Below are 60,948 nucleotides of genomic sequence, written 5' to 3'. Positions count from 1 at the left end.
TTAATATTTACATAACATCATGTTCGCATCTTAACAACAATATTAATTCATAAACTCCTCAACAACAAATGCACCTCTCCACTACTCCACTAAGACTCCTCTAAACACCCATGCATGTGGTACCAAAGATCAGGGCCGTGACCCACACCGCTGTCGAATGGTTAAAGCATTCTCAACAGGACATAAGTCCTCACCACTACACCACTTTGAGTAACTAGTACTCCACCACTTTGAATGACTAAGCATTCCAGAGCCGAAGCTCTCCCACTGTTATGTTAATGCAACTAATCCCCATAGAGTATATCTACATACCAACCAACCTAGACATATACATATATATGATTCACCAACCAACTTACACCTTTAAGGGAATTTTAATTATATACCACACAATCAGTCAGCATACATTCATCAACACCAACTAAAGCATCCAGGGAAATATATATCAGCATACCAGCCATGCAATAATTCAACAAAATACACCATCCAAACAACAACAGAAATTAACCAACAAAAAAACTGGGCAGCTCGCCTCGCGAGCTCATCTGCTCGCTATGGCGAGCTCAGGAACACAGTTACTCGCCATGGCGAGTTGGAGGCGAACTCGAGGCGAACAGAAATATGGTGCTCTCGGGAAAAATGACATTTTTCTCACTCAAACCTCAATTCTAAGCTCCCTAATCATCTTTCAAACTTAAAACTTGCTCTAGTCCTCTTAAAAATCATCAAGGTACACGAAACTACCCAAAACACGGCTTATAACAACATTTTCAAAATCCAGATTTTTACAATGCTACTCGCCACGGCGAGCTATATCCCTCGCGAGGCGAGCGATGAAGTTGTTCCCTCGCTATGGCGAGTAATGGCTACTCGCGAGGCGAGCGATGAACTTCTGTACGGGCAGAATGCAGGTTTTCCCTAAAAATCCCATTTTTCCTCAATTCACTCCCCAAATTAGTTTACAGATATGCAATGAAAGGTTTTATGCACCCAGAACCCATTTCTAACCTCAATCCTACAATCCCTACACTCAAAACCCCTTTAATCAACCAAAACCTAACTTCCCTCAATTCTCACATAAACCTGTTAGATCAATAATCAGAATTCAGAATCTATAGAATTGCAGTAAACCTCACCCTTACCTTTGATTCGCAGAAAAACACAGCAGCAATTGGTTCCTAGGCTTCTCTCCCTTGTTCTTGGTTTTCTCCCTAACTTGACTGTTTTCACGTAAGACAGTTTTCTCTATTTTTCTTTCCTTTTCTCCACTCCCAAAATGTAACCTCCCACTCCCTAATTAGCAATTAACTCCCTATTAATTATGTTAATTATTTCATAACCCCCAAAATAATAATTAATCCTATTCTTGTATTATTTTAATTATTTAGTAAAATAATCATATAATAAACAAATATATACTACATAAATCACCAAAAATCACATAAATGACACCACACAATTAAAAATTAACTAAATAAAAATTAGAGTGTTACAGCCTTCGTGCCAAAATTATTTTAGATGTTCGAATAAATTCCGCTGCGAAGTATTAAATATTATGTTATTGAATTTTGAAGGATAATTAGTTAATTATTCAGTTTATGATTTTAAGAAAAGAAGTGTGACATTCGGTTTAAGGTGTTTTTACTCTGATTTTTTATGAGAAATTTTTACGTTGGGAAAACGGGGTGTTACACAAGAGCCATGTAACGCCCTATTTTAATATTTATTTATTTTATTGAGTTTAGAGTCTATTTATATGATTTATGTGATTAAAATGATTATGTGGTGTGTTGTTATTTTATTAAGTGGTGTTATTTTATTATTTAATAGAATAAGATTTGAAATAAAATAAGATTAAGTTGTGGAGGCTGTGTAACACCCCGTTTTCCCAACATAAAAATTTCGCATAAATAATCAGAGTTTTTCAACATAAACGGAATGTCACATTCTTTTCTTAAAATCATAAACTGAATAAATAACTATTTATCCTTTAAAATTCAAATACAAGATCTTTAATACTTCGCAGCGGAATTTATTTCAATAACTAAAACAGTCCTTGGCACGAAGGCCTCTTCATAAATGTCGCATAAAAATCCAATCTAAAAACATAGTCATAAATCTTCAAAAACAATACGTAAGGAATAGAAAAGCAATAACAAAGTTCCCATCCCGTTACGTATCAGAGCACCTAAGACACACGAGAAGGAAAGCTCACACGACATCAACTATTCTTGGTTACCTGTTAGTTACCCATGGTGGGCAAACAGAAGGGGTGAGATTTCACAAACAATAATATTAAGCATATAATTCATCAATTACATTTAACAACATAAGCATCATCAATCATATTTAACAACTCATAGACAACATCATGTAATCATCATAATATTCATCATAGATAATAATATATCATAATTCACTTCTTTAATAGTTCATATAAAGAATCACAGCTTTAAACAATTTCATGATTTAACAACTTAACAACTCGACAACTTGATAACTTGACAACTTGACAACTTAACCTCTTGACTATGCAACTTAATCTTCTAATCATGCATGTGGTACCAATCTTTGAGCGTAAATAGGCTCCAGGGCATCAAGCCCTCAACTTTATTTTAGAAAATCATCAATTAACCACTTTTAACCCTAATTCTCAAATTCTCAAAAACGAAAACCTACAACATGTTAAATCCAATTTTCAGAATCAATGACTTAAGATTATTGAATGTTAGTCCCACCCTTACCTTATAGATGAAAATCGCAGCACTCCTAGGTCTTCCCCCTCCTCTCGGCCTTTTCTCCAAAATTGATCGTACGTTATGTTTTTTCTAAATTAGGTTTCTCCTATTTATAACCCTTTTTCTATTTTATCTTATTTCTCTTTCTCCCCCAAAACTCTCTAAAATCTCATAACAAACTCTCAACTCAATCTTATTTCTATTTTCAAATCTTAATCTATTAAATAACAACATAAGCCACTTAATAAATCACATAATCAAATAAATATATTTTAAACTATTCTTAATAAATTTTAGACTCAATTAAATAATTAAATAAATCTAATAATTCAAAGAGGGCGTTACAGGCTGTTTTGAGAATTTAGAGAGTTTAATAGAATAAGTGAGAATTAAGATTTAATTTGAGTTTTGAGGTTAAATGAGAATTAAGTGAATTAAGTGGGCGTTAATTAAATATTAGAAGATTATATTTACTGAGAAAAAGGAGAAAAGAGGGTTAGAAGCAGTTTCACGTACAAACAATTTTTGGGAGAAAAATCAAGAGAAAGTTAGGAGAAGAGCCAAGGGAGAAGAATCAGATTTTCTGTAGAGTTTTGTTCTTCAATCAAAGGTAAGGGTGAGACTAACTCTCAATGATCTTAATGTATAATTTCCTAAGTTACCTATAAGTAACATATTATCCATAACATATTGACTGTTATATCCACGTTGTAGTGGATTAGCGTGCTCTCCAACCTATAGAGAACATAGGTTCGATCCATGCTACTCCCGTGCATCAATCTACAATTGTTTTAGTTTCTTAAAACTGTTTAATATATATATATATATATATATATATATATATTTTGAAAATAATTGGCAAAATATTTTACCCAAGCTCTACACAATTCCTGGCTCCGCGACTGGTTTACAATCAGGGACAAAAATAAAGTCAAATGGGAGCTTAGATATAGGGACGGAGGGAGTAGTCCTTAATTGCTTTGCTCGTTCATTTGCTCATTTGTGTCCTATAAATAAGGAGGAATGATATTTTGACAACCAATTTTAAACAACTTTGGGTGACAACCTTTTTCCTCACTTCTTATTGGACAATAACAATAGAGAGAGAAAAAGGAAGAGAGAGAATAAAAGTACAATAAGAGTATGTGAGAGAGAATTGTCATCAAAGTTGTTAAAAGTGGTTGTTTAAATATCATTTCTCATAAATAAGACTCATATTTTAGTGTAAAACACATTTGTAAAGATAATAATACAAAAGTTTTTTTTTTTTTTGAACAATAAAAAATGGAATTATATTAATCACTAAAAACAACTCTTTTAGCACAAGGTGTGCCGAAAGAACTACTCTATAAACATAGAGTCATACAAACAACCAAAATAAACCATTACATGATGTCCAATAATACTAACTTCTCTACCTTTGACTTAGTGTGTTTATGTCATTTGCTAAATATACTTATTCTTTCCTATTGTTTTCCTTACCATCAAACAAGAAAGAGAGAACTTTTAATCTCTCTTTCTTTCTTTGCTAAATATACTTAATTTTCTTTTGTCTACCAAACATATCCTCTGAATTCTCTTATTTAACATGTCGGGCACTGCAACTAAAACCAACGACCTAGCGTGTAGCCGCCACTCATCTGTTTATCTCTTTTTTCGTTAGGTTTGTTTGATTCAATTCCAAAACCAATTTCAATGATGATGCACCGCGTAGCCCCTTGCATCTTAAAGTTTAGTTGCAAGGAAATTACGAGAAGGTTTTATTGGTGCAATATTTAGTCATGGCAATTTCATTTCATTCATTTGGGTTGTAGATCTGAGTTTTTTTATAACCCATTATGCATTTTTTATCTTTCAAAAATTGCCAAATTATCTCTTTGAATTAGTTATATAGCACAATGGTTTTTGCAGATAAATGATTATTACATTTCAACTAGCAAAGCAAAATGATGAAGTAATTTTGTGTCTGAAACTGATGTAGATCTCTTGTTTCATACATGCCTTCAAAGTTCTCTGATTGCTTTGCTAGTTTTATATATTTTGATTGTTTAATTCAACCTTTCGTTTGCGTCCTCTTTATATTAGTTTGAGGTTTCAATTTCTGTTTTTTTATTTATTTATAAAAATTTAGTTTATGTTATATGAAGCACGGATACAGCAGGGACACCGACACACCAACACCGCTAATAATTTATGTAATTAAACGTGTTGGTGTTGGATACTCATACATGCCTAATCTGAGGCTGTGTCTTTGGTTTTTCTTGAAAGCAGAGCAAAATGATGAGGTTTTAAGATCTGAATATCATGTGGATTCCTAATTGAAATGGTCTTCAAAGTTTTCTGATTACTTTGCAACTGTAATTTACCACTTTTTAAGTACTTTAATGAACTGCTTAAGTTTTTTTGGAAAGTTTAATTATGTTTACATGTTTAACTAATCAAAGGTTTCATCTTTGTTATTATTGGTTACAATAGCGTTATTTTCACATAACATCTACCAAGTTGATTTGAATTTGATGTATTATGCAAGGGTTTGGGTTCTTATACGTTAGATAAAGTAAAGGATCGAATTGTTTTAAAAATAAATGTAAGCACCAAAATTCTTAATCTGATGTGCATTAATCTGTCAGATTATACGAGCATGGTGCAACAAAATATTTGCCCTAGTTTTGTCATGCTTTATTTGTATTTATGAAGTGACAAGTAAAGTAAAATTGGGGCAGGACATTTGGGATTATAATCCTACTTTTTTGGTGAGGGATGTTCTTTACCGGCTTTGTCTAACACACACAACTAAGTTGTTCTTGCACTACGAAGATGTCACTGGGGTGACATAGAGTTGGGTGATATTGACCAATCACAATGTCACAATGTTTGTGAAAGAGAGAGAAACACAAACATTGTTGGCCAATGTCACCGATGTCACCCAACTCTATGTCAGCCAAATGCTTTCCCGAACTGTATACAAGTTTATTTTTTCCCATTTGATCAACATGTCTTTTGATATTTCATTTCATTTAATCTAATGGTGAAAATGACATTGTGCATGGTGCAATACTTACAACTCTTGTGCATAATGGATTTGCTGGGTTAATTGTAATATTTGAAATGGACATTAGATACAACATATTACCATGTCATGTAAGCAATGTTTATTTGGTTGCTAACTATTAGAAATCGTGGTTGTGTCTAACACAATCTTACAAAACCGGCTTGTGAGATGAGGACCTCCACTTATAAACAAATTATCTGGCCAACTCCTAATCGATGTGAGACTCTTAACACACCCCCTCACACTTAGGATTGCACATCTGAAAGCGTGAACATAAATATGGGTGACTCGATAACGGAAACCTAATAACAGGTGACCCAAAGAATTATGAAAAGGCTCTGATACCATATTAGAAATCGTGATTGGGTCTAACACAACCCCACAAAACCGGCTTGTGAGGTGAAGATTGTCCCCACTTATAAACAAATTGTCATGTCAACTCCTAACCGATGTGGGACTCTTAACACTAACAAATCATTGCAATGTTAAACTATTATTAGCGGTAACAACTAGATAGCTATAGCTTCATCTCAGTCCTTGTTTACCTTATCTTATAAAATTGTACTTGTCCGCCCAACTCACATTGATTTTTATGCATGTTCTAAAACAACTCATGTTTTTGAACAAGTAAAGTACTATGTGAAAAATCTAGCTTAAATACCACCTTTGACCCCTTAACATATTTTAAAAGTTCAGTTTGATCTTAACATAAAAACATGTCAATTTCATCCCTTACCTTGCGTTAATTAACTTCATCTGGTCCTTTAAATTTAAAACTGATCAATTTGGTGATAACTTATGAAAGTTAACACAACTTGGTCCATCATCCATTTCTTAAGGGACTAAGTTGAGCGATCAAGTTACATTATCTTGGTTGCACATTACTTGTTCATTTGACTTTCTTTTTGCACAATACAGAATCACATTAATTTCTTGAACTAATTTGAACTGAACGTGGGAAAAGTGAACTGATTTGAACTCAACTTGGGAAAAGTTAAGGTTTCATGAACTCTCAAATAATAAACTTCTCCAGTGATAAATAATTCAATAAAAAACTGATATGTATGTTTAGTTGACAAAATAGAATTCAAAGGTCAATCTTTTTGTGTTTGGTGCAAAAGGAGCGAATTTACCATAAATTTAGGTACCCGGCTTTTTTTTCCTCAGCTTTTCTACGTTTTTAAGGAGAAGTTAGTCCAAACACAATATCAATAAAGTACCTTCGGAAAAAAGTATTTTTTTTAGAATGCATAAAATTGAATGGAATGAGCTTTAACCAAGGTACCGTTTGGACAGACTTTTTTTCGATCTAAAAGCTACTTTAAAACAAAGTTAAAATAAAGCTCTTTAAGAAAAATGCTAAAGCTGTTTGGTTTCTTTATTTTTTTTAGTTCTAAAGTTATTTTTGAGTTAAAAGCTGTTTGGCCAAATATTGTACAAAACTTTGAATTTATTATTTTTTGGTGGTGTTTGGGGTTCGAACCCGGGACCTTGCATATATTTATGCATTGTCTATAAATAAATTTGAATTCATTATGAATTAACATAATAAATAAAAAAATGTCTAAAATATTTTTTGAAGGGAAAAAATGTTTAAAATATAAAAGATATATTTTTACCAATACTATATTTACTCAATGACGTTTATTTTGTGTAACATGAATACAAATTTGTATCATCATATAAACGACTTATTAAATATTTGAATAGGAGAAATAATTTAAGGAGGCTCAAATAATAACATATATAATATCAAAGTAGTTTGGAAAATTAAAAACAATAATCATATATTTTTTTTTAAAAAAAAAAGACATAAATCATCAAAAACTCAAACATTTCTACTCTCTATCAACGCAACTCCTATTTGATTTCTAACTTTATTTATGTATCCTCCATCTTGCACTCTTCCTGGATTATATGAACTGATTTATTCATTTATATTGCTTTCTTCGTCACGCTCAATAATATATTCAGAGATAACATCACATTTATTAAACTTTTCATCTTCAACTCCACACATTCGAATAAAGTTGTGGAGTGCTGTTGTTGCAGAATATATCTATAATATGTTAATGTGTGTATATATAATGAGAATAATTGGTTTTTTCTTTTCCAATTATACTCTATAACAAATTTTGTTATAAGAATACCATATTTTTAGTGTTGGTAAAAAAGATAAGAATTTATATTATATAATATTATATTTGTTACATTGTTGGTGTCATTGAAAAAAATATGTTTAGTTTTTTTAATAAGAAAAATATATGCATAGTTTGTTACATTACAAATGTGTAAATTATATATAAGTATAATTTTTTTAGGCAACTATACTTGTACTTTTAATTAAAATCAAAATTTTATAAAAATAATTATCTGCATTACACAACACTAACAAAAATTATACGCATTAGCATAACAAAAAAAAAAAAACAGAAAGAGGAACATAAAGTATTACTCTAAACACTAATGTGTGTGTATTTCCGTGGTTGAAGAAAGGGAATAAAAATATTCGGTGTCATTCATTGACAGCGTGAATAAAAATCTTTTGATCATCACAACCTCGCAAATATTTGTATTCACGCTGTCAATGAATGACACCGAATATTTTTATTCCCTTTCTTCAACCACGGAAACACACACACATTAGCGTTTAGAGTAATACTTTATGTTCCTCTTTCTGTTTTTCTAGTTATACTAATGCGTATAATTTTTGTTAGTGTTGTGTAATGCGTATAATTATTTTTATAAAATTTTGATTTTAATTAAAAGTACAAGTGTAGTTGCCTAAAAAAATTATACTTATATATAATTTACACATTTGTATTGTAACAAACTATGCATATATTTTTCTTATTAAAAAAACTAAACATATCTTTTTCAATGACACCAGCAATGTAACAAATATAATATTATATAATATAAATTCTCATCTTTTTGACCAACACTAAAAATATGGTATTCTTATAACAAAATTTGTTATAACAAAATTTGTTATAGAGTATAATTGGAAAAGAAAAAAGCAATTATTCTCATTATATATACACACATATACATATTATAGGTATATTCTGCAACAACAGCACTCCACAACTTTATTCGAATGTGTGGAGTTGAAGATGAAGAGTTTAATAAATGTGATGTTATCTCTGAATATATGATTGAGCGTGACGAAGAAAGCAATATAAATGAAGATATCAGTTCATATAATCCAAGAAGAGTGCAAGATGGAGGCTACATGAATAAAGTTAGAAATCAAATAGGAGTTGCGTTGATAGAGAGTAGAAATGTTTGAGTTTGTGATGATCAGGGGCGTAGCCCTTCATATGGGAGGGGTAGCCTTGGCTACCCAAAAAAAAAAAAATTTTCTTTAAGTGGTCGGTATGTATTTTTATTCGGCTACCTCAAATAATAAATATTGAGCTACTCCAAACAAATTTCGTTGCAAAAATTAGCATAAATAATAAATAAAAAATTACTACAAGATTGATAGATTTATTTGTATTTATTTGATACTCTCGATCTCAATAACAACACTAGAGAAACTTTTTTCAACAATAAAAATTAAGACAATAGTCATAGACAAATTAAATGGACAATGAATTTCTTGCAAATAACCTATTTATTTACATTTGAAAAGACATTATTAAGGAGTCTATTATTGATGAAATTGGGTTCTTGAAACACATTTTGTCCAACGTTTATAAATAGCGATTTTTATGTTAAGTTTCTAAGAGTCGTTAATTTTAGTCCTTAATTTTTTGTTAAAGATTAAATTCAAGACTAAAAATACTGTTTTGGTAAAAAAATTTAAAAACTGAGATAAAAATTGAATAATTTTTATTAAAGACTAAACATAAAAAATTATAATTTATGTGACTAAAAATATATGTTCGTTTTAAAACAAAAAAAATATCTTTTTTATAGTTGGTTCCTGCATAAATTTTTTGCGAGCTTCGCCGCTAGTGATGATTTATGTCTTTTAAAAAAAAAAAAATGATTATTGTTTTTAATTTTCCAAACCACTTTGATATTATTTATGTTATTATTTGAGCCTCTTTAAATTATTTCTCTTATTCAAATATTTAACAGGCCGTTTATATGATGATACAAATTTGTATTCATGTTACACAAAATAAACGTCATTGAGTAAATATAGTATTGGTAAAAACATATCTTTTATATTTTAAACATTTTTTCCCTTCAAAAAATATTTTAGACATTTTTTTATTTGTTATGGTAATTCATAATGAATTCAAAGTTTTTTTATTTATAGACAATGCATAAATATATGCAAGGTCCCGGGTTCGAACCCTAAACACCACCAAAAAATAATAAATTCTAAGTTTTGTACAATATTTTGCCAAACAGCTTTTAACTCAAAAATAACTTTAGAACTAAAAAAAAATATAAAGAAACCAAACAGCTTTAGCCTTTTTCTTAAAGAGCTTTATTTTAACTTTGTTTTAAAGTAGCTTTTAGACCGAAAAAAAGTCTGGCCAAATGGTACCTTAATGTTAAAAATTGAAAAGCCAATATTAAAGATGTGCTACTTGAGTAGAAGTATTTGTTTATATTTTTGAAAATTGCATAAATAGTCATTCACACTTTTGTAATTGTAACTCATTATAATTAATGGTTTTTTATTTGTGCATTAAGAAATTATATTATGTTCAAGATTTACTCTAATTGTTTTTCACCATCTCGTCAAAAAATCCTAACCCGTAAATTAAGCATTAGAAAAAATGATAATCTATTTTAGGTAACCTCAATGCAATTGCAATTGTTAATAAAATTTATGTGAACTGTACCATATTTGAGCATAAGAAAGAGCATTGCTAGATGGCACGACAACCATCAAGCACGAATTAACACGACATGTGTTTTCAGTAGCTAGACTTTCATTCCCTCTTTATTTATGAGTTATTTACAATTACACATAAATTAAAAGTAAAAATAAGCAACCACATCGTATAGAAAACTCTGTAACAATAACTCATTTTCACCTCCGGCCACCAACCTCTGGAAACAAGCCATAACCACTTATCACCACCACTATAACTCATCCTTGCCATGATATCTTGATCTTCAGTTCACCATGATGTTGCAGTTGCTAAAGTTATCTTCATCATCACCGTCATCGACGTTGCTGTTTTCGCCGCAGCCATATAACTATCATCGGTTTCTCCCACGTCGTAGCTACTGTTGTCACCGTCACTGTTATCTCACTGCCTGGTGGAGGTAAGGAACAAAGAGGATTTTGGTGTTGAAGAGAGCGGCTGCCGCATATCAGAGAGAATGAATAGTTCGTGGGATTTACACGACAAAATGTGTCGTGCACATTAGCATTTTTTTCTTGAGTATCTCTTTCATCAACAACAAGTATTTTTTTTTCTTCATCATACATAAAAAGATTGACTTTTGCATGTTAAACGCCACCTTTACAATTACGTGACGTTGTTTTTAGTTGAATTTTATTTTTTGGTTAAAATTTACAAGTTCTCTTGATATAAGTATGTAACTATGCACTAAAACTTAGGCCGTGTTATTATTTATGGAAGTATTTTCTCGTGTCCCTCTATTGATTTCTATCTTATTTTTGTAGGAGTTGGTGAGTTATGGACTTATGGTTACAATGGCAGTAGCAGTCAAGAACCATGGCAGAGTTTAATGTTATATTTTGAATTGTCTGGATTTCCATTTTATATTTGGGATTTGTAACTGCTAGATTTTAATGGTGAATTTGGTATAATTGCAAGACTAAACTTGTGTGAATGTGATCAAGTCAAGCAGGGACAAGAGATCGATTATTAGATATAGTTTATTAACTATCGAATACACTTAATTTTCTATTTTACTAGTGACATATGCCATATATATGGATTCAAATGCATGCTAATGCATATCCTTGCTACTGCACATGGATGCCAAGTTATGAATATTCTCATGTAAAATTGTCTTCTGTTTTGTTCATTTTTTCGTTTGAATTAGATATTTGTTTTAAGTTTTAAACTCAACATTTTGAATGTAGTTTTTTTGTTTTCAAGAAAAAAAACTATTACTTTTCCCGCCCTATATGGTTCTATACACCTTGCAAATTTTCCCAAATTACCCTTCGGATTTTAATATCCAAAATAATACGAAAACTGGATTGGATTATATAATCTGAACCGTTTTGATATATATAAGAAAAAACACCCCTCCCACCATTTTTCAGTTTTACATTTTCACTTTCTATCTCTCCCTTATCCCAAAATCCGAACAACATAAATTTATCAAAAGTTGGAGTTATTTTTTGCTCAAAATCATCACATTCGAAGCTTTACCAAACACTAAAGTGAATGTTAGTCCAGATTCCATCTGCATGCAAGACAGTTTGTGCGATTTTTTTTTTCTTCTGGACACTGAACACGTTCGGATTTTAAAATTCGAAATAGATTGTTGCAGTTTGGATTTTAAATTCCAAATTATTTCAGTAGTAATTTTTTTTACTCTGTTTTGTGTATTTTATGTTGATTGTGTGTTACCCTATTATGCATGTTACAAGTATGAATTCTATTGAGCGCAAACGAGGTGATGGAGTAGCTATGCATGCTTCGTTAGGAGAGAGTGCCGGGAGAGGTTGTAGGCGGAGGGTAGAGTTCCCAGGCGTGGGGGTGGCAGGGCATGTTGTTGTGGTGCTGATGACGAGCCTCATCCTAAGCCAGAGTATGAGCCTCATACTCAAATGGATATGGAGATGGAGCATCAGATAGAGGATGATGCTGAGGCTGAGAAGGAGGTGGGTGATGATGATCAACAACAACAGCGGAAGCGTGTGCCGCAGCCAGAGCCAGAGGAACTTGATTACTATCCTGGTGGGTCACACGACACCATTGTGCTGACGAGGTACCATGTTCATGTGTCCAAGATGACGACTAATGGTAAGGTAAGATAATATATATTTGATTAATTTTAGTTAATTGTGCACCTATTATTTTGGTTAATTTTTGTAATATATATATATATATATATATATATATATATATATATATATATATATATATATATATGTGTGTGTGTGTGTGTGTGTGTGTGTGTGTGTGTGTGTTATTTTAATGTATTATTTTGATTAATATTATGTGTTTAATTTTTGCAGTGGCGGGGGAATTTAAAATGTGAAAACAACAGGAAGAAGATAAACGCGATACATGATAAGCAAAACAAGATTTTCATGGCAGCACAATGGCGGTGTGATGGTCTGAGAGCAATCGATCTTCAATGGTTGCAGGATAGCAGCTACACCCAGATTGGCCACGGGTTGTGTTGTGCATTTGCAGAGAGGTCGCACGAGGAGACATCGAGCCTCCATCTTGCGTTTCGGGAGATGACAGTGACACTTGATGATGTGTCATGTTTGCTGCATCTCCCCATTGATGGTATGCTTTTGTCCCACGAGAGAATGACAAAGGTGGAGGCTATCGATATGATGATTCAACATTTATGGGCTGATCCGGGAGACGCATTGGAGGAGGTGACTGACACTTACTGTGGATGTAACACCCTGAATTTTATATTTAATTGGTGAATTATGCTAGTTAGATAAATTCTTGAGTTTAAGATTAAATTGATGTTATGATGCTTAATATATATGTTAACTATGAGATAATAGATTATGATGACTAACGACGTACTAGGAAGATTGACAAGAATGAAGAGGAAAAGAAATAAGTAAAATAATATAGGAAAAAGGGGGAGGTGTCGAATAGAAGAAAATAACTAAGTGGGGGAGGGAGGAGTAAAAATAATAGGAAATAGAATAGAAAAAATAATAGGTGGAGGCTAGCCCAAGTATAATTAGAGAATTAACAATCTTAGTATCTACTGAACGTGAAAAAGAATATAAGAGAAGAGCGGAGGCAGAGAGAACCCTAGTGCAACAAGGTCAAGCCAAAACCATATTGTTTCAAAGGATTCGAGGTAAGGGGGAGATTCCATTCACTTTAGGGTATGAATTATTTGATGGGGGTTGTTTAAACTCTTTAGATGTTAATGTTGTTATGATGTGAATTTCGATGACAAAATGATGATGAAGGTATACGATGATGATTTTGAAAGGTTAGAATTGGGGGAATCTAGTCCAGGGTCTTGAATTGAGTCTATAGCCTTAAAAAGGTTAGATAATTATAGGTAGGTTAACGGAGAATTAATGTTTGAATGTTAGGGTAACCATAGAATGATGATTTGGGAGTTTTGTAATTGAGTAGTGGTTTGAAGGTGATTATTGGGTGAAAAACGCACTATAAAACTGATTTTTGAAGCTGTCTGTCAACCCAAAATCGGCCCCCGAAGTGCTAAAATCGTCCCCCGATATTGGCCAGCATTTCACCCTTTTGATTCGACAAAAATCGGCCCCCGATTTTTGTCAGACAACCTGAGAAAATTCAACTTTTTCACCATTTTCCGTTTTGAACTGGGTCTGGGTGTAAACATGACAGTTGTAGGACTTTGGCATGGACTTGGTTTGTCTAACTCTGAGTCAACTTGACGTTATTTTAGGAATGAATTGGTTGGAATTTAATCGTGTTTACATCAATTGTTTCACTAAAACTGTGTTGTTTCCTGAATCAGAAGAGGAGACAAACTCAAAATTCGTAAAGGCTGGAGAGATAATGACGTCTTTGAAGGAGGATGAACAGTTATTCATGATGTTTGCTTCCCTGAAGTTAGAAAGTGAACCTAAGGCTTTGGATCAACTAGTAGTGTGTGATTTTCCGGAAATGTTTGTAGAAGATAATAGTGACTTACCACAGGAGAGGGAGGTCGAGTTCTCCATAGACATGGTACCCGGGACTAGACCTGTGTCAATGGCACCCTATAGGATGTCTGCGACGAAGTTGGGTGAATTAAAGAAACAATTAGAAGAGTTATTAGAGAAAAAGTTTATCAGGCCTAGTGTCTCACCTTGGGGAGCACCTGTGTTACTCGTTAAAAAGAAGGATGGCAGTATGAGGCTATGTGTGGATTACCGTCAGTTGAATAAAGTCACTATGAAGAATAAATACCCATTGCCCAGAATTGACGACTTGCTGGATCAGTTGACGGGAGCTTGTGTATTTAGTAAAATTGATTTGAGGTCAGGGTGTTGGAACAAAATGTATGTCACAATAAACCTTAATGAGTTTTGATGATAACAAGGTATTAAAAATTGTCAATTGATAATTGATAATAATTGTTCAAGTGTACAGGACCATAGGCAAAGTTAATCAATTTCAATAGGTCTTGGAAGAACAATATAGAGCAAAGGAAGACAAAGCATCTGAAGAAAACTGCGTCTGAAGCGATGGAGTGGTTCTGAAGTAACAAGTGCCTCTGAAGTAATGACGTCATCAGAAGCAGAAGTCCATCAGAAGCAAGATTTCATCAGAAGCTATATCATCACCAGAAGCTACAGTTGATCAGTATATTTTGAACTGAAGTTTCAAAGGAGCTGTTTTTCGTTTTAATCTCGTCTAAGAAAACGAAGGATTAAAAGGGAGGTACCAACGTTCATTTGAAAAGCACTGGGTGCTTGTCCCTCTTTGAAGAGTTGACAAAGTACAAGTGTACAACCACTACCTCCACTACTCTGTTTTTGTCTACGCTACAAGACAAGACAACAGCTCTGCATGTAGAAATGTTCCTTCAAGATAGGAATGAATTTGAAGTTGATCCTTCATAGGACTACAACCAAATCAGGCAAAAGATTACTGGTGGATGATCAAAGGAACTCAACGACTCTTTAGACGTGCTAAAAATCCCAACGTCTCTCTACTCACCTCTATATAAAGGAGTGAAGACTTGAAGATTGGCAAGAGACATCAACACAAGCTAAAAGCGCCAAAACTCTGCCAAATTTGATTCTGAAAAGCACTTTGAATTTCTGCACTGATTTGATATATCTTAGAAATTCTTAAGTCTAGAGTCTTTATTGCATTGTATTGTGAAGACCACTGATTGTATATCAAGTGTTCAAAGTCAAACAATTTTCTGTGTAATTCTGTTTGATTAGAAGTCTCTCGCTTGCGTGCTTGAGCATTAGAAGACTCTTGCTTTAGTGCTTGAGCATTGGAAGTCTCTCGCCTGCGTGCTTGAGTATTTGGGAAGTCTCATACTAGATAGTATTGAGCAGTTGTAATCTGTGTGATTATTTCTTAGTGGAAATCTCCTTGGAAGTGCGAGGAGGACTGGACTACTTCTGGTTTATGGAGGAACCAGGATAACTGCTTGTGTCTCTCTTTCTTTTCTCTTTACTTTGTTCTTATTCCGCTGCATATCAGATTCTGAACATCACATCAGAAGCACTCTCAAACAGCTTCTGAAGTGATACCAGAAGAAGATTTTTTTAAGAGAAAAAGAAAACACAATTCAACCCCCCCTTCTTGTGTTTTTCTCACCTTCAATTGGTATCAGAGCTTGCTCTGTTATCAAAGCACTTAACCGTGTGACAGATCAAGATCCGAGAAAAACATGTCTACTGAGGAACCTGAATCTTCTACATCCACAAGGTACAACAATGTTAATCATGACTATGGTACATCTGACAAGAAATCAGATTCTGGAAAAGCTCCAAAGTTCAATGGAGATCCAGAAGAGTTTTCTTGGTGGAAAACCAACATGTACAGCTACATCATGGGATTAGATGAAGAGCTGTGGGATATTCTTGAAGATGGAGTTGATGATTTGGTTTTGGATGAAGAAGGAGCTGCTATTGATAGAAAGATTCACACTCCTGCTCAGAAGAAGCTATACAAAAAGCATCACAAGATCAGAGGGATCATTGTGGCTTCTATACCACGCACTGAATATATGAAGATGAGTGATAAATCCACTGCTAAGGCAATGTTTGCATCACTCTGTGCTAACTACGAAGGTAGCAAGAAGGTTAAAGAAGCAAAGGCACTAATGCTAGTTCATTAGTATGAGCTATTCAAGATGAAGGATGATGAGAGTATAGAGGAGATGTACTCAAGATTTCAAACTTTAGTATCTGGACTGCAAATACTGAAGAAGAGTTATGTTGCTTCTGATCACGTAAGCAAGATTCTGAGAAGTTTGCCTTCTAGATGGAGACCCAAAGTAACTGCCATTGAGGAAGCTAAGGATCTAAATACTTTGAGTGTTGAAGATCTTGTCAGTTCCCTCAAGGTACATGAAATGAGTCTGAATGAGCATGAATCCTTTAAGAAGAATAGATCTATTGCTCTACCATCTAAAGGGAAGTCTTCCAAAGCTTACAAGGCCAGTGAATCTGAAGAAGAGTCACCAGATGGAGATTCTGATGAAGATCAATCTGCGAAGATGGCTATGCTGTCTAACAAGCTTGAATATCTGGCAAGGAAGCAGAAGAAGTTTTTGAGCAAGAGGGGTGGTTATATGAACTCCAAGAAAGAAGATCAAAAGGGATGCTTCAACTGTAAGAAGCCTGGACATTTCATTGCTGATTACCCTGATCTTCAGAAGGAGAAGTCAAAGAGCAGACCTAAGAAACCAAGTTTCAGCTCTAGCAAATTCAGAAAGCAAATCAAGAAGAGTTTGATGGCAACCTGGGAAGATCTGGATAGTGAATTTGGTTCTGATAAAGAAGAAGTAGATGATGATGCAAAAGCAGCCATGTGGTTAGTGGCAACAGTATCATCAGAAGCAGTATCAGAAGCTGAATCAGATTCAGAAGATGAAAATGAGGTATATTCCAAAATTCCCATACAAGAACTCTTATCACTATTTGAACACAGAACCAATGAGTTGTCTGATTTAAAAGAAAAATATGTTGATTTAATGAAACAACAAGAAACAACTCTATTGGAACTGAAAGCTTCTGAAGAAGAACTCAGAGGGTTTAACTTCATATCAACCACATATGAAGACAGACTCAAGATTCTTTGTCAGAAGCTACAAGAAAAGTGTGATAAAGGTTCTAATAATAAACATGAAATTGCCTTAGATGATTTTATAATGGCTAGCATAGACAGAAGCAAGGTAGCTTCTATGATCTACAGCATATACAAAAACAATGGCAAATGGATTGGATACTCTGAAGAGAAATCTAAAGAGTACAGTCTCAAAAGCTATTGCGATTGTATTAAGGATGGATTGAAATCCACCTTTGTGCCTGAGGGTACTGATGCTAAAACTGCTGTTCAGTCAGAACCTGAATGTAACGCCCTCTTTGAATTATTAGATTTATTTCATTATTTAATTGAGTCTAAAATTTATTAAGAAGAGTTTAAAATATATTTATTTGATTATGTGATTTATTAAGTGGCTTATGTTGTTATTTAATAGATTAAGATTTGAAAATAGAAATAAGATTGAGTTGAGAGTTTGTTATGAGATTTTAGAGAGTTTTGGGGGAGAAAGAGAAATAAGATAAAACAGAAAAAGGGTTATAAATAGGAGAAACCTAGTTTAGAAAAAACATAACGTACGATCAATTTTGGAGAAAAGGGAGAAAAAGCCGAGAGGAGGGGGAAGACCTAGGAGTGCTGCGATTTTCATCTATAAGGTAAGGGTGGGACTAACATTCAATAATCTTAAGTCATTGATTCTGAAAATTGGATTTAACATGTTATAGGTTTTCGTTTTTGAGAATTTGAGAATTAGGGTTAAAAGTGGTTAATTGATGATTTTCTAAAATAATGTTTTTGGTCAAGTTTTATATGATTTTGAGTCTCTTTTGATCTATATAAATGTTTAGACAAATTTGGAATCAAATTTGGGCATTGGGAAAGTCAAAATTGGGATTTTTGGGTGAAAAATTGGTTTTTCCCGAGAGCTGCACAGTGACAGCATCTTCTGTTCCATGTTCTTGTGTCTTTTTCACATGTTTCCGTTTTGAACTGGGTTTTGGTGTAAAAATGAAAGTTGTAGATAATTTTGTTAGCTTTCCAATGGATTTGGTGTGGCGTAAAAATGAGTTTTGGTTTAGGAGTTATGATGAAAATACTCCAAGGAGGTCTTAGTGAATTTTTATGAATTTCAGCACAACTTTGTCCGAATTTGAAATGAAAACTGGTATTGATTGGTACAAAATTGGTCTTAGATGTAAACACGAAAGTTGTAGGTATAAATGTTAGTTTTCTAATGCCGTTGGTTTGACTTCAAAAGGATTTATAGAACTAGAGTTATAGTCAAATTACTGCACGTAGGTCACAGTGAATAATTGAATATGATTGATGAATTAGTATATGAATGTATATGTTGTGAATACGATATTGGCCATCATTGATGAAGTGTTATATGTATATATATGATGTTTTAAGATGTTGATTATTATTTGATGTTGTTATACTGTGATATAATTGTATATGCATTACTTGAATTATATGTGAATAATTGAGACGTTGTTGACTTGCATTTGATATTATTATGTCATGCTGTTTTTGTATACTGTTGTGTTGCTGTTGTTATTTAACTAAGCTGCATGAGTCGGTCTAAGTTGATTAAGATGATGAAGTTCCAAATTATTGGATTATATAAGAGGTTGTCGATTTAAGATGTTAAGAGGTCGAGTCCATGCATTAGCATTTCATTGTTGGGGGCTTGATGCCCTGGAGCCTTTGCTCAATTAAGTTGAGGGCTTGATGCCCTGGGAGCCTTTTTACGCTCAAATAAAGTTGAGGGCTTGATGCCCTGGGAGCCTATTTACGCTCAAAGATTGGTACCACATGCATGATTAGAAGATTAAGTTGCATAGTCAAGAGGTTAAGTTGTCAAGTTGTCAAGTTATCAAGTTGTCGAGTTGTTAAGTTGTTAAATCATGAAATTGTTTAAAGCTGTGATTCTTTATATGAACTATTAAAGAAGTGAATTATGATATATTATTATCTATGATGAATATTATGATGATTACATGATGTTGTCTATGAGTTGTTAAATATGATTGATGATGCTTATGTTGTTAAATGTAATTGATGAATTATATGCTTAATATTATTGTTTGTGAAATCTCACCCCTTCTGTTTGCCCACCATGGGTAACTAACAGGTAACCAAGAATAGTTGATGTCGTGTGAGCTTTCCTTCTCGTGTGTCTTAGGTGCTCTGATACGTAACGGGATGGGATCTTTTGTTATTGCTTTTCTATTCCTTACGTATTGTTTTTGAAGATTTATGACTATGTTTTTAGATTGCATTTTTATGAGACATTTACGAAGAGGCCTTCGTGCCAAAGACTGTTTTAGTTATTGAATAAATTCCGCTGCGAAGTATTAAAGATCTTATATTTGAATTTTAAAGGATAAATAGTTATTTATTCAGTTTATGATTTTAAGAAAAGAATGTGACATTCCGTTTATGTTGAAAAACTCTGATTATTTATGCGAAATTTTTATGTTGGGAAACGGGGTGTTACACTGAAGCTTCTGGTTCTAAGGCTAAGATTACATCAAAGCCAGAGAACCTCAAGTCCAAGGCTATGGCAAAATCTGATCCTAAGACTATAAAGTTCAAAATTCTGAAAAGATCAGAACCTGTTCCTCAAAGTCTGATTAAACCAGAACCTAGAATCCTAAAGTCAAAGGGTCAGAAGAACAAAATAGTTGTTGCTTCGGAGAAAACAATACCCAAAGGTGTTAAACCTAAAGTATTGAATGATCAGAAGCTACTCAGCACTCAGCCCAAGATACAAGGGAGGAAAAGTAAAACCTCCAGAACTAACCCAAAAGGACCCATGAAGATATGGGTACCTAAGTCTGAATTGATCAAAACTGCAGGTATGCCTAAGGGCAAGAGAGAAACAAAGGTCCTGGTACCTAGACAGCGGGTGTTCAAGGCATATGACAGGAGAGAAAGCTTTGTTCCTCACCCTTACCATGAAAGATGGAGGAGAAGTGAGATGGAGGAGAAGTGAAGTTTGGTGGCAACCAAACTGGAAAAATCATTGGTACATGTACTATTGGTAATTCCTCCATTTCAATAAATAATGTTTGGCTAGTAGATGGTCTGAAGCATAACCTATTGAGCATCAGTCAATTTTGTGACAATGGGTATGATGTTATGTTCAGTAAGGCCAACTGCACTCTAGTCAACAAGGATGACAAATCCATTACCTTTAAGGGAAAGAGAGTTGAGAATGTCTATAAGATTAATTTCTCTGATCTGGCTGATCAGAAGGTAGTTTGCCTTCTGTCAATGAATGATAAAAAGTGGTTATGGCATAGAAGGCTGGGACATGCTAATTGGAGATTAATTTCTAAAATCAGCAAGTTACAACTTGTCAAAGGTTTGCCTAACATTGATTATCATTCAGATGCACTCTGTGGTGCATGTCAGAAAGGAAAAATTGTTAAAACTTCTTTCAAATCCAAAGACATTGTATCAACTTCCAGACCCTTAGAATTACTACATATTGATTTGTTTGGACCAGTTAACACTGCATCCTTATGTGGAAGTAAATATGGATTGGTCATTGTTGATGATTACAACAGGTGGACTTGGGTAAAATTCCTAAGAAGTAAAGATTATGCATGTGAAGGGTTTAGCAGCTTCTGCACTCAAATACAGTCTGAAAAAGAACTGAAAATTTTGAAAGTCAGAAGTGATCATGGTGGAGAATTTGAAAACGAGCCATTTGAATCTTTTTGTGAAAAACATGGGATTCTCCATGAATTTTCTTCTCCTAGAACTCCGCAACAAAATGGGATTGTAGGGAAAAAGAACAGAACTTTACAAGAAATGGCCAGAACCATGATCCATGAAATAATTTAGCTAAACATTTCTGGGCAGAAACAGTTAATACTTCATGTTATGTCCAAAATAGAATCTATATCAGACCTATGTTGGAGAAAACTGCATATGAACTCTTCAAAGGAAGAAGACCCAATATCTCTTACTTTCATAAGTTTGGATGTACTTGTTACATTCTAAACACTAAAGACTATCTAAAGAAATTTGATGCCAAAGCTCAAAGAGGAATCTTTTTAGGTTACTTTGAAAGGTCAAAGGCATACAAAGTGTATAATTCAGATACACATTGTGTTGAAGAATCTATGCATGTTAAATTTGATGATAGAGAGCCTGGAAGTAAAACGCCAGAGCAAGTTGAAAGTAATGCAGGAGCAGATGATTCTGAAGATGCATCAGAATCTGATCAACCTTCTGATACTGAAAAGAGTCTAGAAGATGAATTAAATCCAGAACCTGAGTTAAGTCCAGAAGTTGAACCTATTCCAGAATCACAAGATGAAGAGGCTTCTAAGAACATTCAAGATAACATTCAGCATGAAGTGCAATCAAAATTCAAGCACAAATCTTCACATCCTGAGGAGCTAATCATTGGAAACAAGGACAGTCCTAGGAGAACAAGATCTCATTTCAGACAAGAAGAATCTTTGATATGACTGCTGTCAATAATTGAAATTGAACCAAAGATAGTTGATGAAGCTCTCTCAGATGATGGATGGATATTAGCTATGTAAGAAGAGCTAAACCAGTTTCAAAGGAATGATGTGTGGGATCTAGTACCCAAACCTAATCAGAAGAACATTATTGGAACAAAATGGGTATTCAGAAACAAGCTGAATGAACAAGGAGAGGTAATCAGAAACAAAGCTAGACTTGTTGCACAAGGTTACAGTCAACAAGAAGGCATTGATTACACTGAAACATTTGCTCCAGTTGCAAGATTGGAAGCAATCAGGTTACTTCTATCCTATGCAGTTAATCATGGCATAATATTATATTAGATGGATGTCAAGAGTGCATTTCTTAATGGTGTCATAGAAGAAGAAGTGTATGTCAAACAACCTCCTGGTTTTGAGGATCTTAAGCATCCTGACCATGTTTACAAACTTAAGAAATCACTATATGGCTTGAAACAAGCTCCCAGAGCTTGGTATGATAGACTAAGTAATTTCTTAATCAAAAATGATTTTAAGAGAGGTCAAGTTGACACAACACTCTTCAAAAGCACTCTTAAGAAAGACATTCTGATTGTGCAAATATATCTTGATGATATAATATTTGGTTCTACTAATGCATCTCTTTGCAAGGAATTTTCTAAGTTAATGCAGGATGAATTTGAAATGAGCATGATGGCAGAATTAAAGTTCTTTTTTGGAATTCAAATTAATCAAAGCAAAGAAGGAGTATATGTTCATCAAACAAAATATACAAAGGAGCTTATGACGAAGTTCAAGCTAGAAGATTGTAAAGTGATGAACAATCCAATGCATCCAACCTGCACCTTAAGCAAAGAAGATACTGGAACTAAAGTAAACCAGAAGCTATACAGAGGTATGATTGGTTCTCTGTTATACCTCACTGCATTTAGACCAGATATTTTATTCAGTGTATGCTTGTGTGCAAGATTTCAATCAGATCCTAGAGAATCTCATTTAACTGCTGTTAAGAGAATCTTCAAGTATCTGAAGGGAACAACTAATCTTGGACTCCTATATAGGAAATCCCTAGATTATCAGTTGGTTGGATTCTGTGATGCTGACTATGCTGGTGACAGGATTGAAAGAAAATCAACTAGTGGAAATTGTCAATTCCTAGGAGAGAATCTGATATCCTGGGCAAGCAAAAGACAAGCAACAATTGCTACGTCTACAGCAGAAGCAGAATACATTTCAGCTACAAGTTGTTGTACACAACCACTTTGGATGAAACATCAGTTGGAAGACTATCAGATTAATGCTAACAGTATTCCCATCTTTTGTGATAATACTGCTGCTATTTGTCTGTCAAAGAATCCAATTCTACATTCAAGAGCCAAGCATATTGAAATCAAACACCACTTTATCAGAGATTATGTTCAAAAAGGAGTTTTAGATATACAATTCATTGATACTGAGCATCAATGGGCTGATATATTTACAAAGCCTTTAACTGTTGAAATATTTGATTTTATCAAGAAAAATTTGAACATGCACTTTGTGTCTGATTAAGATTTGCTAGCCTCTGAATAAGAAGTTTGGTTCTGAAGTTTATTCAGAAGCTATGGTCCATCAGAAGCTCTTAACTGAGGTTCTGAGGAAAATGTGCTTCTAAAGATGACGTCACCACTAAAACTTCAGAAGCTGTGTTCTTTACTTCTGAATAGCAGGGTTAGTGGAAGCGTTGGCAGTTATGTCTCAGTAACACCTGTCCCATTAACCAAGGTTGTAAGTCTGAAAAGTTTCTGACATGGTCTATTCTACTCACCTCTATATAAAGGAGTGAAGACTTGAAGATTGGCAAGAGACATCAACACAAGCTAAAAGCGACAAAACTCTGCCAAATTTGATTCTGAAAAGCACTTTGAATTTCTGCACTGATTTGATATATCTTAGAAATTCTTAAGTCTAGAGTCTTTATTGCATTGTATTGTGAACACCACTGATTATATATCAAGTGTTCAAAGTCAAACAATTTTCTGTGTAATTCTGTTTGATTAGAAGTCTCTCGCCTGCGTGCTTGAGCATTAGAAGACTCTTGCTTTAGTGCTTGAGCATTGGAAGTCTCTCGCCTGCGTGCTTGAGCATTTGGGAAGTCTCATACTAGATAGTATTGAGCAGTTGTAATCTGTGTGATTATTTCTTAGTGGAAATCTCCTTGGAAGTGCAAGGGGGACTGGACTACTTCCGGTTTGTGGAAGGAAAACCATGATAAATGCTTGTGTCTCTCTTTCTTTTCTCTTTACTTTGTTCTTATTCCGCTACATATCAGATTCTGAACATCACATCAGAAGCACTCTCAAACAGCTTCTGAAGTGATACCAGAAGAAGATTTTTTTAAGAGAAAAAGAAAACACAATTCAACCCCCCCTGCTTGTGTTTTTCTCACCTTCACAGGCTACCACCAGATATGAGTGAAGTCGGAAGATATATTGAAGACTGCCTTCAGAAGCCGTTATGGTCATTATGAGTATTCGGTGATGCCTTTTGGAGTGTCCAACGCGCCAGGAGTGTTTATGGAGTATATGAACATAATTTTACATCCGTATTTAGATCAGTTCGTTGTAGTATTCATTGATAACCTTAGAATGCTGATTTGGAGAAGTGAGTTTCTTGGGGCATGTAATTTCATTTGGTGGCATATCGGTTGACCCTTCAAAAGTAGATGCAGTTTTGCAATGGAAGGCCTCGAAGAAGGGGTCTTGAATTGAGTCTATAGCCTTAAAAAGGTTAGATAATTATAGGTAGGTTAACAGAGAATTAATGTTTGAATGTTAGGGTAACCTTAGAATGATGGTTTGGGAGTTTTGTAATTGAGTTTAGTGGTTTAAAGGTGATTTTTGGGTGAAAAACGCATTATAAAACTGATTTTTGAAGCTGTCTGTCAACCCAAAATTGGCCCCCGATTTTGGGCAGTGTTTCACACTTTTGATTCGACAAAAATCGGCCCCCGATTTTTGAAATTCGCCCCCCGATTTTTGTCAGACAACCTGAGAAAATTCAACTTTTTCACCATTTTCGTTTTGAACTGGGTCTGGGTGTAAACATGAAAGTTGATGGAAGTTAGCTATCTAATAGCTTTTGTTTGAGCTCCATATGATTTTTAAATTTATAGTTATGGTGAAAATACTACAGGTAGCTATTGAAGCAATTTTATGAAAATTCAGCATGACCCTTTCAACGGATTCCAAAATCACTTTGAAAATTATATGGAGTCTAAGAGAGCCGTTAGAGTGAGAAACAAATTTAATGCTCCTAAACTAATAAACAAAAATTAGGAAGTTTAATTAGGCATAATTAAAGGTGATTGGCTCAATTCACTAGTGAGACTAGAGATAGAATCGAAAAAGGGTATTTAAGGGAAGTAAAGAGGATCGTTAAGAATAGGTCTTAGACCAATGAAGGAGATAGATGAAGGACCTTAGGATGAGGGATGAGTATAAAATCACAAGTTAAAATAAAGGGTATGAATATGAGTAAGATGAGAAGTTAATGAAGTAAGGCGATGGTGTTAAGTGAGTTATATAGAAATAGACGAATAAATGATATCCATTAACGATGAGGTGCTAATGACGTAAGATTAGGATGTAAAATTATGTTATGACCTTCTATAAGACGAATGACGAAGATGACGAATGACGTACTTGTCCCCTAATAGCGAGTGAAATGATGAATGATGAAAACTGACGAATGAGTAAGATGTAAAGATAATGTGTCTTTCTAAATGATTTTTGGTGAGTCTTCATGCATCATATCATACTTCATAATGACGAATGACGAATGACAGATGTAAGTTCTGTAACACAGCTCTGAATTACATTATTATAACGATAGGATCTGGTACCGGCATGCATGTAGGTATAGGAATGAACCATGTTGCATATAAGTCGTAAATAGGTGAAAATGTGGTATGTGTGAATGATGTGAATTGATGTGAACGTTCATTTTTGTGTGAAATATGATGTATGAGTTTTTATGACTATATGAAGTGAATGGTGTAAACATTATGTAGAGTGACTGATGATAAAATGATGATGTGACTATGATAATGTGATGATATAATTTATTTCTTATGAATCCTAAGATATGTTACGATGTGAATTCTCACCCTTTTATGTTGTTTGTGCGTTTGGTGTCTGTACTCCTGGGGTACAAATTACACAGGAAGAGGAGATTTAGCCTTGCGGGATGCTTAGAAGGTGGCAACGGGAATATACCTCCGTAGCTATTTATCTTTATCATTGAGTAGTCGAAAAATACGGGCTCTAATTTGTAACACTTAGGGTTGGGGTTAAACGTTGAATGTCTTTATTTTATGACGTTAAAGAACCATGACTTTTATGTTATTTATCAACATATGCCGAAGAACAATTTGATGTCTTTGAATTATGAAGTTTTATTTTAATCATTTTCTATTGTTAAGTACGACGCCCATTTACTTATGGCTAAAACGCACTTTTTACACGCTAAGTTTGCAAAAGTTGCAATTTTGACCCCCTATTAAAGAAAATGGCAAAAGTGACACCCCATGTTTATCCCCTTTTGCAAAATGTCAATTTTGACTTGATCAAGCCTACATGGCACACCACATGTGTTTTTTTCAATTAAAAATTAAATAAAAAAGCCAGATATAGATAAATGAAATTAAATATAAATCAAAAAGCAAAAAAAAAAAAAACAAAAAACAAAAAAAGAGCACGTGATTTTTTTTGAAGGAAAGAGCACGTGAATTAAAATTCTGGAAAAAGGGGGTAAAGTTTCTTCATCTTCAACCTCTTGATTTTCACTGTAACCAAAAAAAAAAACCTCTTGATTTTCATAAAATCATTCAATTAAATCCTCTTTTCTCTAATCTCTTCCACATCTATAGTTAATTCTTCTTGTACCTTTTTCAAATTAAAGGGCTCAATCAACGTGTGTTCTAAAAGGTGAGTATTTTTTCTCTCAAAATCAAATTTTGAAACTCCAAATCAATTTCCGTACGGTACAGCTTCGTGTCTGATTTTGTGAATAAGTTCTAATGGATATTGGAATTCATCTTCAGTTGGATAATAAATTGGTTTAATTTACATGGAGATGAAGATATGAAGACTCACGTGCTTTCTGGGTTTAATTTTCCTTTCTTACCTGGGTTTGATGTTACAGAGGAAGAAGAGAAGAAGACCAAGCGTTTCTCTCCTTAATTCTTTCATTTTTTTTATTATTTTAATTCTACATATACTCTTGTGGCATTTACATTTATTTTAAATTCAAAAAGTAGACCGTTGGCGATTTTTTAACTGATGTGGCGTGACACATAAGTTTGACTAAGTCAAAATTGAGGTTTTGCAAAAAGGGGTAAACATGAGGTTTCTCCGTGACGTGTTTGTCTTGACAATACAGATAAGATATGGCTGGAAGGAACGATCAAGCGATTGCAAATGCCATGACTGCAGTGGCTCAAGCCTTGAACAATGCATTGCAAGGACAGCAGAACCAACAAGGGGAGGCTGATGAGCTCCGTCTAGACCGTTTCTTGAGAAACAAACTGCCTACCTTCAAGGGAAGATATGACCCTGATGGTGCGCAAAACTGGTTACAAGAGATCGAAAGAATATTCAGGGCAATGGCGAGCACTAATGGGCAAAAGGTCAGGTTAGCGGCACATATGCAGGCAGAGAAGGCTGAATTTTGGTGTGAGAATGCTCGTTAGAGACTAGAGGGTGCAGGTACTGTGATTACTTGGGAAATTTTCAAGGAAGAATTTTTGGGGAAATACTTTCCTGCTGATGTGCAGAACAAAAAAGAGATTGAATTCCTTGAACTGAAACAAGGAAGTATGACTGTGGCGGAGTATGCTGCAAAATTTGAATAGTTGTCCAGGTTTTGTCCCTACATTAATGCAACAGATGCAGAAGTTTCCAAATGTTTAAAGTTTGAGAATGGACTACGCCTCGAAATCAAGCAGTTCATTGGTTATCAGCAAATTCGTCAATTTTCTTCGTTAGTGACCGCTTGTAGAATCTACGAGGACGACAGTAAGGCGAGGACCAATCATTACACAATTTCCAGCGATAGGAGGAGTAGGGAACAAAGTCGTAGCAAGTGTAACATCCCGTTATCCCAAAGCAATTAAATATTAACTAACATACATCATAGTATATCCCAAACGGGCATGTCACACTACTTTTCAAAATTTCTTAAATAGATTATAAAACTATTTAATAAACAACAACTTAAACAGTTTCAGAAAAACTTTGCAGCGGAATATTTTCAACATTAATTAACCACAAACATCCAACATATTAATTCTCCAATAAATAATCTTGGCATAAAAGCCTCATCAACATAAATCCAACAATCAAGTAAAGGGCTACATCAACATGTTCCAAAAATTGATACATAGGAATGAAAATAAGCAAATAAATCCCATCCCGTACGTATCAGAACCCTAGACACTTGAGCCACCACCTACTACTCAGGATCACCTGCAAGTTACCCATAGGAAGGGCAACATTTTCAAGCAGAAGGGGTGAGATTCACAACAATAAATATAGATATAAAATTCATCAATTGAATCTAACACCCTAACATAATAATAATTATTCAATATGAATATATACTTCAAAATCAACAACATCAACAATAATGGTAATTACAACCAATAACACGAATCATGCAACTACTCGACAACTCCACTAAGACTCCTCGACAATGCACATGCATGTGGTACCAATTTACAGGGCAGTAGCCCTCATCGGATATTGAATGGTTAAAGCATTCATCAGGGCATAAGCCCTCACCGCTTTGAACAATAAGTGTTCCAGGACATGAGTCCTCCCGCTTTGAACGACAAGGCGTTCCAGGGCAAGAGCCCTCCCGCTTTATATGCTCATGCAATTGACTCCATGTAACACCCCGTTCCCCAAAATCAATTTAATTATATTTATAAAATCAGAGTTCAACATCAAACGGCATGTCACACTACCAACATAAATACTTAATAGATTAAAACTATTTAACATAAACTTCATTAAATTGCAGCGGAATATTCATCATATTAAAACTCCATTATCCAACATTTAATCTTGGCACTAGGCCTCAACATAAAAACCCAACATTAAACATGTTCCAAAATTTGATACATAGATAGAAATTTAAACTATAAACCCCATCCCACGCATCAGAGTCCTAGACACATTGAGCCACCACCAACTACTCAGGATCACCTGCAAGTTACCCATAGGAAGGGCAACATTTTCAAGCAGAAGGGGTGAGATTCACAACAAAATATAGATAAAGAATACATCAATTGAATCTAACACCCTATCATATAATTCATCCACATTAATATTTACATAACATCATGTTCGCATCTTAACAACAATATTAATTCATAAACTCCTCAACAACAAATGCACCTCTCCACTACTCCACTAAGACTCCTCTAAACACCCATGCATGTGGTACCAAAGATCAGGGCCGTGACCCACACCGCTGTCGAATGGTTAAAGCATTCTCAACAGGACATAAGTCCTCACCACTACACCACTTTGAGTAACTAGTACTCCACCACTTTGAATGACTAAGCATTCCAGAGCCGAAGCTCTCCCACTGTTATGTTAATGCAACTAATCCCCATAGAGTATATCTACATACCAACCAACCTAGACATATACATATATATGATTCACCAACCAACTTACACCTTTAAGGGAATTTTAATTATATACCACACAATCAGTCAGCATACATTCATCAACACCAACTAAAGCATCCAGGGAAATATATATCAGCATACCAGCCATGCAATAATTCAACAAAATACACCATCCAAACAACAACAGAAATTAACCAACAAAAAAAACTGGGCAGCTCGCCTCGCGAGCTCATCTGCTCGCTATGGCGAGCTCAGGAACACAGTTACTCGCCATGGCGAGTTGGAGGCGAACTCGAGGCGAACAGAAATATGGTGCTCTCGGGAAAAAATGACATTTTTCTCACTCAAACCTCAATTCTAAGCTCCCTAATCATCTTTCAAACTTAAAACTTGCTCTAGTCCTCTTAAAAATCATCAAGGTACACGAAACTACCCAAAACACGGCTTATAACAACATTTTCAAAATCCAGATTTTTACAATGCTACTCGCCACGGCGAGCTATATCCCTCGCGAGGCGAGCGATGAAGTTGTTCCCTCGCTATGGCGAGTAATGGCTACTCGCGAGGCGAGCGATGAACTTCTGTACGGGCAGAATGCAGGTTTTCCCTAAAAATCCCATTTTTCCTCAATTCACTCCCCAAATTAGTTTACAGATATGCAATGAAAGGTTTTATGCACCCAGAACCCATTTCTAACCTCAATCCTACAATCCCTACACTCAAAACCCCTTTAATCAACCAAAACCTAACTTCCCTCAATTCTCACATAAACCTGTTAGATCAATAATCAGAATTCAGAATCTATAGAATTGCAGTAAACCTCACCCTTACCTTTGATTCGCAGAAAAACACAGCAGCAATTGGTTCCTAGGCTTCTCTCCCTTGTTCTTGGTTTTCTCCCTAACTTGACTGTTTTCACGTAAGACAGTTTTCTCTATTTTTCTTTCCTTTTCTCCACTCCCAAAATGTAACCTCCCACTCCCTAATTAGCAATTAACTCCCTATTAATTATGTTAATTATTTCATAACCCCCAAAATAATAATTAATCCTATTCTTGTATTATTTTAATTATTTAGTAAAATAATCATATAATAAACAAATATATACTACATAAATCACCAAAAATCACATAAATGACACCACACAATTAAAAATTAACTAAATAAAAATTAGAGTGTTACAACTCTCCCCAAATTACTGAATTTCGTCCTCGAAATCTTACCTCAAACAAACAACTCAGGATAAGAGTCCCTCATCTTGCTTTCCAGCTCCCAAGTCAAACTTTCACCAGTTGCTCCACCCCAAACTACTCTCACCAAGGGTATTTCCTTGCCCCTCAATGCCTTTAATTTCCGATCATCGATCCTCAACGGCAAGGTCTCAACTGTGAGATTGTCCCTAACCTGCACATCATCTCTCGGAATAACATGCGAAGGATCTGCTACATACTTCCGCAACTGTGACACGTGAAACACATCATGCAAGTTCGATAGATGTGGTGGCAAGCCAACTCTATATGCCACCGTTCCAATCCTCTCTGAAATCTGATACGGACCAATGAACTTCGGAGTTAACTTCCTCGATTTCAAAGCACGTCCTACACCTGTCATCGGAGTGACTCTTAGAAATACATGATCACCCTCTTGAAATTCAAGGGCCTTCCTCCTCTTGTCATGGTAACTCTTCTGTCGACTCTGCGACGCTTTCATCTTCTCTCTGATCATCTTGACTTTTTCTGTAGTCTCCTGAACCAAATCCGGTCCCAACACAACACTTTCTCCTGATTCAAACCAACACAATGGAGTCCTGCACCTTCGACCATACAATGCTTCGAATGGTGCCATTCCTATACTCGAATGATAACTGTTGTTGTAGGTGAACTCTATCAATGGTAGGTGACTGTCCCAAGCTCCACCCTGTTCAAGCACACACACTCTCAACAAGTCTTCCAATGATTGGATCGTCCTCTCCGACTGACCATCTGTCTGAGGATGATAAGCCGAACTCAGTCTCAACTTCGAACCCAAAGCGTCCTGTAAACTCTTCCAGAACCTAGAAGTGAACCTCGGATCCCTATCCGACACAATACTCGAAGGAACTCCATGTAGCTTCACCACACTATGTATATAAATTTCGGCCAACTGAGCTACCGGATAACTAATGTTGATAGGAATAAAATGTACCGACTTCGTCAACCTATCAACCACCACCCAAATCGAATCATGTCCCCTCGGAGTGTTTGGTAAACTCGTCACAAAATCCATAGAAATGCTATCCCATTTCCACTCCGGTACATCCAATGGTGTCAACAATCCTGCAGGTTTCTGATGTTCGACCTTAGACTTCTGACAAGTTAAACATGCATACACAAAATGAGCAACATCTCGCTTCAACCCAGACCACCAAAACAGCTTTTTCAAATCATGATACATCTTCGTAGCTCCCGGATGAATGCTTAAGCTACTTTTATGACTTTCCTCTAGGATTAACTTTTTCATTTCTTCATTATCAGGAATACAAATTCTACCTCTGAATCTTAGCACGCCCTGATCATCAACCTTGAAGTCACTATCTTCAATACCATTACCAGCAACCATTAGATCAACCAACTTGACATCCACTTGCTGTGCTTCTCGGATACTATTCAGGAAATCACTGTTAATCTTTAGCATCCCCAACTGTATGCTCTGAGGCGACAACTCACACACCAAACTCATGTCTCTAAACTGTTCCAGTAAATCAAATTCTTTCATCATCATAGCAGACATATGCAACGTCTTCCTACTCAATGCATCCGCTACTACATTAGCTTTGCCCGGATGGTAATTCAACCCAAAATCATAATCTTTTAACAATTCAAGCCATCTCCTCTGCCTCATATTCAATTCCTTCTGGTCAAACAAATATTTCAAGCTCTTGTGGTCACTGAACACTTCAAATCTGGAACCATACAAGTAGTGTCTCCAAATTTTCAAAACAAAAACCACCGCAGCTAACTCCAAATCATGAGTGGGATAATTCTTTTCATGCACCCTCAGTTGCCTAGAAGCATATGCTACCACCTTGCCTTCTTGCATCAAAACACCTCCTAAACCCAGCTTAGACGCATCACAATAAACCACGAATGGCTCTTCCGACTTAGGTAAGATCAAAATAGGAGCAGTTGTCAATCTTTTCTTTAATTCATTGAAACTACTCTCACACTGAGCATTCCACACAAAGGACTTACCCTTACAAGTTAACTGAGTCAACGGCAATGCAATCTTTGAAAATCCTTCTATGAATCTACGATAATAACCAGCCAAGCCCAAGAAACTTCTGATTTCAGTCACTGACTTCGGAGTCTCCCATTGTGATACTGCATCAACTTTTGATGGATCAACCGCTATACCATCGCCAGAAATAATATGACCAAGGAAACTTACTTCACTTAGCCAAAATTCACATTTCGACAGTTTGGCATACAACTTCCTATCTTTCAAAACTTGCAACACAATTCTCAGATGTTCTGCATGCTCTTCTTCAGTCTTCGAATAAATCAGTATGTCATCAATAAATACCACCACGAATTTATCCAGAAAAGCATGAAAAATTCGATTCATATACTCCATAAACACACCGGGCGCGTTAGTAACACCGAAAGGCATCACTTTGTATTCGTAATGACCATATCGTGTCCTAAAGGCCGTCTTCTGCATATCTTCATCTTTCACCTTAATTTGATGGTAACCTGACCTCAAGTCAATCTTACTGAACACCTTTGCACCCACTAGCTGGTCCATCAAGTCATCAATCCTCGGAAGCGGATATCTATTCTTAATTGTAACTTTGTTCAATTGGCGATAGTCAATGCACAACCTCATACTACCATCCTTTTTCTTCACCAACAACACAGGTGCTCCCCACGGTGAGACACTGGGTCTTACAAACTTCTTATCAAGCAAATCTTCCAACTGTTTCTTCAATTCAGCTAACTCAGAAGCTGACATCCGATACGGTGCCATCGACACCGGCTTTGTTCCGGGAATAAGGTCAATTGAAAACTCCACCTCTCTCTCTGGCGGCACATCGGGAATTTCATCAGGAAACACCTCCGGAAACTCATTCACCACTGCTAACTTATCAATCACAGCTTGGTTTTCTAACGACAGATATGCCATTAGAGAATACATCAGAATTCCATCACGTTCTAACTGCTTCATCTGCTTTGTAGATAAAATTTCAACTCCACTCTCTTCTTCAGCAGAAGAAAAATGCACAGTCTTGTTAAAGCAATTGATATGAACTCGGTTATACTCTAACCAATTCATCCCAAAAATAACATCCATTCCCGTAAGCGGCAAACAAACTAAGTCTACTTCAAAATCTCTACCAAACATAGAAATTGGACACCTCAAGCAAACAAGAGAAGTAGTCACTGAACCCTTAGCTGGAGTTTCAACAACCATTTCTCCTTTCATATCAGACACAATCAAACCCAGTTTATAAGCACATTCTAAAGCAATGAAACAATGAGTAGCACCAGTGTCTATAATAGCAATTAAAGGAATACTATTAAAGAAACAAGTACCTCTGATGAGGCGGTCCTCATTAGTAGTCTGTGTGCCAGTCAAAGCAAAAACTTTCCCACCAACTCTAACCTTCTTCGGCTGTGTACACTGAGTACTGATGTGACCCTCTTCATTACAATTATAGCATACAACATCACCGCGCTTGCAATCGGCTAGCATATGGCCCTTCTGTCCACATCTGAAACACTTCTTCTCATCCTTGGTACAAACGTTACTCTTGTGACCTTTCTCGCCACACTTAAAGCATACTATCTCAGCAGAAGCACCCTTCTTACTCGGCCTCCTCTCATCATTAAGTCTCTGCTTACCCTTATCAGCCGGGGCACTATACGGTTTAGGACGATTCTGATGTCCCTTACCTCTTCGCTCACTCATCACCTTATAATGAGCTTTGGTGTCCTCCTCATAGATCCTGCAGCGACTCACCAAATTAGAGAAAATTCTGATCTGTTGGTATCCTATGGCCCTCTTGATATCAGCTCTCAAGCCATTCTCAAACTTAATGCACTTGGAGAATTCAGCTGTCTCCGGAGCATAATGGGGGTAGAACTTTGCAAGCTCCACAAATTTTGCAGCATACTCAACAACCGACATATCACCCTGCTTCAATTCCAGGAACTCAATCTCCTTCTTACCTCGGACATCTTCCGGGAAGTACCTATTCAGAAATTCTCTTCTGAACACTGCCCAGTTCACCACAGCTTCATTCTGTTCCAATACTGGTAGCAAACTTACCCACCAGTCGTCTGCCTCTTCAGCCAACATGTGCGTCCCGAACCGCACCTTTTGCACTTCAGAGCACTGCATAACCCTGAAAATCCTTTCCACTTCCTTCAACCATGACTGGGCGCCATCTGGATCATACCTTCCTTTGAATGCTGGGGGATGATTTCTCAAAAAGGTCTCCAGCATCCTCACCTCTCCGTTACCAGCTTGCGGTTGCTGTTGAACAGCTTGAGCTACGGCCTCAAGTGCAGCAGCAATAGCAGCGTCGTTTCTACCAGCCATCTAAAGATTCTACATAATGATCAACAGTTCAGAACAACAAAAACAACAACACAACAATATTAGAGTTGACACTCTATCCTATGGTGGCTCAACACGACTCTACTACTTGGCCGGACGGACCAACCGGCTCTGATACCAATTGTAACACCCCGTTCCCCAAAATCAATTTAATTATATTTATAAAATCAGAGTTCAACATCAAACGGCATGTCACACTACCAACATAAATACTTAATAGATTAAAACTATTTAACATAAACTTCATTAAATTGCAGCGGAATATTCATCATATTAAAACTCCATTATCCAACATTTAATCTTGGCACTAGGCCTCAACATAAAAACCCAACATTAAACATGTTCCAAAATTTGATACATAGATAGAAATTTAAACTATAAACCCCATCCCACGCATCAGAGTCCTAGACACATTGAGCCACCACCAACTACTCAGGATCACCTGCAAGTTACCCATAGGAAGGGCAACATTTTCAAGCAGAAGGGGTGAGATTCACAACAAAATATAGATAAAGAATACATCAATTGAATCTAACACCCTATCATATAATTCATCCACATTAATATTTACATAACATCATGTTCGCATCTTAACAACAATATTAATTCATAAACTCCTCAACAACAAATGCACCTCTCCACTACTCCACTAAGACTCCTCTAAACACCCATGCATGTGGTACCAAAGATCAGGGCCGTGACCCACACCGCTGTCGAATGGTTAAAGCATTCTCAACAGGACATAAGTCCTCACCACTACACCACTTTGAGTAACTAGTACTCCACCACTTTGAATGACTAAGCATTCCAGAGCCGAAGCTCTCCCACTGTTATGTTAATGCAACTAATCCCCATAGAGTATATCTACATACCAACCAACCTAGACATATACATATATATGATTCACCAACCAACTTACACCTTTAAGGGAATTTTAATTATATACCACACAATCAGTCAGCATACATTCATCAACACCAACTAAAGCATCCAGGGAAATATATATCAGCATACCAGCCATGCAATAATTCAACAAAATACACCATCCAAACAACAACAGAAATTAACCAACAAAAAAAACTGGGCAGCTCGCCTCGCGAGCTCATCTGCTCGCTATGGCGAGCTCAGGAACACAGTTACTCGCCATGGCGAGTTGGAGGCGAACTCGAGGCGAACAGAAATATGGTGCTCTCGGGAAAAAATGACATTTTTCTCACTCAAACCTCAATTCTAAGCTCCCTAATCATCTTTCAAACTTAAAACTTGCTCTAGTCCTCTTAAAAATCATCAAGGTACACGAAACTACCCAAAACACGGCTTATAACAACATTTTCAAAATCCAGATTTTTACAATGCTACTCGCCACGGCGAGCTATATCCCTCGCGAGGCGAGCGATGAAGTTGTTCCCTCGCTATGGCGAGTAATGGCTACTCGCGAGGCGAGCGATGAACTTCTGTACGGGCAGAATGCAGGTTTTCCCTAAAAATCCCATTTTTCCTCAATTCACTCCCCAAATTAGTTTACAGATATGCAATGAAAGGTTTTATGCACCCAGAACCCATTTCTAACCTCAATCCTACAATCCCTACACTCAAAACCCCTTTAATCAACCAAAACCTAACTTCCCTCAATTCTCACATAAACCTGTTAGATCAATAATCAGAATTCAGAATCTATAGAATTGCAGTAAACCTCACCCTTACCTTTGATTCGCAGAAAAACACAGCAGCAATTGGTTCCTAGGCTTCTCTCCCTTGTTCTTGGTTTTCTCCCTAACTTGACTGTTTTCACGTAAGACAGTTTTCTCTATTTTTCTTTCCTTTTCTCCACTCCCAAAATGTAACCTCCCACTCCCTAATTAGCAATTAACTCCCTATTAATTATGTTAATTATTTCATAACCCCCAAAATAATAATTAATCCTATTCTTGTATTATTTTAATTATTTAGTAAAATAATCATATAATAAACAAATATATACTACATAAATCACCAAAAATCACATAAATGACACCACACAATTAAAAATTAACTAAATAAAAATTAGAGTGTTACACTCCACTTGTGTATATCTACGTACAACTCAACAATGCATATATGTATATATGACTTACAACTCCATAATGCAACAACATATATGATTTAATTAAATAAAAGCATACATCACAGTCAACAACAGATCATCATAATCAATCTAATAATTCTAGAAAATGCACAACTAATCATAATCATGCTCATACATCAAATTCATTCAACATTATTCAAAAACAGAATAAAAAACTCAAATACTGGCACCTCGCCTCGCGAGTACATCTACTCGCTATGGCGAACTCAAGGCGAATGAGAAAAAGGGTGCTCTCGGGAGTTTTGACATTTTTCTCACTAAATCTTCATTTTTAAGCTCCCTATTCATCTTTTTAATCTGAAGATTGTCCCAGTCCTCTCTAAAATCATCTAGGCACTCAAAACTAACCATATTACATCTTATAACAACAATTCAAAAATCATGATCTCTCAGGCACATGCTCGCCATGGCGAGTGGTTCTGCTTGCGAGGCGGGCTATGAAGTTGCTCACTCGCGAGGCGAGACTAGCTATTCGCCGGGGCGAGCGATGAATGTCAGCACGGGCAAAATGCAGGTTTTTCCCCAAAAATCCCATTTTCGTCCAATTCACTCTCCAAATTAGTTTACAAATGTAAAACTAAGTGCTATATGCAACCAGAACCTAATTCTAACACTAGAACAACAATCTCTACACCCAAAACCCAATAATTCATCATAAACCTAAAATTCCCAATTCCTACCAAAACTTGTTAAACTCAGAATCAGAATCAAACATCTATACTACTGAAGCAAACCTCACCCTTACCTTAATTCAGAAGAAAAATGCACAGCAATTCGGGTTCCTTGGCTCTACTTGCTCTTCTCTCCCTTTTCTCCCAAAAGTTATGCTTTCACGTGAAAACGTTTTTGACTTCTCTTTTCCTAACTCCCCAACCTCCAAAATAATATTAATTCCCACATAATTCTAATTAATATTAAAATAAAATATATAATAAAATAATACACACCACATAATCAACAAATATTATTTAAAATCATATAAAAGACTCTAAATAAATCAAAAATAAATAAAATAACGATTTGGGCGTTACAGCAAGCCATATAGTGTTCCAGCTGATAAGGGAAAACAGAAACTACAACATAATGGTACAAGTGAAAAGGAAACAAGTGGGGGAAACAATCGCCCTCCTCTGAGGTGTTTTAGTTGTGGTGCTGAGGGTCATCGTGCTTCGGATTGTAAAGAAGGTTTTATGTGTTTTGACTGCAATGAGTTGGGGCACATTATTACTAATTGTCCAAAACCGAAGAAGATACAGAATGGAGGGAAGGTGTTTGCTCTGAGTGCGACAGATGTCCCTAGTTCTGACAACTTGATTCGAGGTACTTGTTTCATCAACAATTTCCCTTTAATTGCTATTATATATATTGGAGCTACACATTCTTTTATTTCTCTTGATTGTGTTAAAAGACTAAACCTTGAAGTAACTTCTATGTCGGGTAGTATGATAATAGATACACCAGCTAGTGGCTCAGCAACAACCACCTTAGTATGTAAGAATTGTCCGTTGACTATTTATGGAAGGGACTTTGTCATGGACTTGGTTTGACTAACTCTGAGTCATCTTGACGTTATTTTAGGAATGAATTGGTTGGAATTTAACAGTGTTTATATCAATTGTTTCACTAAAACTGTGTTGTTTCCTGTACCGGAAGAGGAGACAAACTCAAAATTCGTAACGGCTGGAGAGATAATGACGTCTTTGAAGGAGGATGAACAGTTATTCATGATGTTTGCTTCCCTGAAGTTAGAAAGTGAACCTAAGGCTTTGGATCAACTAGTAGTGTGTGATTTTCCGGAAGTGTTTGCAGAAGATATTAGTGATTTGCCTCTCAACTTCTTCACCTCACGGTCTTCAATCTTCAACGGTAAGGTCTCAACTGTAAGGTTGTCCCTAACCTGCACATCATCTCTTGGAATAACATGCGAAGGATCTTCTACATACTTCCGAAGTTGCGACACATGAAACACATCATGCAAATTCGAAAGATGTGGTGGCAAACCCACTCTGTATGCCACTGTTCCAACCCTCTCTGATATCTGATACGGACCAATGAACTTTGGAGTCAACTTCTCAGACTTCAATGCACGTCCTACACCCGTCATAGGAGTAACTCTCATAAATACATGATATCCCTCTTGAAACTCAAGGGCCTTTCTACGCTTGTCATGGTAACCCTTCTGTCGACTCTGCGACACTTTCATCTTTTCCCTTATCATCTTGACTTTCTCTGTTGTCTGATGAACCAAATCCGGTCCCAACACAACACTCTCTCCTGACTCAAACCAGCATAAAGGAGTCCTGCACCTCCGACCATACAAAGCTTTGAACGGTGCCATACCAATACTCGAATGGTAACTGTTGTTGTATGTGAACTCTATCAACGGTAGGTGACTATCCCAAGCACCACCTTGTTCAAGCACACACACTCTCAGTAAATCCTCCAATGATTGGATTGTCCTCTTCGACTGACCATCTGTCTGAGGATGATAAGCCGAACTCAACCTCAACTTCGAACCCAATGCATTTTGCAGACTCTTCCAAAATCTAGAAGTGAACCTCAGATCACTATCCGACACAATACTCGACGGAACACCATGCAACTTCACAATGTTATGAATGTAGATCTCCGCCAACTGAGCTACCGGATAACTGATATTAATTGGAATAAAATGTGCCGACTTCGTCAACCTGTCGACAACAACCCAAATGGCATCATGCCCTCTCAGAGTGTTCGGTAAACTCGTCACAAAATCCATAGAAATGCTGTCCCACTTCCATTCCGCCACATCCAACGGTGTCAACAACCCTGCAGTCTTCTGATGCTCAACCTTAGACTTCTGACAAGTCAAACACGCATACACAAACTGAGCAACATCACGTTTCAACCCAGACCACTAAAACAGCTTCTTCAAATCATGATACATTTTCGTAGCTCCTGGATGAATACTTAAGCTACTCTTGTGACTTTCCTCTAAAATCAACTTTTTCAAATCATCATTATCAGGAATGCAAATTCTTCCTCTGAACCTCAACACACCCTGATCATCAACCTTAAAGTCACTATCCTCAATGCCATTACCAGCAACCATCAAATCAACAAACTTAACATCTACTTGCTGTGCTTCTTGGATACTATTCAAGAAATCACTATTAATCTTCAGCATTCCCAACTGTACTCTGAGGTGACAACTCACAGACAAGACTCAAGTCTCTAAACTGCTCTAGCAAATTGAATTCTTTTACCATCATAGCAGACATATGCAACGCCTTCATGCTCAACGCATCTGCAACCACATTGGCTTTACCTGGATGGTAATTCAAACCAAAATCATAATCCTTCAACAACTCTAACCATCTTCTCTGCCTCATGTTCATTTCTTTCTGATCAAATAAATAGTTCAAACTTTTGTGATCACTAAACACTTCAAATTTGGAACCGTACAAATAATGCCTCCAAATTTTTAAAACAAAAACCACCGCAGCTAACTCCAAATCATGTGTTGGATAATTCTTTTCATGAATCCTCAACTACCTAGAAACATAAGCTACCACCTTACCATCTTGCATCAAAACACCACCTAAGCCCAACTTAGACGCATCACAATAAACAACAAAAGGTTCTTCCGGCTTCGGTAGAATCAAAATAGGAGCAGTTGTCAACCTTTGCTTCAACTCATTGAAACTACTCTCACACTGAGGAACCCACACAAAAGACTTACCCTTACAGGTCAACTGAGTCAACGGAAGTGCTAACTTCGAAAATCTCTCAATGAACCTGCGGTACTAACCAGCCAAACCCAAGAAACTTCTGATTTCAGTCACTGACTTCTGAGTCTCCCATTGTGATACTGCATCAACTTTCGATGGATCAACTGCAATACCACTACCAGAAATAATGTGGCCAAGAAAACTGACTTCACTTAACCAGAACTCACACTTCGACAACTTAGCATACAACTTCTTTTCTTTCAATACTTGTAATACAATCTTCAGATGTTCTGCATGCTCTTCTTCAGTCTTAGAATAAATCAGAATGTCATCAATAAACACAACTACGAATTTATCCAGGTAGGCATGGAAAATTCGGTTCATATACTCCATGAACACACCAGGCGCATTAGTAACACCGAAAGGCATCACCTTATATTCATAGTAACCATAACGTGACCTAAAGGCCGTCTTCGGCATATCCTCATCCTTCACCTTAATCTGATGGTAACCTGACCTCAAGTCAATTTTACTAAACACACGTGCACCCACTAATTGATCCATTAAATCGTCAATTCTCGGAAGTGGATACCTGTTCTTTATCGTAACCTTATTCAACTGTCGGTAATCAATGCATAACCTCATGGTACCATCATTCTTCTTAACCAACAACACCAGCGCTCCCCAAGGTGAAACACTTTGTCTTACAAACTTCTTATCAAGCAAGTCCTCCAACTATTTCTTCAATTCAGCAAGTTCGGACGCCGACATACGATAAGGTGCCATCGACACCGGCTTCGTTCCTGGAACAAGGTCAATTGAAAATTCAACCTCCCTCTCTGGTGGCACATCTGGAATCTCATCAGGAAAAACCTCAGGAAACTCATTCACAACTGGCAACATATCAATCACAGCTTGATTCTCTAACGACAAATATGCCATCAAAGAAAACATTAAGATTCCATCCCGCTCCAACTGCTTCAACTGTTTCGTAGATAGGAACTCCGCTCCACTCTCTTCTTCCGTAGAAGAAAAATGCACTGTCTTGCTAAAGCAATTGATATGAACCCGGTTATACTCTAACCAATTCATCCCAAAAATAACATCCATACCCGTCAACGGTAAACAAACTAAGTCGACTTCAAAGTCTCTACCAAACATAGACAACGGACATCTTAGACAAACAAGAGAAGTAGTTACTGAACCCATAGCTGGAGTTTCAACAACCATTTCTTCTTTCATATCAGATACAACCAGACCCAACTTATATGCACATTAAATAGCAATGAAACAATGAGTAGCACTAGTATCTATAATAACAATTAAAGGAGTACTATTAAAGAAACAAGTACCTCTGATAAGCCTGTCCTCGCTAGTGGTTTGCGTATCAGTTAGAGCAAACACTTTACCACCGGTCCTAACCTTCTTCGGTTGTGTACACTGTGAACTAATATGTCCTTCCTCGTTGCAGTTATAACAAACAATGTCCCCACGCTTGCAATCAGCTAGTGTGTGTCCTTTCTGACCACATCTGAAGCACTTCTTCTCATCTCTATCACAGACATTACTCTTGTGGCCTTTTTCACCACACTTGAAGCAAACAATGTCAGTAAGAGCATCTCTCCTCTTGGGCCTCCTCTCATCATTTAACCTTGCTTACCCTTGTCAGTAGGAGCACTATACGGCTTCGGACGACTCTGCTGTCCCTTGCCTCTGCGTTCACTCATCACCTTGTAATGAGCTTTCGTGTCCTCCTCATAAATCCTACAGCTGCTTCCCAATTCAAAGAAGTTCCTTATTTTCTGATAGCCAATGGCTCTCTTGATGTCAGCTCTCAAACCATTCTCAAACTTGATACACTTGGAGAACTCAGCTGTCTCTGAGGTATAGTGAGGGTAGAACTTAGCAAGTTCCACAAACTTTGCAGCATACTCTGTAACAGACATATCCCCCTGCTTCAGCTCCAGATGTAACGCCCTAGTTGTTATTTTATTTATTTTGGATTTATTTAGATTCTTTTAAATGATTTTAAATAGTATTTGTGATTTATTTGGTGTATATTATTTTAAATGAACATCTGAAGATTGTGTTGGAAATATTTATAAGTAGGTTAAGGATTTTTATAAAAGGGGAGAGCTAGAATATTTTGCAACACAATCTGAAATATTTTGGTAGGCAATCTAATATATTTTAGTGCATGCTTTGAAATATATTTTGATACTTAATAATATATTTCTGTACTGAATAATGTATTTTTGTACTTAATATAATATATTTTAGTACTCAATTGAGATATTTAAGTACTAGATCTAATAGGTGCATTACTTATTTCCAAAGTTTCTCACTTATTAGTTGTAAACTATCCCTATAAATAGAGAACTCTCACAGTGCATTCTACACACCGAAATTCACAGTTGATGCTTCCTGTGCTTTTCTTCTCTTCTCCCTCTTTTGACTTGTGTTGACGAGTCTTTCTTCTTTTTCTACTCCTTTCTGTCCCTTCGGAATTAAAAGTGTTCTTAAGACCATAATCCCTCTTCGGTTTAATATCCTTTTAGACAAGAGAAAGCAGTAGAGTCCTTCGTCGATCAATCCATGGTAAGGGTGGGACTAACATTCAATAATCTTAAGTCATTGATTCTGAAAATTGGATTTAATATGTTGTAAGTTTTAGTTTTGAGAATTTGGGAATTAGGGTTAAAATTGATTATTTGATGATTTTCTAAAATAATGTTTTGGGTCAAGTTTTATATGATTTTGAGTCTCTTTTGATGTATATTAATGTTTAGACAAACTTTGGGATCAAATTTTGGCATAGGGAAGTTAAAATTGGGATTTTGGGGTGAAAAATAGGTTTTTCCCGAGTTGCTATCTGACAGCATGTCCTGTTTCATGTTCTTGCGTCTTTTTCACACGTTTCTATTTTGAATTAGCCTTTGGTGTAAACATGAAAGTTGTAGATAATTGTGTTAGGAGTTATGATGAAAATACTCCAAGTAGGTCTTAGTGAAATTTTATGAAAATTAAGCATAACTGTTTCTAAGTTAATCCAAAACTTATGGAATAATTTCAAACCTCAAAACTAGAAGTACTAGGAGTTTAATTAAGGGGTTTAACAGTATTTAACATGTGTTGTGATGGATCTAATTTGGTCGGACGTGAATATCTTTGTTGAATAATTTGAGATACATATATTATGTGAATATTGTATGATATAGAAATAATGTTGTTCATGATTGATGATTTATTATATGAATGTATATGTTGATGAATATGATTTCATGTTGATGGTAATGTAATATATTTGTATATGCATTATGTGAGAGTTCTCTATTTATAGGTTAAAGTGAGGAATTGATGATTTATTCATAGTGGGTGCCAATTTTGTTGTCGTGCCTGATAACATGATCCGTGAGGATACTAGGATTTGTATGATTCTTATTATGTAATTGATTCTTGTCATCGTACTTGGTTTTTGAGAGACAAACTTGCTCTTTTAATTTATATATATATATATATATATGATTTGGATGCCTATTGCTTTATCGTAGCCTATTGTAAATCGGTGTAAATTGGATGCCAATTGCTTTGAATTATTCACTATGCCTATTACTTTGTTATTGATCCTTTATGATCGTTGCCTTTTTATTGGTCAAGATCCTTCTTTGAATGCCTATTTGATTCTTATTTTCCTTTATCAGCATGGATCAGGCATGTATAGAATACAAAGTTAATTTTTATTTTAAAATAAATAATTGTGAATGCTTCGATTTATTTTGTTGTTCTTTTTTTGTTTTAATTGCAACATGGTTCAATTAGTCGTTCGGTTGTCCAATTCTAGAGGTCATAGGATCTCTTAAATTCAACTATTCCACTTTTTATGTTCCCTGATTAAACCTTGGTGAATTTGGTTTGCCAAAGGTCTTGAAAAAGCTTGATAATGATATGCCTTTATATAGATAAAACATGATATAGCTTTTGTTCGAATGAGTTCATGTTGGTGCTAATTTTTATATCAAAGGGATTAATAATATTTGGCTAGATGTTGTCGGATCATATTTTGGATGAAATAATTATATATCTTCTTAATAAAATGTCAAGTTCCCGAGAGCAGGCAGTTTCTATTCGCCAAGGCGAGTAGCTTACTCGCCAAGGCGAGTAGCCTTTTTCTGAACTCGTCATAGCGAGCAATGTCCCTCGCCTCGCAAGCCCTTATGAGACAGAATACCTTGTTAGGTTAAAAGTGACCTTCGTCGTACGAGTTGTTGTGAGTTGATCCTTAGGATAGTTATGAATATTATTTATAATATTAACGATGATCTGTGAAGCTGATTTATGATGATTTGATGTTGTTATATTGTGATATAATTGTATATGCATTAATTGAATTATTTGTGAATAATTGAGACGTTGATTGACTTGCATTTGATATTATTATGTCATGCTGTTTTTGTATACTGCTGTGTCGCTGTTGTTATTTAACTAAGCTGCATGAGTCGGTCTAAGTTGATTAAGATGATGAAGTTCCAAATTATTGGATTATATAAAAGGTTGTCGATTTAAGATGTTTAAGAAGTCGAGTCCATGCATTAGCATTTCAGCGATAGGGGCTTGATGCCCTGAGTATATTAATGCTCAAATAGCGATAGGGACTTGATGCCCTGGAGTATATTAATACTCAAATAGCGATAGGGGCTTGATGCTCTGGAGTATATTAATACTCAAATAGCGATGGGGGCTTGATGATCTGTATTGGTACCACATGCATATAAGAGGTCTAAGTTGCATAGTCGAGTTGGAGTCGCATTTGTCGAGTCAAAGATGTTAAGTTGTCAAGTTGTTTAAGCTGTGATTCTTTATATGAACTATTAATGATGTGATATATGATATATTATTATCTATGATGAATATTATGATGTTTTCATGTTGTTAAATATAATTGTTGAATTTTATGCTTAATATTATTGTTTTGTGAAATCTCACCCCTTCTGCTTGAAAATGTTGCTCTTCGTATGAGTAACTTGTAGGTGATCGTTAGTAGGTTGCTGGTGTTGCTGTCGTGAGTGACTTATTCCTCACTGAGTCTTAGGATGCTCTGATACGTAACGGGATGGGAACTTGTTGCATGCTTTTCTATTCCTTACGTATTACTTTATGAATTTTCATGAATAAGTTGTTGATTAAATTTTTATGAGATTATTATGATAAGACCTTCATGCCAAAGACTGTTTTAGATATTGAATAAATTCCACTGCGAAGTATTAAAGATTTTGTTATTGAATTTTAAAGGATAAATAGTTATTTATTCAGTTTATGATTTTAAGAAAAGAATGTGACATTCCGTTTATGTGAATACTCTGATTAATATGTTTGAAATTTTTAAGTTGGGAAAACGGGGTGTTACAGCCACCACCAACTACTCAGGATCACCTGCAAGTTACCCATATGAAGGGCAACATTTTCAAGCAGAAGGGGTGAGATTCACAACAATAAATATAGATAATAAATTCATGAATTGAATCTAACACCCTATTATAATAGTAATTATTCAATATAAATGTATATTTCATAATCAACACATCAACAACAATGGTATTTACAACCAACCATAAAGACTCATGCAACAACTCGACAACATGCTGTTAAGACTCCTCGACAATGCACATACATGTGGTACCAATTTTACAGGGCAGTAGCCCTCATCGGATATTGAATGGTTAAAGCATTCATCAGGGCATAAGCCCTCACCGCTTTGAACAACAAGGTGTTCCAAGACATGAGTCCTCCCGCTTTGAACGACAAGGCGTTCCAGAGCAAGAGCCCTCCCGCTTTATATGCTTATGCAACTGACTCCACTTGTGTATATCTACATACAACTTCAACAAATGCATATATGTATATATGACTCACAACCCACAATTTAACAACATGTATGATTTAATTAAATAAAAGCATACATCACAGTCCTCAACAAGTCAGAATAATTAATCCAACAATCCCAGAAAATTCACAAACGATCATAATCATGTTCATACATCAAGTTCATTCAACATTATTCAATTAAAGAACAAGCAGCTTCTGGGCAACTCGCCTCGCGAGTACATCTACTTGCTACGGTGAGCACAAGAAAACGGGTTGCTCGCCGTGGCGAACTCAAGGCGAATGAAAATATGGTGCTCTCGGGAGTTTTGACATTTTCTCACTAAATCTTCATTTTTAAGTTCCCTATTCATCTTTTTAATCTAAAAATTGTCCCAGACCTCTCTAAAATCATCTAAGCACTCAAAACTATCCATCTTACACCTTATAACAACAATTCAAAAATCATGATTTTCCCACAGGTACTCGCCATGGTGAGTTGTCTTGCTCGCGAGGCGGGAAAGTCGACTCGCCTAGGCGAGCGATGAATGTCAGCACGACCAGAATGCAGGTTTTTACCCAAAAATCCCATTTTCCTCAAATTCACTCCCCAAATTAGTTTACAGATGCAAAACTAAGTGTTGTATGCAACTAGAACCTAATTCTAACATCAGAACAACAATCTCTACACCCAAAACCCAATAATTCATCATAAACCTAAATCCCCAATTCCTACCAAAACTTGTTAAACCCAAAATCAGAATTCATTAACCACACTATTGAAGCAAACCTCACCCTTACCTTAAGTTAGAATGAAAAATGCACATCAATTCAGGTTCACTTGGCTCTACTTGCTCTTCTCCCTTTTCTCCCAAAAGCTCTGTTTTCACGTAAAAACGTTTTCTGACTTCTCTTTTTTTAACTCCCCAAAATATAACTTCCCTTTAATTCATTAAACTCCCCTTAATTCTATTAATTCCTAATTAACTCCCCAACCTCCAAAATAATATTAATTCACACATTATTCTAATTATATTAAAATAAACTACATAATAAAATGATGCACACCACATAATCAACAAATATTATTTAAAATCACATAAAAGACTCTAAATAAATCAAAATAATTAAAATAACGACTAGGGTGTTACACCGGTGTTGGTTCTACCAGACCCAAATAAATCTTTTGTTGTCTATTCTGATGCATCTAATAAAGGATTGGGTGGTGTGCTTATGCAAGATGGGCATGTGGTGGCTTATGCCTCGAGACAACTAAAGATTCATGAGAGGAATTACCCGACACATGATTTGGAGTTAGCAGCTGTAGTGTTTGTACTTAAGGTATGGAGACATTATTTGTATGGGTCGAGGTTTGAGGTGTTTAGCGACCATAAGAGCTTGAAATATTTGTTTGATCAAAAGGAGTTGAATATGAGACAGCGGAGATGGTTGGAGTTCTTAAAGGACTATGATTTTGAACTAAGTTATCATCTAGGGAAGGCCAATGTAGTAGCTGATGCCTTGAGTAGGAAGTCCTTGCACATGTCGGCACTTATGGTTAAGGAGATGGAATTAATTGAACAGTTCAGAGACATTAGCTTGGTTTGTGAAGTAACATCTGGTAGTGTGAAGTTAGGAATGCTGAAGCTAACAAGCCAAGTGTTAGAGGAAATAAGAGAGGGGCAGAAAATGGATTTGGAGTTAGTTGACTACTTAACACTAATCAATCAAGGGAAGGAGGTGGATTTTAAATTTGGTGAGGATGGAATTTTGAGGTTTCAAGATAGGGTCTGTGTGCCGAATGTGCCGGAACTGAAGCAGAGTATTTTAGAGGAAGGTCACAGGAGTAGCTTAAGTATACACCCTAGAGCCACTAAGATGTATCAAAATCTTAAGAAGATATTTTGGTGGGCATGCATGAAGAAGGATATAGCCGAATTTGTGTATGCTTGCCTAATTTGTCAAAACTCAAAAGTAGAACATCAAAAACCGTCTAGATTGATGCAACCCTTGAGTATTCCGGAGTGGAAGTGGGACAATATTTCGATGGATTTTGTGGTAGGTTTGCCAAAGACCGCGAAGGGGAGTGATTCCATATGGGTTATCGTGGATAGGTTGACAAAATCAGCTCATTTCCTACCCATCCGAATAAATTACCCACTACAAAGATTAGCTGAAATTTATATTGAGCAGATAGTGAAGTTGCATGGTGTTCCTTCGTGTATTGTTTCGGATAGAGATCCAAGGTTCACATCAAGGTTTTGGGGAAGTTTGCAAAGTGCTTTGGGTACTAAGTTAAAACTGAGTTCTGCATATCACCCACAAACTGATGGTCAGACCAAAAAAACCATTCAATCATTGGAAGACTTGTTAAGAGCATGTGTGCTGGAACAAGGGGGAGTTGGGATGCTTAATCACCATTAATTGAGTTTACTTATAACAACAGTTTCCATTCTAGTATTGGGATGACACCATTTGAGGCGTTGTATGGTAGGAGATGTCGAACACCTTTGTGTTGGTACGAGTCTGGCGAGATTGCAGTGTTGGGACTGGAGATTGTTCAGCAAACGACCGAAAAGGTCAAAATGATTCGAGAGAGAATGAAAGCATCACAAAGTAGACAGAAGAGCTATCATGATAAACGAAGGAAATCATTGGAGTTTCAGGAAGGGGATCATGTATTTTTAAGAGTCAATCCGGTGACGGGCGTTGGGCGTGCTTTGAAGTCTAATAAACTTTCTCCACGTTTCATTGGCCCTTATCAGATTACAAAGAAGGTTGGTGAGGTGGCCTACCAAGTTTCTCTACCGCCGTCACTTTCAAATCTTCATGAAGTGTTTCATGTGTCTCAACTAAGGAAATATGTTCATGATCCGTCTCACATAGTCCAAATCGATGAGTTGCATGTGAGAGACAATCTAACTGTTGAAGCATTACCTTTGAAAATAGAAGATCGGGAGGTGAAGGTTTTGAGAGGCAAGGAAATAGCATTGGTAAAGGTGACATGGGGAGGGCCAGCCGATGGAAGCATAACATGGGAGTTGGAGAGTCGGATGAAAGACTCTTATCCAGAGTTATTTCCTTCAGGTAAATTTTCGAGGATGAAAATTGTTTAAGTGAGGGAGAGTTGTAACACTGCGAATTTTATATTTAATTGGTGAATTATGCTAGTTAGATAAATTCTTGAGTTTAAGATTAAATTGATGTTATGATGATGATGAGATAAAACCGCAAGTGCACGGTCTTACCGAAGTAGTATGAAAAGAGTATCGTTCCGACAGGGAGTTATGAATTCAATTAACTTTAGATTAGACTAAAGATTTATAAGGTAGAAAGTTTTGGGTTTTTTAATTAAAAGTAAATAATAAAAGAAAAGATAAAAGGCTTGGGATTATTGGTTGATCCTAATGACAAGTCCTTCACAAACCAAACTATTAAACTTATAACCTTATGTTAGACCTAATTTCTCAAGACAGTTTCTCTTTTGTTCCTCTAGCAACCAAGCCTATTTCGCTGACTTGATTACTATTAGATTTTGGTTCCTCTAACAACCAAGCCTATTTCGCTGACTTGATCATTATTAGTTCCCTTGAAGATCGAAACTATATGTCTCAAAGATTGTAAAGACTATTTCGCTGCCTTTACAATCTTTGTCTAAATTCACTTGTTTGAATATCAAAGCTCCACTTTCGTTTTATGAATTGATATTTGAGATGATGGATAAACAATTATCAAACCCTCCACTTTCGTTTCCACAGTTTGATAATGGTTGATCCATGTTAAAGCGGTGAATTTAGATAAGGAATTAGGGTTACATAAGATTAAGGTTTAAAGATTGGTTTGATTAGGATTATGTCATTAGACTTATCTAACAATCCCAAGACAAGAGAAGTCTACTCACTGACGTTCATTGTAGACAAGGAGAAGAGGAGAGAAATACTAAAAGTAAATAACAAGAAAGTAAAGTGAACTTTTATTAGAAAGACAATTGTCACTTATTGCATTCCAACAAAAGATGAATATTTGTGATGGATGGCTAACTTTGGGGAGACATATTTTTGTCTCTCAATCTTCATATTTTTGTACCGAATCAGCTCTAAGTCCCTTTCTTTTGCTCCAAGACTCAATCCATCCAATATTCATTCTTGAAATATAATAAAATGCAATTTGTAGTAAACTATCTTAAAAGGGAAATAATATTAATATAAAATAAACTAAAATCTAATTAAAACTAAACTAAATAACATATAAAAATATATAATAAATGACTCATCAGATGCTTAATATATATGTTAACTATGAGATAATAGATTATGATGACTAATGACGTACTAGGAAGATTGACAAGAATGAAGAGCAAAACAAATAAGTAAAATAAGATAGGAAAAAGGGGGAGGTGTCGAATAAAAGAAAATAACTAAGTGGGGAGGGAGGAGTAAAAATAATAGGAAATAGAATAGAAAGAATAATAGGTGGAGGCTAGCCCAAGTATAATTAGAGAATTAACAATCTCAGTATCTACTGAACGTGAAAAAGAATAGAAGAGAAGAGTGGAGGCAGAGAGAACCCTAGTGCAACAAGGTCAAGCCAAAACCAGATTTTTTTCAAAGGATTCGAGGTAAGGGGGAGATTCCTTTCACTTTAGGGTATCAATTATTTGTTGGGGGTTGTTTAAACTCTTTAGATGTTAATGTTGTTATGATGTGAATTTCGATGACAAAATGATGATGACGGTATACGATGATGATGTTGAAAGGTTAGAATTGGGGGAATCTAGTCCAGGGTCTTGAATTGAGTCTATAGCCTTAAAAAGGTTAGATAACTATAGGTAGGTTAACAGAGAATTAATGTTTGAATGTTAGGGTAACCTTAGAATGATGATTTTGGAGTTTTGTAATTGAGTTTAGTGGTTTAAAGGTGATTATTGGGTGAAAAACGCACTATAAAACTGATTTTTGAAGCTGTCTGTCAACCCAAAATCGGCCCCCGAAGTGATAAAATCGGCCCCTGATTTTGGGCAGCATTTCACACTTTTGATTCGACAAAAATCGGCCCCCGATTTTTGTCAGACAACCTGAGAAAATTCAACTTTTTCACCATTTTCCGTTTTGAACTAGGTCTGGGTGTACACATAAAAGTTGTAGGTATGGAAGTTAGCTTTCTAATAGCTTTAGTTTGAGCTCCATATGATTTTTAAATTTATAGTTATGGTGAAAATACTATAGGTAGGTATTGAAGCAATTTTATAAAAATTCACCATGACCCTTTCAACGGATTCCAAAACCACTTTGAAAATTATATGGAGTCTAAGAGAGCCGTTAGAGTGAGAAACAAATTTAATGCTCCTAAACTAATAAACAAAAATTAGGAAGTTTAATTAGGCATAATTAAAGGTGGTTGGCTCAATTCAGTAGTGAGACTAGACATAAAATCGAAAAAGGGTAATTAAGGGAAGTAAAGAGGATCGTTATGAATAGGTCTTAGACCAATGAAGGAGATAGAAGAAGGACCTTAGGATGAGGGATGAGTATAAAATCACAAGTTAAAATAAAGGGTATGAATATGGGGTGAAGATCCTCTCCGTTAGGCAAAATAAATGGAGTTTTGCAAGTTGGAGAGAGATAGACACAAAAAATAAATGGTGGGTCCTACCACTAAGTGGGTCCCATCATCATTAATTATATTTTATTTTTTTCAAGATTTTATGTAATTTTATCTCTCCAAATTGAAGAAATGGAGAAACACATAAATTGAGAGGATCCTAACCCATGAATATGAGTAAGATGAGAAGTTAATGAAGTAAGGTGATGGTGTTAAGTGAGTTATATAGAAATAGACGAATAAATGATATCCATTAATGATGAGGTGCTAATGACGTAAGATTAGGATGTAAAATGATGTTATGACCTTCTATAAGACGAATGACGTACTTGTCCCCTAATAGCCAGTGAAATGATGAATGATGAAAATTGACGAATGACTAAGATGTAAAGATAATGTGTTGTTTATGTGTCTTTCTAAATGATTTTTGGTGAGTCTTCATTCATCATATCATACTTCATAATGACGAATGACGAATGACGGATGTAAGTTCAGTAACACACCTCTGACTTACATTATTATGACGATAGGATCCGGTACCGGCATGCATGTAGGTCTAGGAATGAACCATGTTGCATATAAGTCGTAAATAGGTGAAAATATGGTATGTGTGAATGATGTGAATTGATGTGAACATTCATTTTTGTGTGAAATATGATGTATGAGTTTTTATGACTATATGAAGTGAATGGTGTAAACATTATGTAGAGTGACTGATGATAAAATGATGATGTGACTATGATAATGTGATGATGCAATTTATTTCTTATGAATCCTAAGATATGTTACGATGTGAATTCTCACCCTTTTATGTTGTTTGTGCGTTTGGTGTCTGTACTCCTGGGGTACAAATTACACAGGAAGAGGAGATTTAGCCTTGCGGGACGCTTAGAAGGTGGCAACGGAAATATACCTCTGTAGCTATTTATCTTTATCATTGAGTAGTCAAATAAATGTGTGCTCTGATCTGTAACACTTGGGGTTGGGGTTAAACGTTGAATGTCTTTATTTTATGACGTTAAAGAACCATGACTTTTATGTTATTTATCAACATATGCCGAAGAAGAATTTGATGTCTTTGAATTATGAAGTTTTATTTTAAGCATTTTCTATTGTTAAGTGCGACACCCATTTACTTATTTATTTTATGACAGATTAATGAAGAAGTGTAACATCCTTTTTATCTTAACATATACTTGTTATTAATTAAAAACAACGTCGGGATTTAGGGTGTTACAGTGGACATGCACGATTTAGCTACGTGAGGAGGATCTTTAAGGAGCGTCTTTTGGAGCAGTTGGGGGCGTACAATGAGGGTGATATGGTTTTGTAACAGGCTCCCCACATATAATTGCTATACTTGGTTTACCACTGTAGGCGTGATGTTGAGGGTGGCATGGGCAAATACTGATTTTATGTTATGGTGTTGTAACCGTGGTATAATTTTAATTTTAATTTTAATTTTATGCTTAAATAATTGGTTTGTAACCTTTGGATAATTTGTATTTTTAATTTAATGTTTGAAATTTGTGTTATGTTGTTAATTTCTGTTTTGGATTGAATTTTATGTTTGAACATTTCATCAATGCATTTTTATATCGCATAGAACTAATTTAAAGCGCCAAATGCATGTGTAAGCCAAAACAATTGGACATTATTTGTCTTTGTGCTGATACAATTCGGATTATATAATCTGAAATTACCATTTTTCCCACCAATTGCTGACTTTTGATGGGGTGTTTCACAAATTTCGAATTATATAATCCAAACTGAGTAAAATTTATTTTGATTATATAATCCGAACCTATCCCATGCAATTAATCATCAAGATCCTCATGGGTGCTTCAGATTACAACATGGTCGTAAAGTTTCATATTATATAATGAAAATCTAGTTCAGATTATATATCCAAACCAAGGGTGTTTTGGAAGAAAAAATAGGGCACGTGAGAATGGCATATGGTGGGAAAAGTAATAGTAAAAAAATTGATTGTTATGAGCCTTAAAACGACCAGCAAAAATTTTAATGTTTGAAATAAAAAGAAGGATATTGCCCATACAAGGCAAGCCCCTATTCGAACCAACCGAACCACATTACATGTTATTTCTCCTTAACTGAAATCGACCAAACTGAATTTTGTTACGGTCTGAAATTCTCGTTCACGTAGGACAAATGTTAGACACAATGTCCAAGACAAAGTGTATAACGTACTAATAATAAATAACCCAATAACAATAAATAAATGCAAAGTAGTGAAGAACACATAGAATTGGTAACTCAGTTCGATGTAACGTCACCAACATCTGGGAGGCTTACACTGAAGGAAGGAAACCCACTCTCAATGGTATCAGTTCTACTAGTCATATATGAGCAAACCTTGTTCAAAGCCTTTTCACCCAATACAACCCGTGACTTTCTATCTAGGTCTCCTCCTAAATATGAGAATCCCTCTCACTTTCTCTCAATCACTCACCATAGTAATCGACACAAAACAAATATGAATAAAGATGAATTACAACTCAACTAACACAAACCAACTCCAAGCGTTTTGATGACAATGACGTTTCTAGAGTGGTGTACATAATAAATCACAAAGCTCAAAATGAAACCCTAATACTCTGATATTATATTCTTGGTTTCGTATTTGTACTTAGGGTTGAGCCTCCTTATATATTCATTCATGTGTTGGGCTTTGTTGGAACAAAATGTGTTTAACATAACCCTTTGAGAGTTTTGATGATAACAAGGTATTAAAAATTATCAATTGGATATGCTAATATTTGTTCAAGTGTACAGGACCATAGACAAAAATTTGATATCTTTATTAGGTTATGGAAGAACAAAAGAGAGCTAAGGAGTCAACAAAAAAGGAAGCTTGAAGCGTCTGAAGAGAAGTGCTCCTGAAGTCAAGTGCTCCTGAAGTGATAACGTCATCAGAAGCAAGTTCATCAGAAGCATCTCATTAGAAGCAAGATCACCAGAAGTTGTAGTTCATGAGGAGATGCAAGACTTAAAGCTTCAAAAGTTGTTCAATGGATTTAATTTCGCCTAAGAATTGCAGAAGACTAGAAGAGTGAAGCAACAACTATTTTGAAAGGATTTAAAAGCATTGGATGCTTGTTCTTTGAAGAGCGTTGACATAATACAATTGTACGAAGTGTACAACCACTATATTCACTACTCAGTTTGTGTCTCTTTAACAAGACAAGAATAACAGCTCTGCCTGCAACAATGTTTCTTCATACTTGGAATGAATTTGAAATTGATCCTTCATAGGACAATAACCATATCAGGCAAAAGATCGTTGGTGATTGATTAAAACTTCAAACGACTCTATTTTGATGTGCTAGCAATTCACAACGTCTCTTTCCCTCTATATAAAGGAGTGAAGACTTAGAGAATGACAAGACTCTACAACAATTTGGAAGCGCCAAAACTCTGCTGAAATTGTTCTGCATCAAAAGTTCAATTAGAATTTCTTATCAAAGTTCATATCTTAGAAATTCTAGAGTCTTAAGAGTCTGTATTTGATTTGTATTGTGAACACCACTGATTGTATATCAAGTGTTCAACCTCAAACAATTTTTTGTGTAATTCTGTTTGAATTAGAAGTCATTTGCAGTTGTGCTTGAGCATTAGAAATCTCTTGATTGTGTTCAAAAGCGTAGGAAATCTCTTGCAGTTGTGCTTGAGTAATTTGAAGTCTCTTGCTATGTTTAGCGTTGAGCAGTTGTAATAAGATATTACATTTTTAGTGAACTCTCTTTGGAAGTGCAAGGGGGACAGGACTACTTCCGGTTTGTGGAAGGAACCTGTATAATTGTTTTGTATCTTTCTTCTCTCTTTCTCTGTTTTATCCGCTGCATTTAGTTCTGAATATCACTTCAGAAGCAGAACTCTATTTACTTCTGATCAGTTTTTTTAGCTTAGGAGAAAACGAAGAAAAAACTAACACAATTCAACCCCCTTCTTTTGTTTTTCTCACCTTTAAGCTTTTCTTTCAATGGGTCAAATATGATTAACTGTCCACAAACATATCTGAAGCGAAATATAACAAAAAATTGAATTGCACGATAACTTGTAGCGCAGGAGAACAAACAAAGCTTCTAGAAACACACGGAAAATGTCGCAACCTCTTGAGTCCAACGAGGTCGTGCCATTCTTCCATAAAACTTCATATGTCCTTCTTCAAGACCTTAAAGCTCAATCAATCAAGCTGACAATTATGTACTATGACAGTCAAAGGGATGCACTTTGTACATATAGAAGAGCCAAAATATTTGGAAATATATTGTCACATTGTGCGCTAAAAGTTGCATGTTGGAACATTCAAATTTCTGCCAAGACCAAGTAGTTGATTTCTTCATCAAATTATTAAGCTTATTATTATCTAAGTTGGGATTGATAGATATATACCAACCTTCAACTGCTGAGGCGATACCGCATCATGAATAAAAGAATGTAAATTAGTTACTTAAACTAGTTTACTTACACTTCACATAATCAACTAGAATAGTTAGTTACATTGATTTGATGTAGTTATTTACACCATAGCTTAGTGTAGTTCATCTTTAATGCATACATAGAACTGAAATTCTAGGATGTCAACATAGATGATGAGATGACATTTTTTCACAATGGTCTCCGCATTCATCATGTTTATTATAAAAAAGCTGATCCCCTCCCCATTTATATCAACCATTAGCGGGGCCGTCCCTGTGAAATACGAGATTCAACTCTCTTTTTAGGCTTAATTGAACGCCCGGTCCCTTAACTTAATTCTTTTATTCAAATTGGTCCCAAAAGTATTAAAATGTTCAATTTGGTCCTTTATATGTGTTTTCATTGAACAATTTGGTCCAATTTAATCAATTTTAATCCTATAAAAAAGAAGACCGTCGGATAAAGGAGGTCTACGAGATCTAACGGTGTATCATCAACACATAATTTTTTACTTTTCTTTTTCTTCTTCCTCATGTTCATCTTCACACAACCTTCTCTTCAAAAAAAAAAAAAAATCTTCACACAACCGTCATCATCTTCATAAAAAAAACCCATTTTTTTTTCAAAAATTCCTTCATCACTTCAACTTCAACAAAAACACATAATCAATAAAACCCTTTAATATAAAATTAACATCACCACTATACCTCTATAATCATGCTAAAATCTTAGTGAATCAAAATATCAAAATTGTATCCTCCACTTGATTCTCTAAATGTGCAGATATCCATATATCCAAGTGGACCTTTCTTCAAAATCAACCAAACCAAACACCAAATAGCTTGAAGCCGACAATATGTCCCTTCGCCGCCCTCCTTCATCTTCAATTTCACATACATATCACTAAATATAGGGTTTCATAACACAGTTAGGTTTTTTTTTTTCTTCCAATTTTAGTAATTATATTCATAATTGTTGATTAATTATGAATAATCATCTTGAATTTAAAGTGATTTCTATTGATTAGGGTTTTGAATTAAATTTGGGATGTTTTTATATGGTTTTAGAATTGGCTGGAAATGCTGCAAGGGACAACAAGAAGGCGTGAATTGTTGAGGAACGATGAAGAATTGAGCAAGCTTCTTGGTGATGTTGTTGGTGGTTCTTCCAACAACAAGAAGACACGAAATGGCTGGAAATGCTGCTGGTGGTTTTTCCAAGGGTGCTGTTGCAGAAGCTGAATGAATGATTCTTAGATCTTAGATAAAAAAAAAAAACTAGAGTTTTGAAGAATCACTAATAATTAACTTTGTTAATTGTATTTGAGTTTGGTTAAAAGCGGTGAATTTGATAAATGGATGTTAGTTTTGATTCTGAGTTAGATGATAGTGGTTACTGGTGATGTTAATTCAAGATTTAAGGGTTTGTTTGATTATGGGTTTTGTTGAAGTAATGAATTTTTTAAGGAAAAAAAAAAGGTTTTGTTGAAGAAGATGATGATGATGAAGGTTGTGTGAAGATGAAGATGAGGAAAAAGAAAGAGAAAAAGTAAAAAAATTATGTGTTGATGATACACCGTTAGATCTTGTAGACCTTCTTTATCCGACGGTCTTCTTTTTTATAGGATTAAAATTGATTAAATTGGACCAATTGTTCAATGAAAACACATATAAAGGACCAAATTGAACATTTTAATACTTTTGGGACCAATTTAAATAAAAGAATTAAGTTAAGGGACCGGGTGTTCAATTAAGCCCTCTTTTTAAAATAAGCCCATAGTAAAATAAAACGTAATTTTTTTGTGTAGCTAAATTTTATTAAAAAAAATCAGAATCAGAAGAACTTCTAAACATGAAAGGAATTAAAAAAAATTAAGTGAAAGAGGTGAAATTTATCTAACGGTGTCGTTTGAATTTGTCACTCCTATGTTGTGGAAAAGGGTAAAACGAATGGTTTATGCGAAGAAAAAAATAATTATTGTGATTCTTTCAATGAAATAGTTTTTCATATTGATCGATTTATGTACAAAAAGGAGAATTAGAGTCTACAAAAAAAACTCAAACGTGTACTAAAGAAATAAAAGGATATAACATATATATTTTTTATTTAAGTGGAGGGTGGATATTAGATTTAATTTTTCGTTAGAGACCCGTATCATTTGGAGGTCCGGCCTGGTTGAGCACCTTACACACCCTGAAGGCAAGGCCTGACCATTAGTATAGCTTATCTTAATTAAACCGATTGTGAACATGTATATAAACCATTAGTATTACTAAACCGATTAATTAAAAGAAGGATACCAAAACGTCGGTCGAAACATGTTAGAATAACTTAAATTCAAAGCGTTAAATGGTGGAGACTTGCATCTACGAGTATGATGGTTTGCAACTGTCGTGTTCTCTTAACTAATCGAGTGGGTCAATAACTAACATTAGTTAATTAATTAATTTATACTAGTATCGATTAATCGAAACAATGATTGCCTTAAAAACTCACTAATAGAAAAATGCACCGCCACTGCCGTACACTATTTTTTTTAGCTTTATCTTTCAACAATAAATCATAAGGATGTCAAAAATGGGAATTTTGTACTAGAAAATATACAAATTTATTTTTTAAAATATTGATAATTAATTTTTCTCATTAAATATTTTTTATTTGAAGTATTCTTAACATATGTATTAAAGACACGTGTTCGCATGACATGGGAATCCCGACATGTTGTTATGTTAGTGAAGCCTAGAAATAAAAAATAATCATACTCCAAAAGTTAAACAAGGGGAAGAAACTTAAAATAAATAAAAACTTTTGGACATGATTTCCTAAAGACAAAACCTCCTTTCCGCGTCAATATATATCACCTACACTAGTCTCGTAAGTGTAGCTCAGTTGGTAGTTACCATAAATAATTTGCGCAGGGATCAGGTTCGAACCTGGATTCCCCACTTCTTCACACATAATGCGTGTGAATCTAGTCATTGGGCTACATGATAAAAAAAATTATATTACCCACACCAATAATATGTATTCCATCCAATAAAAAAAAAAAAATTAAAAAAGGTACTCTATACTTCTCAAATTATTAGTCATTTTGACAAAAAAATTTGTCTAGAATTATAAGTCACGGAAGTTTTTGAGAACTACAATATTAATGAAGCATTAATGTTATTTTTCACATTATACTATTAACTATTTATTATTCCCTTTTCTTTTAATTTTTTAATTCGTCTTTTCCATACCATTTTTTGAGGGTTATTTTGTAAATTAACTTATAATATCGTTTCTCATACATAATTAATTACATTTGTTAATATGTTTGAAATGATCAAAACAACTTATAATTCAAGATGAAAAGAGTAATAAGCATATTAATGTAAAGTAAACACGCATCTATTCAGGTACAAGCGTGAACAAAATAGTCCTCAAAACATTGAGCCAAGAAAAACCTAAAAATAATCTCCAAGAAATGCATCAAGTGCCCTATTCATAAATCTTTCTAACTCCTCTTTATTTTTGTTGAAGTATGTCTTATATATACAAGACACTGAACCATGTAATGGACGACAGTACTATAGATATTGCTTGTAACACCGAAACTCTAAGTCTTATCACTGTAATAGAAACGGAACTACAGCTGCTCTATAGTCGCAGAGGTAGGCATAATTGGCCGAATAACTTTAACAAGATCGTGTTTTCATTGTCTTTTACTTTTGTTCTCTTATTTAATCTTCTGTTACCAGTTGCTGCTGCTCTAACATTTTCCTTTCCTTGATCTCCTTCCTCGCTCTTC

The 60,948-nt window shown here is 35.4% G+C and overlaps 1 non-coding gene and 1 pseudogene across 1 annotated transcript; both read left to right on the top strand.

The window, feature by feature from the left end:
• The first annotated feature begins 4,678 nt into the window (after nt 1-4,678).
• On the top strand, nt 4,679-4,760 carry LOC112418044 (uncharacterized; annotated as a pseudogene).
• Nucleotides 4,761-5,009: 249 nt separating this feature from the next.
• LOC112418045 (small nucleolar RNA R160) lies at nt 5,010-5,087 on the top strand. The gene has a single exon (XR_003008354.1). It is a non-coding gene; the product is annotated as a small nucleolar RNA R160 (small nucleolar RNA).
• Nucleotides 5,088-60,948: the final 55,861 nt, after the last annotated feature.

Source organism: Medicago truncatula, chromosome 5 (genome assembly GCF_003473485.1).
Source record: "Medicago truncatula cultivar Jemalong A17 chromosome 5, MtrunA17r5.0-ANR, whole genome shotgun sequence".
NCBI classification, from domain to species: Eukaryota; Viridiplantae; Streptophyta; class Magnoliopsida; order Fabales; family Fabaceae; genus Medicago; species Medicago truncatula.
The sequence above is the reverse complement of the archived record's forward strand: the minus strand, read 5'-3'. Positions and strand labels throughout refer to the sequence as shown.